This window comes from Polypterus senegalus, chromosome 12, assembly GCF_016835505.1.
Source record: "Polypterus senegalus isolate Bchr_013 chromosome 12, ASM1683550v1, whole genome shotgun sequence".
NCBI classification, from domain to species: Eukaryota; Metazoa; Chordata; class Cladistia; order Polypteriformes; family Polypteridae; genus Polypterus; species Polypterus senegalus.
Window position 1 is genome coordinate 140,704,778 of NC_053165.1, and position 72,089 is coordinate 140,776,866.

A 72,089-nucleotide genomic window follows, 5' to 3' on the forward strand; every position below is an offset into this window, starting at 1 on the left:
TCTTCATACATCGTCTTACTGCCTGCATACAGTATATCTCCCTGCACCCTCTCACCCCCACCCCGAAAACCTTTGGAGAAGAATTTCATTCTGCTCTCACAGCGTGTGTGACAATTAAGGTCCCATCTAATCTAATCTTTGCACATTCTTCCTGAGTATCTGTAGGTTTTCTTTACACATCAGCAAATGAACTGGTGACTTTACGTTGGCCCAATATTGAGTGGGTTAGTGTATGTGGGTGGATGTGGTGCAGTCGACTGGCACCCTGGTCAGGATTGCTTCTTGTCTTGAACTCGGTGCTTCTTGAACATGTTTTGGCACAGCTAACCCTCAATGGGTTTTGTTGGTTTGATAACAGATCATTAAATATACAGGAATGATCCACTTCAACAATGTCAAATTAATTTTACATAACACTATCTTATTTTGTTCTGCTTTTCCCTTTTAAAGCACAATAAAATCTATCTATCTATCTATCTATCTATCTATCTATCAGTTCTTTTCAGCAGTCCACACTGTGTGCCTTGTCAGTTTAAATGAGTTGCATAGCTTTGCAATATAAGTCATTAGCAGGGACTGAATTAGCAACCCATTGCTTTACACATTTTACTATTTTGAGTTATGCTCTTGATCTATAAAACAATAAATCATTTTCTATTGTTCTTATTTGCTTAAAATGCATCTGATTATTTACCATAAGCTATGTGGTCCAGTGGCTGACATGTTGGACTGTGAACAATACAGCTGCCCATTTAATCCCCGCTACTGACTCAGTGTTTCTTATCCTGCCAGTGCTGACATTGTAGAAATAGTGACACAATTATATTGAATGGTGCCCAATGACAAGGTGCGGTGTTCACAAAACTCAAAAAGCACAGGAAACTTTCACAGGTACAGGCCTAGTTGAGAGTAGGAATCTGGAAGGTGAAACTGTAAGCATGACTGGATCTACCATTAGGGTGACTTGGGAGTGCACCCTGGGGTCCTGCTTACAAAAGTATATGTGAAAAAAAAAATGCTCAGTAAAGGAAAGGTTTATGTTTTTACTGACGGGCACTCACAATAACCTGTGTTCTGGCACACAAATCTACATTCTTAAACATAAAGGTTGCCAGAGTGATTCTTCAGAGAGATGTTATAGGGGAACCATTTTTGTTTCCAAAAAGAACCATCACGTGAGGATTCCAGAAAGACCTTTCAAGTATTTAAATTGGTTACAGGTTTCATAAATAACCATGAACAGATGATAATAGATTTGTAAAATGCCACTGTGCTCATGATCTTAAAAGAACTCTTGTCGTATACCATATCACAAGCTAAATTCAGATCGATTTGGGACAACTTAGCACTTACCTAAACTAACGGGCATGATGGACTGAATTGTCTCTTCTCATTTGACAAATTTCTTATGTTCTTATGATTTGCTGCATCCTGCTAGAAAGCCTACCATACATTAAATTAGGAGCTTTTACAAAGCCTAAAGAACCAAATTCATAACCAAAGAACCCTTCCCAGAATTAAACGATTCTTTGTCATGTAAATGTTCAGCAAAGAACAACACAACCCAGTAAAGTGCCAGTATTATAAAGAGTGTACCCCACTCCACGATTATAAACCTATGCAATCAAACCTACATAAAAATATAAGTGGATGGGGCACAATAAGATCAAGCGTCTAATAGGTCATTTTTATGAAATCATATATTGATGTGTTGCTGTGCAGAAAAAGACAAAATGGATGATTATTCAAAAGAGAGACTGGTGTGCTGCGAAATTAAAAATTCAACAGATAGAAGCAAAGCACACTATTTTGTTGTAAAGTATACCTGACATTTACAGCTTATATCTAGCACTCCTAAAACACTAACTGAAATGTGAACAATACTGTGGAAGTCAACGAGACCACTGCAGGAGATTAGATTCTCTAAAAAATGCTAAACTCGATCAAAGTAATCCATAAACAGTCTTTTATTTTATTTTGTGCAAATATGCAAAGCCAAACTGTTCAGTTACATATAATTTTTTTGCCACAAGGTACCATAGAGCTTGTGAAAATGTTTAATTCATATTCATTAACTATCAGGAGAAAGTTAATTTCTAACAAATATAATGTTGAACCCATCAATTTGTTACATTTGTTGTAATGCAGTAATGAACAGCAAAGGAAGTGAAGTCGACCTGATATAAAGTTTTGGAGGTTTTTCTTCTACCTCAGGGCGTGTACATGATTTATTAACATATGTGATTTTCATATTTTGTGAGTATATGCGTCTGCCTGGTGGGGATAGTGAAGTACGGGAGACCCTGGAGCCCATGGTAGTCTTAATCTGACCTTGATTGTAGGGCATCAAAATATATTTAGGAAAAAAAGGTAAAACTTTATTTCCAGGCTGAAAAGGAAAGAAGGTTAAACACATACTGTTTTGGCTATAGCCTATATACTGCATCAGCAACTGAAAAGAAAACAACAGGTAACATAAATAGATGGTGAAGGTGGAAAGAAAGCCAGAGAAGACGAAAGGAAAAAAAGGTAAGATTAAGTGAAAAAGCAGCCATTAGACAAGATGAAGGGAGAAATTAAAAAGTTAGTCATTAATACCTGGACAGATGTAATCCCAGGCTGAGAATGAGTTTAGCGTCTTCTGTCTTTCTTTGAAAAGTATGTCTGAAACCCTGTAAAACAACACAAATGGAGAGATCAGTGTGGTTATAATCAAAAGATGTGAAGTGATCTACAATAGGCTTTGTAAGGTCTTTGATCTTAACGTGCTCCCTGAAATGGCCTGCTAGCTGTCTCCATGTCTCACCTATGTAGATAGCTGGGGACTTTCTACAAGAAATGCAGCAAATAAGATTTTTAGACTGGCAATAAGCCAGTTTTTTAATATTAAATTTACAACAGGGACCAGATACAAGGGTATCGTTGGTGACATATTTGCAGGTGACACAGCAGCTGTTACAGCTCAAAGGGGGGTCCGGTGAGGTTGTGGCTCTCCTCTATGAAGTGAGCTGCAGATGAGACTCTGGTGTAGGTTAGGTAGTCAATGGAAAGAGATCAAGGAAGGACGAGGACTAGAGAAAAAGGGTTCCTCTGTAATGATCAATCTGCAAAATTGGGAAATTGTGTTTGATTACCTGCGGGAGACATAGAGTGTTAGGGTGGAATGGGAGGACCAGCGGGATGCAGGTTTCATTATTAGGGTTTCTCTTAGTGCAGATATTACAAGGTCTGTTCCTGGCTTGATTGAGGGACCTGTCCACCTGTCCTCATCTGGAGTGCTTCCTTATAGAAATTAACCTCATCAGAAGAGTTGTGAAAGTGGTGGAGAGTTATTATTATTATGCCAGGAATGGAAGGAGCTGTAGAGAAGATAACTGTGTGAACCAGTTTTGGAAAGCTGATGGAAAGACTGATATCTCAAAATAGATGTGTTGTGGTGGAAATGCTGTCTATAAACCAGACAGATACTAGAAACTAGTAAAATTATCAATGAATTATTGTAGCTAGCTACTGGAGCAAGAACAGTACAGATACAATTATCGATATATCTTTTGTACAGGTCCGGAACAAAATATAAAAGTCAAAATATAAGAACATGCTACGTCTACAAAATCTACACCTACGTTTCATTAGCTGACTTCAAACTTTACTACATATGAGTTGCAGCTTACATGTTTTCAGGTATTGTTGAAAAGTTAACCAAGCAAGATGCCTTCAGCTTTTGTGCACATTGTTTGAATGCTGCAGAGACTGAAGCCATATCCCACATAATAACATCAAAACAACTAGATGGATGTGTTAATTTCTCAAAAAAAGCATTCTAAAACCTTGTTCCAGATTGTTTCTCAGAAAGGTTTATTGTAATGTAATTTATCCAACTAACTGAAAGCACCACAGCGTAATCTTCACAAATAAAAGTAATTCTTGCATTTTGTTTTACATTTAAATATGATTAACTCTGCATAAGTATAACTTTATACCACTATACTTAGTTTACAGTTCTGGATAACAGTTTCTCAAATAGGTGGATTGTAATGTATCAAACTAACTAAAAGCATAGGTTGATTTCCACAAATATAATAATTCTTGTATTTTATTCTATCTTTAACTTCAATTAACAATATATAAGTAGAACTTCATACTACTATACTTCTTCGTACGTTATGTTTTTCTTTTTTTTTCTGATCCAAGACATGGCGTGCGAAAAGTGAGAATAGCTTAGAGGCATCCTGCGCAGCTTTAAAGATGTCAGATCTTTCACCGGTGAAAGGTTTACACTTTAGGCGGATTCTCGGCTGTTCCTGCCTACATTTGTCCTGATTCCTCCAAAAGGCATCGCGTGAGTCATTTCCTAATTCCCTGTCCCGCGGATGCGAGTCGTCGCTGAGCTCCCGTGGCGCTGCGCTCGAGTATTCAGTCGCTCCGCACTTCACTCCGTCCCTCCTCCTCCTCTCTCGTAGACAGAACAATTGGCTCCTATCACATTTTGCTGTCGATTGAGCAAACCAACCTGTTACTCGTTTGCACAAAGGGTGTTGGCATTTGACTGAACAAACAGGCTATCCCACGGACAAAGAAGGTCGTTTCCTGGTTGCACGTAAGCGCTCTTTTATTTTTTTAACTGACTTTGTAGTAATAAAAGTTGTTTCTGGTATATTTTAGTTTTCCTTTTCCTATAAATACTGATATTCATATGTATATATTTGTATGGTACGCACAGATTACTCCAGGAGGTTACGTTTGCAGCGTTACTACTACCCATGGAGATAACGTGCGATGTACCGTAGACACCCATCTTATTTTTTGGCAGTTCCAGGCCTGCTTATGAGACCTCGTGTGTGATTTGCGAGAAACATCCCACGACCCATGTCGTTTTTAATTGAAACGTTTACATTATCTGACATTGAAAGTCAGGCTAAATGTCACTTATTATATCTGTTGTGCCCTTCTAATGTGGGACTAGTTAGCTTTCTGACTGGGCGTCTACCCCGACTTTGACTTGCGCTAACTGTGCTTTTCATTGGCGCCGTGCGAAACTACTGCCACCTCCCCACTGGGGAATTGCGACCGTCTGCGAGGGGCTTCACTGGGGATTATTCTCCTTGTGTTTACATCCTTAGGATAGTTTGTCAGGCGAGCGTGAAATAGCAAGATCACCCGCGTGTCTTCTAAACCCGAACTTTTAGTGATAATATAGAGGAGATGAGCGTGCTTGTTACCGGCTGGCAACCCCACCTCTCTGCTTTAAGGGTCTTCGTCTGTCTGATGAGGTTGTGCCTTTACGCAACCTTAAGAAAGTTGGATGGCTGTTTAATAATAACTAATTTCATTCCTTCTCTCTCAAATTCCTTAAAAGTCCGAACAACCTTGATAGATTGTACAATTACATTTGAATGGCACTTTAATTGTTAGAACAAATTTTCTTATCTAAAAAATACCGAATATTTATTAATAGTTACTGATTGCGATTATTTGATCATTTCGTTGATCTCTTGTATTGTAAATAATAGTTTTAATAAAGACACGTATAATGACGAAAATGGTAACTTATTTTTTAACTCCTTGAAGACTCTGCACACGTTATGTAAAACGCCATAAACGTTGTGCTTAGCCTGCCTCAAGTTCGCCTGCTAATGTACCTTTCAAGCAGCCACAGCAAACAGTTGCTAGGCACGTATTTGCATAGATTTGCCAACCTGTTCAAGTAAACATCCACGGAAAGGCAGTTAGATGATAAATCCATAGTTGATAATGAAATAAAAAATAAAATTAAGCGTGTCACCCAGTGACTCACGATTATGACTTTAGGGTATACTACGTAAAGCGGGTCCGCATCAAATGCAATGCAGGGCATTTAAGAATATCGCTTGCAACAATTTTTTTACTTTTAAAAAAGTACCTGTTTGTGTTTTATGTACGGATTTAGTTTTGGGTATATGTAACGTTTCATATTCAGTGTGGCAGACTGGCAGCAGCACTGGTGCCGTTCCCGAATGTAGCTCTAATTCTTTCGCTGGGCACCTCAACCCGCGTCCCTCCTCCTGGATCGGGCGAGCACGCGCTGCGCTAGCTTGTGCGTGACGCGCCTTTTAGGTGCATTTTTGGTGTGCTGATTTGCTTACAAAAGTGTATACTGTATTGCTAAAGTGCGGTTTTGAGTTTATTTAGTTTACCAACTCGCATTGTTGTCCAAACGTTTTCATTATTTAAACAATAAAATTATAATTTTTTTTATCTTTGCATTGTGGCTGTGTGACAGTAAGTAGTGTGGTGATCAAAGAGAGTTTGATGTGAAAAGGTAATCGCTTGGTCCGCGCTGAAGCCCACGATTGAAGAAGTAGTCCGCTGAAAATTGTGATTGACCTCATGCAGAGATGGGGATTAACCAGAGATCTCTTAATAGATAAAGCGTGCTTAAATAGTTTTTTATTAATACCCCCAAGAGGAAATTCACACCTCACTTCAACAGCCTGGAGTAGGGGTAGGTCAAGTCGACCTGGAGGGCCATGCTGGCTGAAAATGGTTGATTGCTTAATTATAAATTCATCACTGTCAGTAGCATCTTATTAAAACTTATGGCATGTTAGAATTGCCATTCTTGTAGTTTTTTTTTTCCTTTCGAAAGAAATAATTCAAATTGTAGCCTGAAGCAGACTAGTTATTCTCAGTCCTTCACCTTTTTCTGTTTAGTTTCTTTACAATTACTCTGCTGAGCAAGATTGTACATAATGAATACACAAACGTGTTAATGGAAACAAGTCGAATAACAACTGGTTCCTGCTATTTGCATCTTCTTGCTAATATGGTGCAATTAAAAGCAGTGGATGCAGCTGTTTATGATTAGAATAAAAAAGGGTGGGGAGTCTTAACAAGAGAGACCACTAAAATAAGGCATACATTTGCAGAAAGCGAGTCATCAGCAATAAATGGCTTCTCATCAAGAAATTGAGTTAGACAAATTGGTGCAGAGAGTTCCATGCTTCAGCTATAACATACAGTGCAAAGTCAATAAACTGCAAGAGATAAACCTTTACAAGTAATATACCAGTAAGTCATTTAATATTATTCATGTTAATGGAGATGCTAGTCAGAGAAGCACATGCTTTTTGCCACACACGTTTTAGTTTAGGTTTAGTTTTAGCCGAAGTATCCCTATGTTGGTTTTAGTCATGTAGTATATATATTTTGTCAGAATTTTATCCATCCATTCATTCATTAATTTTCTAAACCTGGAATATTCTGAGTGGGATTACAGGGGAACTAGAGCCTATTGGAGCAAGCATTAGGCACAAGGAGGAAACAATTCATGGACAGGGTGCCAGTACTTCACAAGATGAATGCACAGACGCACACACTCACTCACACTAAGGCAAACTTAGTGTTGCCAGTCCACCTAAATGGAAACCCACAAAGATAAGAGAACCTTCAAACGCCATGCAGAATGGACACAAGACGTGAACCCTAGGCTCCTTATTGCAATACAGTGCTACTGCATTACCTTTGTCGGAAATTACTACGCATTTCTTTTACAATTTACAAATCAAATTTCTTTTAGTCACAGAAAAAGAAGAAAACTTTATAAACACATTTTTTTTGTTACTTTAACTGATTAGTTAAATTTTTTATTTATCTACACATCACACTATATTGGGCTCTCCAATTTTGTGTCAATTTGTATAAATGTGCAAATTCAAATCATGTACCGGTTTTTTGTCATTTTGGGGCCTCCATGTTCTTCCTGTGTTTATGCCAGGTCTTTCCAGGTATTTGTATGTGTAGTCCGGAGCCCTCCACACTGGAGCGCCAAATAAGTTTAGAGGACTTCATTGGGTGCCAGAAGGCTGCCTGCTGAGCTCCACCCGGTTACATGATGGTTAAGATTAGGGCTGTGGAAGGATTATCAGACTCAAATAATTACGACTGTCCATTAAGCCAACTCCATGTACTTGGAGCTCCAGAGTGGAGGCTCTGAACTGCAGATATACCAGACTTGTTTTTTCTCTAGATACTTTTTAAATTCTACACCCTAAATATGAATGTTCAATTAACTGGGAATTCTGAATTGTGTGTGTGGTTTCTCTGTTGGACTGGCATCTTGTGCAGAGCAGGATTCAGCCTCCCTTCCCCTTGTATTGGATTTGGAAGGTTTTGTGGATGGCTTTTTGCTTATATGACCAAAGATGTGATGTTCATTTGATGACTTTAAATTGGCCGGATAAGACTTTCTTTGTATGAACGGATGCTTAACGGTGGGCTGGGATTCTGTTTGGTCATCCATTGAAGTGAGGGTGGACTGTGGTTTCTTGTGGACTGGTAAGGAGTAAGTGACACTCGCTATCTGTGCAACTCTCTGGTTTTGTCCAGGTTCCCAAAACCCTTTGTGTGTAAAAGGGCTTATGTCTTGAATATATTTTTCTACTCTTATAAATATTTTGTGATTGGCCAGTTTAAAGCAGGCTCTGACCAAAAAGGTCAGTCACATAGGGTTTGCCTGGTGTAAGGTAAATTTTAGTAATCTTTAAAACTGTCTTGTTGTACTTCGATGGGAGTAGAGAGGCATGCGTGCTAATCAATTGCCAATAAGATCAAGAAACCTTCAGGCTTCAGTTCCTTGAGTCAATTAAATTTCAGAAAATGTAAAATATAGTATCTCTATAGGTCCTAGATTGATGATGGCAGGAAAATCACCTCCATCATTAACACAACTGGGGGAGTTTTCACACACAAACACACACAGAGCCCTAAGTTTTCTACCAGCAGTAACCGTAAATCTCATCTTCTACTACAAAGACAGGCATTCTTGGTAGACATTATTTTCATATGCACACAACCAATTGCCAGTTGTCTTGTTCCTCACCGTGGCTTTTTGCTGTACATTTTCCTTCCTTTTATTTATCCAGTTTTTTTTTTTTTTTCTTCAACTGTTGCAGCTCCTCCTCGGCATATTCTAGTTCATACAGATAAGGTTCAGTAATTAAACTAAATATTTTATTATCCTAACTTGACATACAAGTGGCAATAAAATATATACGATCTGATACAGAATGAGAACTGGTCTATTCTTAGTAGAAGAAAAATATCATTGGAATAAAGCATAGCATGAGCAGTTGAATCTCTGTAAAGTATGACTGCCACTGTATCATTCACGAAAGGGTGAACAAGAAACGGAGTCCCTGGTATGAAAGGTTACCACATATGAAGTGAATGGGACAAGCAGGCATCTTTTAAAAACAGCAGAGTTTCACAAAAACAAATTATTTTGCAAGAAGATATGGCAGACACCTTTTTCATTTGCACATATACTGGAGAATCTCAAGATGTGAGCATTTCACATACTGTATGAGTCTAATGCATGTATGGTCAGATCAGTCTGAAAGTTTTGAAACACTGATTTGTAAGTTTTCTTTGCGATTGAATACACAGAGCAGCTCATTTCATTATTGTTGGAGAGTCTTGGGTTGAAACTGCCATCATTTTTCTTTTCCACAAACTGTACGTGGCATTGCCAAAAGTCTGGATGAATTTTCCACGTACATTCCAAAGATGTACAGGTTAGGTTAACTGACATCTCTCAAATGGGAACTGTAAGGGTATTCATGGGTGTGTGCTTGAGCATTCCCTAATTTCCTGCTTCATGTCTGATGCTCCTTAGTTAAACACTGACTCCCTGAAACCTTCGACTGGTTAAACTGGTTAGAAAATGGATGGATGGATAGATAGAGGACAGCTTCATAGAAAACAGAATGTTTCGTATTGATGCCAGCCCAAAACACACTACAAAGCCGTCAGATTTGACAAAATGCCCAATCATTTACAAAATCAGCCTTGTAAATGACACAATTTTCTATTAGCCCATTTTTCTTTCTTTAACCAGAATGTTCCAGTGAGTTATTTGTTGTATAAAAGACTAGCTGTTCTACCTGGCGTTGTCCAGAAGAATGATAAAATGTGTGTTATATGTGTAAAATAAATAAAAGAATCAGATCTGACACGTAAAAGATTAGTGAAATAGAAGTAGTTTTGCAACAAAGTATAATTTATAGAACAATAATAATAATTCTCTTAATAGTTCCATAACACTCTAATAATATTGAAATGTTAACAGTGCAGAGAATGCACCGCAGTCATAATGCATAACTCAGTCCCTGAAAGACAAATGACGGTCAAGCAGCAAACATTTTTTTTCTCCTCCCTGAGCAGCAGTCCTGGCGAATGCCCAGAAAGTGTGTGTACAACTCCCTACCCCACCCCAACTATTCCCACCATCCCAAAAGGCTTCTCTTACAGTGACTCAAGCACAGATCTCATCACAAAAGGATCATTTGCTCACTTATTTGCCATAAAGCTTTTTTGTTGGTCATAAAATGAGCATTCAGAAAAGAGGGAGTGGATTTTTGATATGATCGTCTGTTAAAGAGTTAATTAAACTTCAAATGTAAAAATCCTGTTCATTTTTGAACATGCTTAAATATTTTAAAACCAGTAACGGTAAACTGCACGATAACATGCAGTGAATACACTTGACTTGAGCATTCCTAGTTTTCATGCTCTTTCTCTGTACGTTTAACATTCATTTGCTCAGAGGTTGATGCGCTTGCTGTTTCCTGAGTAGTTCTTCTTGTCTCCACCCTAGCGACCCGTTTCTTCTCTTCTTCTGTTGGCATCTTTTTGCGTTAAAACTGATTAAGTCAGTGTTTGTGATGCAATTATGTAGTACGTTTTTCTTAATTTTTCACTTAAGTTGCCTCAAGAATGATTTAAGATATGAAGAGGTAGGGGAAGTGACAGTGAAGGTGGTAGGGATGAGAACTGCACCCGTACACATGCGCCACATGGCCACCCTGCTGGCCGCTGCCGGGAGTTGATTCTGCAATAAAATAAAATGAGGAATAACCTTGGAGGGTCCTTAATAAGGCTCCAAAAACGCATAGTAGACATCACGTAGTATATGTGTACCAAATTTCAGGTCAATATGTCAAACGGTTTGTGAGCTACAGGTGATTTAAAATTCTGGACAGACAAACGGACAGCCACGGTAGCATATTATATATAGAGATCATCAATAATTATTGTGATTAAGACACAGACCTGAAATGAACTTTGCTTTGTTATGTGCTCATCTACTGTGTGTGTATATATATATATATATATATATATATATATATATATATATATATATATATATATATATATAATTCACTAAGGCAAGACACCCATGGAAAGCACGCCGGAAGGGGCGTGGATTCACTAAGCCGCCGACAAGGACACCTATGGCGACGCAGGAAGGAGCAACGCCAGAGGTGAATCGCCATATGCAGCGTGTAAAACTGTTTGCGAGGGTATCCCATGGGATCCTTAAAACAATCCTTTACAACTGAGGTTAAAACACAATGAAGTAAGCAGTCTTTAAAACCGAAGTTTCGGTTACGATGCACGACCGCGGTGCACCATAGCAAACTGTTTTACACGCTACATACAGCAATTCGCATCCGCGTCAAACATGCGTCTTCTTAGATGCTCCTGCAGGAACACGGAAAGTCTACGAGCGTCACAGGTGCATCTGGACTGTGCAAAGACGACAACGACGCAAGTGACGAGTTGGAGGTGGGCACATGAGCGATGGCGGTCCGCAAGTTTTCAGTCACGGACGATTGTGTGTTGGTTCGTTCCTTGCATTGTTACAATGTTGCTTTTCTTGCTGATTTATTACATTACCGATTTTTCAAATGTTAATTTTCTCCCTGTGCTTAAAAATCATTAAAAAACCGGCCTGATTATACGGCCTATGGTACACCGCGGGTTGGCTAGTTTCTAATTATTTTGAAGTAAATTATCACACCAATATCATGTGATGCTCTGGAGATATTGAGGTGAAAAGGTGCAGTGACAATGGTGGCTTTTAGTGAGGTTGCCACAGTTTTTTTTTTTTTTTTTTCTAGATATTTATTAGCCTGTATTCTAAACTGGAGTATACCCGATATAATTGAAAATGTTTGTAGAAATAGGTGTAGCGGTTTTTCACTTTTTGTTTGGACATGCAGACAGAAATTCAATTATTTATATATATTATATGTTTAATTTATATTGTATTATTTATATATAGAATCTATATATATATATATACACATACATACATACAGTGGTGTGAAAAACTATTTGCCCCCTTCCTGATTTCTTATTCTTTTGCATGTTTGTCACACAAAATGTTTCTGATCATCAAACACATTTAACCATTAGTCAAATATAACACAAGTAAACACAAAATGCAGTTTTTAAATGATGGTTTTATTATTTAGGGAGAAAAAAATCCAAACCTACATGGCCCTGTATGAAAAGTAATTGCCCCTGAGCCTAATAACTGGTTGGGCCACCCTTAGCAGCAATAACTGCAATCAAGCGTTTGCGATAACTTGCAATGAGTCTTTTACAGCGCTCTGGAGGAATTTTGGCCCACTCATCTTTGCAGAATTGTTGTAATTCAGCTTTATTTGAGGGTTTTCTAGAATGATATCTATATATATATATATATCTATATATATCTATATCTATATATATCTATATCTATATATATATCTATCTATATCTATATCTATATATATATATATATATATATATATATCTATATATCTATATATCTATATCTATATCTATATATATATATATATCTCTTGAGTCAGTTCCTCATTTTTTGCCATGTGGTTGGAGTTTAAATTAGTATTTTAAATACAAATATTAATATCCTGGCTGCATTGGAAGGTCAAGTGAAAGGCTTCTTCATGCAATATGTACTAAGACATGAAGCCTTTTACTATGCAACGTCAGTTTTCCATGGTTATGATATTCCAGGCCTTTCAAGTCTGTAAGCCATTCTGCAGCTGTTTTTTTAGGCATGATCTGTCTTTCCCATTTGCTGGGATGCACTGTAGCATGCAGGCAGTTTGGTTTTGTGGCCCAGAAAATGGACCTTGAAGCACAAGGTTACAGGTTCAATTCCTGCCCTTGTCTCTTTGTGTAACCTTGAGTAAGCTGTTTAATCCATGTATACTTTACACAAAAAAGGTATGTAAATAATGATGCTGTATCATTATAACCTTTGTAAGTTACCATGCATAAACACATTGTTTGAGTTTATATTTACATTTTACTCCACTTAATGAAGAGCACTATACAAAAATACACTGAATTGAATGAAAAATGATAATGCATGAGCTTACTAGCCAGTCTCGCAAGGATTAAAAAGTCAGAACCTATTTGAACTCTTTTACTTGTTTGGGCAACTTTGAAACATGATGTTCATACTCTCTTACTGTGCTGCTTCAGCATTATAAATCTCCTGAGGCCACCATGATCTGCTCTAGTCCAGCTGTCCCCTTTAATTGTAAATCTAAAGTACAAGCCACGGCCGGCAGAAGCGTACAATATTGAAATATGAACCTAATCATATCTGGCCACACTGACCTCCCATGTTGGTTTTTGTGCAGAACAGACCACTGCTTCTGGGTGCCATTGCCATTTTTTCATATACATGGATAATATAAATATTTGTGCACCATCACTGCTAGACTGTAATTTAAGTGGAAGTTCTCCCAAACATCCAAAATCTGATCCATCCATGCCTCAATTTTCAAACTTGCTTTTCTAGTTTAAGTAAAATGTATTGTGATGTGTTTAAGGATGTCGCAATACCAGTGAAAACTTCTGATACTTAATACCACAGCAAAAACAAATCCGATTACTTTTTATTAAAGTAGTGCAATATAAAATATACACAGTGTGAAATAAGGCGCTATATAGGCGCCCGACCCGGCACAGATTCACAGTAAGGCACGTGTGCAAATAACCAGCCTTTATTTTTCTTCAGCTGGAGGGCACGTCTTCCCCGTAATCCCTTCAGCCACAACACAGTCCCAAAGCACTGCAAAAACACAGACCACACTCTTCCACTGGCACCACCACTCCTTCCAGGCAACCTCGTTCTCTTCCTCCCAATTCTGGCCCTGAGTGGTGGTTTCTGGTTCCTTTTATGGCCCTCTCGGAAGTGTTCCCAGTGCTTGCTCACTGTTGCCAATTGCACTCCCGGGTGGGGCCGAAGATTAGTCCAGCTGGGCTCCGTGACCCATGCTGCGCCCCCCTGGCAGCAACCGCAGATCCCCACAGGGTTGTGTAGAACTCCATCTCCCAGGGAACCCTGCGGGAGGCTGATGCACCATCGTCCACCGGGGGGCTGCCACCAAGTGTCCCGGGGAAGGTACTGAGGAGCCCATAAGCAAAAGGGGTGTCCTGGCCGGGCATGGGTCCCAGCCGCCCGCCACAACAATACATACTAACAGTAACAGCAGCTTTAAAATACTGGTATATCCCCAAGTAGTTACCCAACTATCTTTTAAGTAAACTAGTACTGACATTCATAACTATTAAAATGGGATGTAAGGCTTGAATTTTAATGTGTAGAATCGGTAAGGACCCCCCAGTATACTAACAAATAGGGTTTATAATCTTGGAGGGGGCTTCAGGATAGGGTTTACAGTGTAAAGAAAGACGCATCATGAACTGCTAGATTTGTCTTTGCATGTGTACATTCTAAATTTATTCTCTGACCATTTCTGTCCAGTAACTGAAAACTACTGCTTAAAATCGTTCTAAAAAATAAAATTCAAGCAATATTATATACAGTATGTACTGTTGCGGTAGTTAATTCCAGATACTGTATTTCCGTTTAAACCAACTCTTTAAAGCTGTTATTGTAACAATATGCTTTTAAGATTTGGTTTGTCCGTGAACCAGTATGTCAGGTCTATAATACTTGCTGTTGTACGATTTACATTTTAAATTATTAAATAAAATACTAAAGCATAATATTTTACGCATTAGGTAATGTCAGAAACTCATGGTGTTTAAACTTTCTAGATCTGTCTCTTCTTTTTCAACATTTGTCGCAACTTTAACGCTTCCTGTGTGAAATCAGACATGTCAGTTTTACATGAATCCTTTACTTCAGAACTCCAGTTAATAGCCTTTGTTTCGCTGTTTTCAAGGTTTATGACGCGAGTGATCTGACTTTATTTCTTATTCTTGTGTACAAATCCAGAACATGAAAAATCCTTGGGATGTCGTTACCTGCACTCAATAAATGTACATTCTTCAACATATCATTCCAATATGTGCTTTTGCTTGCAGATTATATTAATGAACAGTAGTTTACCTTCAAAAGTCAAACATTACATAAATTTAATGTTTGAAGGTTTATATTTAGCAATGAAGTATTCAGTTTTGCTGCCTCAGCTGTGTGTTTCGGCGATTACGGATCTCTGTTAACACACAGTGCCTGTCGTATTAATAAGGAGATGAGCCTTGTCCTTCGAAGGATTGAAACATTAAATACATTTTAATTTGTTATCAATGCATGGAGTAGTCCATGTCATCACTGGTGTTGACAAACCAAATCACCACTTCCTTAATGAACATTTACGTATAACATCAACTGCAGTTAAAGTTGGGCAAATCAGTTTACCAGACAGTAAAAACTGCCACTGATCCTAACGGTGCCCATAAGTAATGTAGGGATCATACTGTTAGTGTGGCAGTTAAATTTGTTCCTTTGTACCTTCATTTGCTCACCTAGCAGCACATATTACATTCAGACTTCTCCAATTCATATTTCATTGCTACAAACACCATGTGATTTGACCTGAGCTGCAATTTCTTTTTTTGTGCCTGTGTGAGAGCGGACTCTTTGTCTTTCTAGCATCCATCAGGTCAATTTTAGTGTAATTCGATCTGTGACATGCATCAATATTTATTTTAAAGCAGGGTTTTGAAAGATATTGCTTAAATGGATTTTAAAATGTGTCCTGTTTTATGATGGAGATGGATGACTGCAACAACAATAACTAGAAACTTAAAAAAAAAAAAAAAATGCATCTGGCTTCTAAAAGGTTTTATTTTGAACAAAAATGGAATCCCATCCAAAAATGTGTGTTATACGTGTTAGAGAAGTTTTATGTTTTACCTAATTAGAAGAGAGACTTCTGTGCATGTTAAGTCAGCTGGCAGGATATGGCGGCGCTTTAAATTTCCACATTTGGGTTTTAAGCAGAGGATGCCAGACTAACCTTTGCTCAGATCCCCTGCAGAAGCTCCATTTTGCATTGCCTGTCCTGGAATTAACTGGCACTGATATGCTGCTTATCTCTTATTTTGGTCTCATGGGATTTCTTTCAGGTGTTCATAGCTTGTTATACTTAAAAATTCATGACTGTAGATGGGCAGAGAAGAATATCTGAGGAGTGTGCACCTGGAAGACACTCAGACAAATTAAAGTTTTTAATGTGCTATGTTTTGAATGGCTTCAGTTTTATTTCATTTATGGGTTATTTACAAAACTTAAGAATGCGTCCGGAAAGTCATATTGATATTGGGAGAATTTACAAACTCCAGGGCTTAATGTTGGCTCTAACATGGCAAAGCATAAGTGAGTATTGGTGGGTTTGTGGATAAGTGGTCACTGAAAAGGATGGGTTATCCACCCAGGCTTAAGAGTGTTAGGAGAGGCTTTAGCTTTATATCACTTTGTATTGGAAATAGACAAAAAAAAAAAAAAGGAATAGGTTTTGTTTCTGTAAATATATATCTAATGATAACTTAATGCCCCATCCCAGGTTCATTCTTGGGCTGCCATGATTGAAATTGGCTTATTTTATGAATTAGATTAAATGGGCTCTATAAAGCATGGATGTAAAAGTAAACACTTTTATCACAACTATAGCCGGCAGTGGACTTCTGGCACGCCAGGCAGCTTCTGAGACCAGTAATCATTCATGGCGAGTACATGGAAGTTTGCAGAGCTACAAGTATCTGAGGATTAACATAAACATCAAACAACACTGGTCTGGCAACACAGTGGCGCTGGACAAGAAGATAGATACTTTATTAATCCCAAGAGGAAATAAAGAAGAGACAGAGCAGAGTGTACTTGTTAAGGAGACTTGGGCATTTTGATGTGTGCAGCAAGCTCAGTGGGTTGTTCTACACTGTAGTCTCTGAAGAGAGCGTGTGTGTATGTATGGATATATATATATATATATATATGAGAGAGCGGCTGAAGAAACTTCTCAGGGAAGCCTGCTCCATTACTGAACAAAAACTGGAAGCTGTTGTGGAAAAGCGGATGATGGCAAAATTGGATGCCATCATAAAAAATCCCCTCCAGGAAGCGCTCTCTTGGAGCACGTTCAGCCACAGGTAAATTTCACCATGGTGTGCTAAGAGGCACCTCTGGGACTGTCTTCTGTCCGCTGCCTTCAGGAAATTCAATGCGGCCACTCAATGTAGTCCTTAAGTTTATTTTTATTAATTTATTTGACTGATTGATTGACTGACAGTATTATTTATCCTGTGAGTCCGTATCCTTGTTTATGTTTCTGCTGCTGTATGCATCTGAAATTTCCCCATGCGGCTAATAAAGTTTAGGTTAAATAACTTGGGGTGATGCATTTACAACCTAAAGGAGGTTCTGACTAATTTATATAACACATTAGTATTAGTGAGACCCTGTCTGGAGTACTTTGTTCAGTTTTGGTCTCTCGGCTACAATAAAGACCTAGCAGTGCTAGAGCAAGTGCGCAGAAGATTTTTGGGAATGGGAGGTGTGAGCTATGAGGAGAGACTGAAGCAGTTACCGCTTTTCAGATTAAGGGGTAACATGATGGAATACTTTGAAAATGTGAAAGAATTAATGCAGTGAAATCCAGCTGTTTCTTCAAATTCTGCAGTAAAGACATGATAGACAACTTTTTAAAGAAGATTTTATACTAAATGTTAAAAAACTTTTCTTCACATAAGAGACCACTGACACATGAAATAAATTACCAAGCGGTGTGGTGGATAGAACAATATGAGAGACCTTCAAATCTCAACTTGATGTTATTTTGGTTTACCAAGGTAAATAGAATGGACACTCTATCTCGTCACTGTTTTCTAATGTTTGAGTGAGGGTAGGAATTGAACCAACATCTCTGTGGTTTACAGTTGAGTATTTCATAAACTCTCCATGAATTCATCCTACTTGATCCAATTGTGGGGTTGCAGTCTGTCCTCTTAGCATTGGATACAAGAATGGAAGCCTGCCTACTCCTGACACTCCCATACACCATTGCATTTAAGGCTAATTTAGAAAATTCCCATTAACCAAACCTGTATGATGAAAATGGGAGCACTTGGTGAGCTTCTAAACTGGTTATGTGGGTTCAGTTATTGGATCGATGCAGTTACCCGTATTCATTAAATGTGATGTGAAATTTGTCTCTCTTTTTCTTACACACGCGCACACATACTGTGGTGTTCAGTTATTTTTATTCACATGAAATTGTGCCAACACAGAAGAGTCCAGAGATGACTGGTACAGCCTAAAAAAACAACAGCGCTGCTTACTTTCCCATGTGTAATATCATGGGAGTCTTTACCTAAAAATTCTATAGCACAAACTAAAATAGTAATTAAACTATTCTTGGTCATTAAGCCTAATCCTTTCATTATATGAATAAAAAACTTAAAACTAACCCAGACTACTACTTTTCTTCTGAAAGTAGGCAGTTTTTTTTCCCCCCTCAGTGTCTGCTATATAAAGTAATTACTATGCTGTAGGCAAATGAATCTTCAGGCTTTTGGCACAGTATTCGATGGGAAGAGCAGAGCATTTTTTTCCAGTTTAAGTTTGCTTTCAGGAAAAAATGAAACCCAGGCACTCAGTCAGGCTTGTAAAGTTAATTGACTAAAAGGCATCTGTGTGTGTATGCATAGTAAACAGTTTATGGGTTTTTAACCCTCTCTTCCTCCACAGTTTATAATAATGACATTTAGAAGTATATACTCCACTTGTAATAAAGGGAGTTCAGATTTTCATCCACCACCACATGTGCGTGTTTTTAAGTTGAAAGTGAATAGTGTATACAAAGATCTATTCAGAAGCAAAGCGCTTGTGTTGATTTCTGAAATATTTCTGAAGACATAATGAGAGATTTCAGTCTGTATCAATAGATTTCCTTTTTCCTGTTCTACGGATGTTCATTTAGCCACACAAATGAGTACTGTACCTAGAAATTCTGAGTTTGTTTGATTAGGTGTTGTCCTTACCAGCCATCACCTCCACAAGATAAATCCAAATTGCACACAATCAGAGTATATGTTCTTCTAGTTCAGTAATTTTAACAACTACATCTGTGCTTTCTGACTTTGCTTTCTCATTTGGCCTTTTGAAACATTTCTTGTAACGTATTGTCCTAAATCCCAGTTAATCCATTTCAGTTTACAGGGGAGCATGCTGAGTTCAAGGTAACAACCAACCTTGGATGGGTGCTAGGCCATCGCCAGCCCATTGCTATACACTGCACACCCATACTCCCTCACATGCGGTCGGTTTAGAATCACTAAACATGTGCGTTTTTGGGATCTATAAGTAAAAAAGGAATACCCAAAGGGAGAAAGTGCACACTAAATACAAATGGCCAGTGGGCATGAGTTTCATACTCGTGATTCTAGATACTTGCTGCCTCTGAATGCTTGTCTAAAGGGATATTAGCCTTCAGTCGTCAAGGGAGGAAGGGTGAAGCAGGTCCTGCTGGAGGCTACAGCAATCAGAGTTTGTTATAGAGGAGATTAAACATGATTCAGAGGTGACCATTACTGTCAGTTTATTCTGTATTTAGGAGTGGCAGATTCTCTTCTTGTAATTTTTGACAGTATATGGAAGTTGAAATAGCAGTCTATTACATTACAAAAGAAATGTGGACAGCATTCTAGGCATGTGCAGAAGGATACAGGCCAGGACGTCATTGCAGATTATTTTTCAAATGTTATCAATTCATCGCCCGTTGTAGAACCCTCTAAATAAACTTTTGTGTTGCTGATACCAAAGTTTAACCAGGTAGCATTTTACTTAGGATGCAAATAATGTGATATCTCTAAAGAACATTTAATTAAAAAAAATCTCACACACAAATTGATAACACTAGCACCATCAAACAAAAGGTTCTAACCACCCTCACAGAAGACATTGAGCAATTGGGCATTAAAGTGTCATGTAATTAAAGGAAACGGACAGGATAGTGGCATATTTGCAACTGCCAGGAGTCAGCTTGTTAAGCCTAGGGTGACCATATTTTTTGTAGTTCCATACTGATACACAATTTATTAGTCAAGTGATCAAATATGGTTTACACTTGGAATGGGTGGAGGTTGGTCCACCGTGGCGTTTCCTGTGCATTGATAAAGAATGGTGGAGAGAGGTTTGTGGCACATTTCACACTTTTTAAATGGCTGGCCTGATAAAAATGGGACATTTTGTTATAATTATTACATGGGATATGTTGCCTGAAAACGGGACTATTCTGGAACTAACAGGATGTCTGTTCACCCAAGTTAAGCCTTAAGTTTTTTAAGTTTTTTAAGCCTCTTTTTGCGGCCAACGCTAGGACTGGCCATTTGTATTTATTGTGTTTCTAAACTCTTATTTATTGATGCTGTGAAAAGGTGGGCCCAGCGCTTCCTTCTGTGGTGTTTTAGGGGTTTGTTTTGATAGTTTGTTCTTCAAGGCATTCATCTGAAGTAACTTGGCTGGGGAAGATATTTTGCACTGTATCAGTAAGGTTTTTATATCTGTATTTACATAGTTTAGCAGTGGAGCTGATTGTTTTAGATAGATTATTAATCCCAAGGGGAAATTTGCATAATCCAGCAGCAGTATACTGATACAAAAAAAAAAAAAAAACTATTAAAGAGTAATAATGCATGTAAAAAACAGACAGTAACTTTGAATAATGTTAGCATTTATCCCCCCCGGGTGGAATTGAAGAGTCACATAGTGTGGGGGAGGAATGATCTCCTCAGTCTGTCGGTGGAGCAGGACAGTGACAGCAGTCGGTCACTGAAGCTACTCCTCTGCCTGGAGATGACACTGTTAAGTGGATTCTCCATGATTGACAGGAGCCTGCTCAGTGCCCGTCACTCTGCTACAGATGTTAAATTGTCCAGCTTCATTCCTACAATAGAGCCTGCCTTCCTAACAATTTTGTCCAGGTGTGAGGCTTCCTTCATCTTTATGCTGCCTCCCAAGCACACCACCGCGTAGAAGTGGGCACTTGCCACAACTGTCTGGTTGAACATCTGCAGCATCTTATTGCAGATGTTGAAGGACGCCAACCTTCTAAGGAAGTATAGTCGGCTCTGACCTTTCTTACACAGAGCGTCAGTATTGGCAGTCCAGTCGAATTTATCATCCAGCAGCACTCCCAAGTATTTATAGGTTTGCACCCTTTGCACACAGTCTCCTCTGATGATCACGGGGTCCATGAGGGGCCTGGGCCTTCTAAAATCCACTACCAGTTCCTTGGTCTTTCTGGTGTTCAGGTGTAAGTGGTTTGAGTCACACCATTTAACAAAGTCTTTGATTAGCTTCCTGTACTCCTCCTCCTGCCCACTCCTGATGCAGCCCACAATAGCCGTGTCATCAGCGAACTTGCACATGGCAGGACTCTGAGTCGTATTGGAAGTCTGATGTATATAGGCTGAACAGAACCGGAGAAAGTACAGTCCCCTGCAGCGCTCCTGTGTTGTTGACCACAATGTCAGACCTGCAGTTCCCAAGAGCACATACTGAGGTCTGTCTGTAAGATAGTCCACGGTCCATGCCACCAGGTGTGAATCTATTCCCATCTCTGTCAGCTTGTCCCTAAGGAGCAGAGGTGGGATGGTGTTGAAGGCGCTAAAGAAGTCCAAAAACATAATTCTAACAGCACCACTGCCTCTGTCCAAGTGGGAGAGGGATCGGTGTAGCATATAGATGATGGCATCCTCCGCTCCCACCTTCACCTGGTATGTGAACTGCAGAGGGTCGAGGGCGCCGGACCTGTGGCCTCAGGTGGTGAAGCAGCAGCCGCTCCATGGTCTTCATCACATGTGACGTCAGAGCAACAGGCCGGGAGTCATTCAGCTCACTAGGACGTGATACCTTTGGGACTGTTGTGATACAAGATGTTTTCCAAAGCCTCGGGACTCTCCCCTGTTCCAGGCCCAGGTTGAAGATGCACTGTAGAGGACTCCCCAGTTCCAGCACACAAGCCTTCAGAAGTTGTGGCGATACTCCATCTGGACCCGCTGCTTTGCTGGCACAAAGTCTCCTCAGCTCTCTGCTCACCTGCGCTGCTATAATTGTGGGTGAGGATGTCTCTACTATGCTGGTATTGGCAGAAGGATGGTTGGAGGATGCAGTACTCGAGGTGAGAGTGGGTTAGGGTGGTCAAACCTATTAAAGAAGTTGTTCATTTGGTTTGCTCTCTCCACATCTCTCTCGATGGTGGCACCCCACTTCGAGCTGCAGCCAGTGATGATCTTCATCCCATCCCACACTTCCTTCATGCTGTTGTTCTGCAACTTCTGCTTCAGCTTTCTCCTGTACTGCTCCTTCGCCGCCCTGAGCTGGACTCGGAGTTCCTTCTGCAAGCGCTTGAGCTCATGCTGATCACCGCCTTTAAAAGCCCTTTTCTTCTGGTTCAAAAGGTCCTTGATGTCACTTGTAATCCATGGCTTGTTGTTAGCATAGCAGCATACTGTTCTTACTGGAACTACGATGTCCATACAGAAGTTGATGTAATCAGTTGTGCAGTCAACATCCTCTTCAATTTTCTCACTATATGACTCCTGCAGTATATCCCAGTCAGTGGTTCCAAAGCAGTTTCTCAGAGCCTGCTCTGCCTCAGGGGACCACTTCCTGAATGATCATGTGGTTTTAGGTAGCGCCTTCACTCTTAGTTTGTAGTGAGGCTGAAGCAGAACCAGGTTATGATTCGCTTTCCCAAGAGCAGGCAGCGAGGTGGCGCTGTATGCGTCTTTAACGTTTGCATACAGTAGGTCAATAGTCCTATTTCCCCGGGTATTACAGTCCACATACTGGGAGAAGGCAGATAATGTTTCGTCCAGCGTCACTTGGTTAAAGTCTCCAGCGATTAGCACAAGTGCCTCAAGGTGCTGCGTTTGTAACTTAGCAACTGCAGAATGGATGATGTCACTCGCTATTTCTGCGTTCGCTCGAGGGGGATGTAAACAATAACAATCACGTGTCCAAACTCTCTGGGCAAGTAATAGGGACGCAGACTTACGGCCAACAGTTCGATGTACCTGCAGCAAGTGGAGATTTTAACGTTTACATGTCCTGAGTTGCACCACTTTGTATTGATATAGAGAGCGACACCTCCTCCTTTTTTTCCCCGCTGGTATTTGCGTCTCTGTCCGTTCTAACTGTGCTAAACCCGGGTAGCTCCACGTTAGCATCTGGGATGGTAGTTGTTAGCCAAATCTCACTAAAACACAGCAAGCTGCATTCTCTGTAGGTTCTGACATTTTTCACCAACCCGGCTAGTTTGTCGATCTTATTTGGTAGTGAGTTCACATTTCCCAGGATCACAGAAGGCACCGAAGGTTTATAGCGCCACTTTCTCGCAAGCCGCTTGGTTTTATTTCTTGGAGCTGGCTCGGCTGCCTCGATATCGTCTTCTTACCTAGTCAGGTAAATAGGGAACCACATCGGCACGGGCATTTCTTCTCGGCGCTTGAACTTGACAACTTGAATAGGCGAGTCTTGTCATGTAAAAATCTATGTCAAGTAGTAAAAGCAGTAAAAAGTGTCCAGGGAGCAATTCCTCATAAAAGAAAGTGGTAGAAGTGATCAGTTGAAATAGAGAATAATAGAGAAAAAAAAAATAATAAAGTCATACACAGAGCTGCTGGAATGGCTGCCACTCCTGGCGGCACCGGAAATAATTTAAAAAAAAAAAAGCTGTATGTTTTGGTGAACTCTCCCTCTGGTATATTTTTTTAACTTAATACTTTGAATCAGTTATATGCATATGCTTTGATGTGATTTACATAATTAGTATATAGTAGGTGATGCCAAGGACTGTGGAGTTGGTACATAAAACCTTTGACTCCACAATTTATTGTATCTCCGACTCCTCTATTTGTAATTAGACTTCAATTTACTATGTTGGTTGAAAGCACATAACATAAAAGGTACAAACCATCTCTTTACTGCCAACATGAATCATCAGGCTACTTTTTAGCGGCCTAACCTGTTAGTTTGGGTTTAAAGGCTTTTTTTCATATTATTTAATAAAGTTAAAAACACTGAATGATGAACACAAGACAACATTTGGAAAATTTATAAAAGAAGCTATTTATTATGAAAGGCTAGAAGAAATTGGTATATATGAAATTGGCAATTTTAACACACTATAAAACTGTCTCCGACAGTTGGCTGTCTTCGACTCCACAGCCCTGCTATTTCTGCAGCCAATGCCCCACTATTAATAATACCATCTTATGATGTTAAAAATTTATTTTGTTTGCAACACCCTCTGCTTAAAACATTTTTCTGTTACTTTGTCGTCAGTATTACCGTGGTGTTCTATTTCTGTTGTCCAGCCGTTATTGTGTAGGTGCTATTTTAGCGCTGTGTGCGTGCAATTATGCTTAAAATCCTTTTTTAAAAAAACACATGTTAAATACATATTGCTTTCAATAATTGTCATCTGACTTGCAAAGTAGTTTAGAAGAAAATAAATAAGTGAACCTTCCTGAGTTTGTTTTCATATGTGATTGGTTACACTTGATCTTAACTGGTCCATTTTTAGTTAAAAAAATGGGAGCCAAGTGCATGCACTGAACTGGAATGTTATTTTGACTTAAGATAGCAAATAAAGAAAATATCTGGCTTGTTAAGGAAACACATGAACTAGCCTCAGGTACTTAATCTTGTTTTCTAAGTTGGTTAACATGAGGCCTGGCCAGAAAGGTTTGCGACACAGTTTTATTTTAAGCATTTTATGATAGACTCGTTTGAACATAATCATAGGCTACATAGATGTGTTCTATTTGATACACCCCTTCGTTTTCTGGATATTCTCTGTCATCTTTGCTCCTGCAAGGAACAAGAGCATGTATGCCATCTTGTGACACTCTAAAACCAACACTTGTTCACAATTCCAAATACCTTCTCATAAATCCCAAACGTTTTCCTAATGATGGTGTCTTTAATGGCTAAGAGAGATTGGTGACCCAGGGCGGAGAAAAGAACACATCTAGTGTTTGTGATTATTACTGTGTGTTAAAAAATTTCCACATTTTTGAGAGGTTTGTGAAACATTTAGTAGTTTGAATGTACGTATCTGAGGTAGTAGTTTGACCTGTGTGAAATCACCCTTTTCACATTCAGGAAAAACTGGACATGACTTTCCTGTCCAGTAGCCCCTAGATTAGCGATTTTCAACCTTTTTTCTCTTTGTGAACCCCTTTAAAAAAACTGAATAAATTGGCAAACCCCCTGTGTAGTCATTACGCTATAGTAAATAAAACAATAAAATTGGATTATTAAAGTTTATTTTCCAGATTGAATAATAAATGATTCATAATGAAAAACCTAAACATAATCGTAAAACATTTACAGACAAACATTGATAAAACTAAAGTGATAGCTACAAAAAATGAATACAGAATACAATTAAAACGGAACATTCATCATAGTAAAGCTGACAACAAAATGGAATTACCTTTAATGTTAATGAATGCCAAATGGTTCTTAGCTAACTTAGGTTAAACTTGAAAAAACCCTCAATGGGATATTTGTGCCTGTTTGATGGAACAAAGAAATTCAAAATTTGGTTTGATGTCTGAAAGTTTGAGTCTTAGATCAGGTTCTGCATTTAACCAGTTTCTGTATTTATTTTTCAGGTAAGTGTATGTTGAAAATCCTTTCTCACACAGATATGTTGTATCAAAGGGTAATAAAAGTTTAATGGCTTTTTCTGAGAAAACAGGATATTCATTTCTTACACTGAGCCAAAAGTCAAATTAAAGAGTGAACTTTTAGGGAACTGTGAGAGGATAAATCAATGAGCTTTTCTTTTTCCAGTTAAAGTTATAGAAGTATATGAACTTATATATCCTTGAAAAGGACTACGTATCCAGTTGTTTGATCCAGATATATTAGGTCGATTCGGAAAATAGTCATTGAAAGTTAATTGAAGCTGTTTGAAATGTTCAGTAATACCCCTTCTAATATTTTCGTTAAGTTGAATTTAATTTTTTGATAAAATGCTGCTGAGAGAACCAAAACATTCATACTCCTTCATCTCCAGACATTGAATCCAAAAGTTTAACTTTTTTAGCATGGCTTCTATTCTGTCGTGCACACTGAAAATGGTGACACCTGGGCCTTGTAAAGACAGATTTAAATAATTTAAAAAAAAATATCAGCTACGTATGCAAGTTTTTGTAGCCAAAGAATTTTGAATATAAAAGATGACAAATGAAAAGGATGGTCAATAAAAAAAATGCTTCAACTTCAGGCTTCAATTCAAGCAAGCGGGTCAAAATTTTGCCACGAGAAAGCCATCTAATTTCTGTATGAAGTAGTAAAGAAACGTGAAGGCTTCCAAAGTCCTCACAAAGCGCCTGGAACAGACGAGAGTTTATAACACACGATTTTATAAAATACAGCAATGAGTTCATTCAGTATTCTCGTTGATCTAATTTACTCGTGCCACAAGACCAGAAAATTTTCCGGTCATTGATTTTGCACCATCTGTGCATACACCCAAGGAAAAAGACCAGTTTATTCCATTTCTTTCAAAATAGCCATTGATCATATTATAAATTGCTTCTTCTGTCGTAGTGGTTTTCAGAGGTTTTGCAAATGATACATCTTCTTGAATGGAATTATTAAAAATATATCTAATATAAACAAGTAAAACTGCAGCGTTTGCTACATCGGTCGACTCGTCAAGTTGGATCGTGAAATAATTCAATTTTATTCTTTTCAAAAGTATACTTTCCACATTTGCCAAATCATTAATTCTTCGCGACACTGTTGTTTGATAAGGGAACCAGGTCAATTTTCTTTGCTGCCTTTTTTCCAAGCATACACTTCATGAAGTCTTTCGCACACGGTCCAATCAAATTTTCTGCCACTGTATGTGCTCGTCCAGATCTTGCAATTCTGTAACTTACTCGTAATGATGCCTCAAGAGCATTTTTACTGTCTGCGTTTGAAGCTGACAGGAAAGGCAAAACACTACATTTTGCTAATTTTCTTTTAAAATACTCCACAGGTTTATCCTTGTATGTTGAATGTTTTTTTGTTTCAATGTGTCTACGAAGAAGTGATGGTTTTAAACTGCTGTTGGCCAGGACTTCATTACAAACTACACAAAGCGGTTTAGGTTCTGACTCATCCCTGGTAAAATAAAATCCCATTCGTGAATAGTTGCTGTCATATTTTTGTTTCTTCTCTTTTGTCTTACTATGTTTGCCTATTTTTTCCTTGCTTTCAGTCTGGAGAGACGGTAGCTCCCTACTGCAACTTTCAGTATCGTCACCCTGTGTTGGTACCAAATCAGGGTATTGAAGTTGAAGAAGCAATTGATTGCTCGTCCAGCTTTTTGTCGGACTTGATAAAACTACCTGTCTTTTTTAACCATCGATCCATAATAAAATTACGGAGTAATAATTATTCACTTTCACGTTCGACGTGCACACATTTAAGTAAAAAGTTTTTATCGTAATTTATTTACACACACTATGCACCACCAATTTGTCTTATTAAAATCAGTCGTGGTTCTTAAGCGTGTCGTACGATTCAATTCGATTCTACTCTCCCCTGTCTGATTGCAGCATTTTTATATTGGCAGACGCTATTCTCGTTCTTTCGAGTGTATTCGGGGTTCTTGGTTCGCTGAATTGTAAGTTTCCGGATCATACAAGAATGTACACGCATCGCCAGCGGCGTAGCGTCTCATCGCGTTACAGATTGTTTCAAGTTGCGACTCGACGATTTCAAGGAATCTTCCGTCGCAATGCGTAAGTGACTGAGGTAATATTCATGAATTTGACATTTAATTGATTTCCTGATCCATTTTTATTATTGTATTAATAGTACTGTGAATATATTTGCCTACATTTAATATTTTGTTATTTTTTACGTTTGGGATTTAAAATTCTGCAATTACAATATATTTTTCGCGAACCCCCACCACCAGTTGGGAATCACTGCCTTAGATGATGCCATTGTGTTGACTGTCTCCTGTTCAGAACGTTAGATGCATGTTTCGTCCTCTGACAATCCATGGCAAAGAAAAGCTTACCCTGTTGGCCTCCTAAATATTTTTTCAGCTTTGTGGATCTTATCATGTGAATGCTTCTAAATATCCTAAGGCATCAATAATGTTATTAAAACTTCCCTTGGATACGGAGAGCTCAGTTGTTCTTTTTGAGGAATTCATCTGCAAGTTAAAGCAATGTCGGGCCGAATGAAGTTTTTGGCTAGTCAGGAGACCCGTTAAACTGCTTTGCCTATGCTTTTTTTTTTTTTTTAAATTTAATTATTGATGTCTTTTTTTGTCACAAGAAATTGCATAATAGCTCTGCACTGCACAATACATGTGTTAGGAAAAGGACTGTTGCTTGATGCTTCATTAGCAATAGAGACATTTTAAACTAATAGAATAACTTAGAATTAGGTATAAAGTGTTGTACAAGAGTTACTAAAAACTCTATAATACATGATATCACTAACATTTTAGTTGGATATAACCAGATTTTGAAATGTCAGAATCCACTGAGCTTCCAGTACATAAAATAATTAAAACAAGAATTTTGGAATTTTGTTCATGATATGGTATCACTCTATTGTGTGTGTGTGATATATATATATATATATATATATATATAGGTCTGACATTGTGGTCAGCAACACAGGAGCGCCACAGGGGACTGTACTTTCTCTGGTCCTGTTCAGCCTATATACTGTACATCAGACTTCCAATATGACTCTGAGTCCTGCCACATACAAAAGTTCGCTGATGACACTGCTATTGTGGGCTGCATCAGGAGTGGGCAAGAGGAGGAGTACAGGAAGCTAATCAAAGACTTTGTTAAATGGTGCGACTCAAACCACTTACACCTTAACACCAGCAAGACCAAGCAGCTGGTGGTGGTTTTTAGGAGGCCCAGGCCCCTCATGGACCCTGTGATCATCAGAGGTGACTGTGTGCAGAGGGTGCAGACCTATAAATATCTGAGAGTGCAGCTAGATGACAAATTGGACTGGACTGCCAATACTGATGCTCTGTGTAAGAAAGGTCAGAGCCGACTATACTTTCTTAGAAGGTTGGCATCCTTCAACATCTGCAATAAGATGCTGCAGATGTTCTATCAGACGGTTGTTGCAAGTGCCCTCTTCTACGCGGTGGTGTGCTGGGGAGGCAGTGTAAAGATGAAAGACGCCTCACGTCTGGACAGCTCTATCGATCTATCTATCGAGGTACAATAGACAGTGGTGTGCTGCTGTGCAATTTGTTAGCGATGAGTTTAAATCGATTCAATTCTGATTTGGATTCAAATGGTCAAAGTGAAGAATCATCTGTGCATATCAATCCATCAGTTATCAAACCTGAATGAAGTTAATCAGATCCTATTTGGGCTGGAGGCCATACTATCAGCATAGGGTTCAAACAAGAAAAGGAGCAAATATGGATAGATGTGCTGCCAAACAGGCCATAATCTCACACGTTCACTCATATGTGACAAATTAAGTGTTGCTGGTTAACCCAAAATGCATATATTTGGGATATGGAAGTAAAATCAAATCATTCAGGGATTTCACAGAACACATGGAGAGCATGCATACCACAGACAAGTAGTGCCTGAGCCAGATTCAAAACACTAGCAAACCAAAGGCAGTGTCTACTTTTATGGTACACATGATTTCACATTTTGACACACTGACTTTACAGTTCGTGAGTACAGTACATCCTGAATCTTTCTTGCAGATATTTCTCAGAAACAAAATAACTTTGGGAGTGATTTGATTTCACTGCTCGTGTCAACTTTTGACAAGTCATAGTGGATTGGCTCCACTTTTGGCAACTATTTATAATCCTTCATCAGCTGGCTAGAGACAAGTAGCTGAACATCCTATATAGTTGATTAAGAGTCAAGTAAAATATGGAGAATGGCATGCATGGGTTGTGGAGTATGAGTCGCTAAAAATATACCGGTAGGCCTACTGACTGACTAAATGTAAATGTAATGTGTTTAAAATTTCCAATTTCACATATACCAGTTCAGTTAATTTTTTTCCTTCTAGCCTTTTGATAAGAGTATTTTTTTTTTTATTTTTGTAATTTTTCAAAGTGTTATGTTGTGTGTTACTCAATGCTTGTAACTTCCGAATAACTCTCTCTCTCTCTCTCTGTGTGTGTGTGTGTGTGTGTGTGTGTATATATGTATATATATATATATATATATATATATATATATATATATATATATAGGCGATTCTAAATTGGCCCTAGTGTGTGTTTGTGTGTGTCCTGTGGTGGGTTGGCACCCTGCCCAGGATTGGTTCCTGCCTTGTGCCCTGTGTTGGCTGGGATTGGCTCCAGCAGACCCCCGTGACCCTATTCGGATTCAGCAGGTTAGACAATGGATGGATAGATATATATATATATATATATATATAATAGAAATTTAATGTCTATCCACTTTTCACGGGGGAACTACTTAATGGATTTAGATTGGGTTTTTTCTATAATTTGCTTGAACATTCCGGTTGGTTTTGCAACCTCTCTCTCCTCGCGCTAATTATCATAGTTCGTCCGTGGTACTGATTTATTTGCGCAAGTCCAAGAGACACACAGCGGGCCGAGGGGAGGTGAGACGGAGCCCTCCTCACTCATGCATCAGCCTTGGGTCGTATCTTACATACGCTTAGCTAGTAAACAAGGGAACTAAACAGATTTAGATCGGTTTTTTTTTCTGGAATTTGCTTGAACATTCCAGTTGGATTTTGTGACTTCTCTCATCACGCTAAGAATCATAGTCCACTTGCAGGATTGATGTATTCTTGCTAATCTGAGACCGAGGCTGTGGGTAGGGGGAAGTGTTACATCAAGAGTGGGGGGCCAGGAAGGGCCCTCCTCACTCACATGCCAGCCTCTGGTCGAATAGCTCTATCTTTTGCCTTGTTTTGGAGCAGACCTTGCCTCCTCTTAAATAGCGATACCCGTTTATTGATTTTTAAAGTTTGTCCTGTATCACTACTACACGGGTGAAGCCATGGGGGAAGGCTAGTAAATAATATAAAAAAAAGCCACAACAACATTGCTACAGCCATTTAATGGTAAACTTTAACAGGTTTTGTGTACCGATTCCACAGCCCTGAGAAATACACTTGGGCTTCATCTACTGTATTGTGCTTATATACAACAGTTACTGCTGTTGCCTCATCAAACAAGTGTCTTGGGTTTGAATCCTACATCCACTTGCCCTCTGTGTAGAGATGACATGTTCTTCCTGTGTCTGCATGAGGTTTTCTTGAGGCAGTCTTTAAAGATATGCATGTTAGCTTCACTGTTCATTCTAAAAAAGCTGTGGGTGAGGATGTACAAGTGGGCTCTGCAATGAACTGGTATCCAAACCTGCCAAGATAGATGCCTACCTCCAACAAGCCTGAGTTTTTAAGTGGGTTACTTTAAACTACTTGTACAGTGTTATTTCTATCTTATTAATTTTTTAATTACTTTTTTTTTTTTTTAGTTGTCTAGTCCATTCTATCCATTAATACTTGTTTTAAACTGTGTTGCTCAAATGTAATCTTGAGTATACAAGAGTGCACACCAACCTCCAGAGGATGTAGTAGGCAGAGCCCACCCAGCATGATTGAAGAGAGTATGGAAGTAAAGTTCTTTGCTCTGCTAAATGTACATTGTGTTGGCTGTTTGCAGTTTATCTGGCTGCTGAAAGGTGAACCTTTATTTACAATTTAAATTGTGTACATTTTCAGAAATGACAGACACATTACAAGTGCACAGTGATTGCTTCCAAATTTTTAGAATTGAAAGACATGGCTGGTTAAGTGGTTGATACCGAGCCTCCCACAGAGTCGCACGTCCTTCATGTAATGACGTGTGAGAATTAGCAGTGGAATGATGTATTGTGTTTAACATTCTTCAGCACAGAAAGAACATTTAAACAAGTCTCTGTGCAATTTTGGGGGGTGGGGCTGTGTTACTTTTTTCATATTGCGGAAAGTTAGAGGAATGGAAGAATGGAAGGCTTTAATTACAGTAGAAGAATAGGCCGATAAAATGTCAATTTAGAAGTTTTATAGCTTTCATGTGCTCCCCAGGCCAGTTTAGGCTTGTGCTGTAGATAGAGAGGATTAACTCTCTTCTGTTTCTGTTGATTGACTGGATTTTTCCACCCTGCGTTTATTTTCCGATTAAAAAAGTTACACGTTTTGTGTGACAGGGGCCATGCACCTCTAGTACTGTATAAGGTAAGGAAAATTACCAGAAGAGAGCAGAAGCAGTGGTCTTGGTGTGTGTCTTCTTTCCATAGGCAATGTTTTTGGAGGTATACAGTATATTAACTTGTGTGTTGTTTTGTGGAGTATGAAATGGCTGATTTGTGGGTTAGTTGACAGTTCTTCTGAGGAGTGCAAAGTTTAGGGTTTCACTGGATTCTAGTTAATTTTAGCCTCTTTGGCTACCCAAAAGATCTGTAAACCCAATATTATTAGATACTGTAATTATAATTAATTACATTGGTATTCTCCCAGTATTTCATTCTCTTGCAGACATGGCTGTGGTTCAGTAATCCTAAATATAAATAAAACCCGTAAATATTTAATGGCTTCATAGGATGGCTTAAATAATTTGGCATTTTCCATTTATGACATTAGATTAAGCCAGTTTGAGAACTGTAAGTCATTTGTTGAATGTTAGATTCATCAGCGGAGTCTCATGTTATTGCAGTTCCTGTGCTCTTTTATATCCAGTAATGTGAAAGCCTCCTCTTTTTCATCATTCTGTGTATTGTCTAAGCACACAGGTAAAAGGTGTCTTGCGTCAAGTAACAAAAATTGACAACATTCCAAGAACAGGCATTTCTAGGATTGTTTGTTAGAACATTTTGGGGGAAGATAACAAAAAACAAATTTCCACTGTTGACACCATAGCCCATTGTCTGCAGTACACTTTTTTGGTTGTACGTGTGTGTCCCTTGCCTGAATATACATATCTAAGGTTTACTGTTATCTTTGGAATTTTCTTCAGTGCTACCATCTTCTGGGTCATTTATACAGCTTAGGCATGCTGCTCCTTAATGTTTTTAAGAATGTTCCTAAAGCTTGCTTGGCTTATCTGCTCCAGCAGTATAACTTAGAACGGCTTAGCTTTTTCTTTTGGGGGTCGGAGGGGTAGGGTAGTAGACTTCCTCGGAAATATTTAAAGACATGTTTAAGAGGAACCTTGAATTCAAATTATGCTCTGACACCAGCGGAAGATCTCAAATGCGCATCTAACTGCTTCTGTCTAGAAAGGTACTGTATTTCCAACTAGGGATACACTGCCAAGAGTGAAGTGCCAGGGTTTTGCACAGTGCTTTCATTTTCTTTTTTTCTTGCATCAGATAAGTAAAATTTATGTACTGTATTATGTTTGCAAAATGCTTTTTTAAATATATAAATCTCTCTCGAGTTGTTTCATTAAGTTGGATTGAACTGAATGTTACTGCAAGGCAGCACAGTTGCTAGGAACTTGTGTTGGTGGTACAGCCTTAGAAGTCTATTAAACATAGTACAATGAAAGTCAGACTACTGCACGTATCACCAGACATCTGACGATAATAATGTAAATAAAATACTTTGAATGCATGTGTGTATATATACAGTATACACTTACTAGCTGAAATGTAAATAATCCACGTAGACCTCCGTATTAACATTTGCAGTGCACCATCTATTGGAATGCATTTTGTAATGCGTGTAGTAATAAAATGCTTTGCTTTGTTCATAAAATGAATTACTACAAATGCTTCTGATGCACTGTATTGGAATGACAGAGATAGCAACCAGATGAATACACAGATACTTATGTTATCAAGGATACATATTTTGTCTGTGTATGTGAATAAATATAATTAATATTATTCATGATATGAAAGTTTTATATCCTGCACACTTTGTTTTTATAATACTATTGAAGATATAATATACAGTCTACGAAGAAGTTCTATTCTTGCCAAATCTTGTAACCCAATTTGTATGCAAGTCAGAACTTGCACTGAAAATGTCAGTTAATGGAGATATCTACAAAAATATATAATGCTTTATTATATTTTTAGGCAATACATTTGAAACTAGTTAATAAAGCAGTGAAAAAATATCGCTACATTTTAAGCATAAGGTCAATATACCTGTGGTAGTAGTGCTGTGCGGTATAATTCTATATCACAGTATTTTTCAAAATGATACCAGTTTCACGGTATTCAACTGTATTTTTTTCCCATGCATGAGTGGATGTTAACCACATTTTCCATAACGTAAACGGCGACAATAAAGTCAACATGTCGACTTTATTCTCGTCATAAGTGTCGAGATTAAAGTGGAAATGTCTAGAATAAAGTCAACATGTCATCACACTATTACACAGTACCTAGGTACATTTGCAAAGTATTGAAAAAAAATAAAACCAGTACAATTTGGCATGCAGTATTATCCAGTAATATAGAAACACATTCACACATTTGAACATAATGGTCCACATCTGAACTTTTAAAACCAAGGTATCTTCAGACAACAGGCACAGCACCTTTTTTTCGTCAAAAGTTCTTCTGTGTCGTCATGTTCAACTTTATCGTCTGCTACAGCTTCCGTTTAGGAATGTTCTCTGTCCATTTTCACCGCTCAGTACCTCCACTAACGCATGTACTCCATTGCATGCCTGTTTAGCGGTGCTGCAGTGTAAAAGATCCCCCCCTTAAACAAGTTTCCCACTTTGCCACGTTCCGAACGTTGTTTAGGCTATTTAAACCGGTGTTCCGGTATAAGAAAAATCCATATCATAACAAAAATAAAAAATGTTTTTGATATGAACCGTTATACTGCCCAGCACTAATCCATGTCAGAACTACAGTAGTTTGCTTCATTCGTAAGTATAAAAAATGGAATTTCTTGCATGGAAATTGATATTCTGTTGAAAAGAGTGAGTTTTATGTGCTTGTTCATATCTGCAAAATTAACCTAATCTTAAAACTAACCTTTACGTGACATCATAACACATTATATACAACGGTAGCATATGGTAATACAGTGCACATTATACAATAACTGCTTAAAGCAGTATGACAATATGTAGAATTACACTTGTGCCTTTTACTGTACATGTTTGTAAGCATGAATTAGGTTGGGTGGAGGAGGCGAGGAGATGTGATCAAATGTTAATGAAAATGTGATTGAACAGAGTGACTTGCCAATGTGTACTTAATTTTAGTGATCAGTAACAATTTCTGATAGTTATAACCGAAAGCGAGCTGCCTGCCTGAGTGTGATCTTTTAATCTTTGGTAGTCTTCCCTGCTTATTTCTTGACACGAGTTGTGCGTACAGTGTCCAAATAGAGTCACATTCTGGTCTGAATAATGTTAAGTACATTTTAAATGGCAGATGTATAAATATGGAACATCATTGATGGATGCAGATTCCTCTTTTAAGGGGATAAACAAATTGTTTTCATCCCATTTCAGACTGCTAGTAATTGCGGTGCACAGGAATCTAAATGAATCAACCCTATTGATTGTGAAAACATTTATAGCTAGGTGGGTATTAGGATGAGGGGTATCTCCTGAAATCCACAACCATTTCCACCATTTTACAGCACTTCAGGACAGATTGTTAATAGTGCACCTCCATATGGTGTGGTGCCTGATCAGGCCAAACATAGTGGTGTCATTTGCAAACTTCATTATAAGGAAAGCATACTCTCAAGTTGATGCTATTGCTATATTACTTTTCTAAACTGAGCAGATCATTTTTTATTTTTTTTCTTTAAAAAAAAACACAAAAACCTTTCTCTCTTTTGTTTCTCAAGGTTATCATCATGGCTATGGATAAAAATGTAGCTGTGCTTCTTCTGATTGGTATGTAACTTCTAAAGCATTGTTGTCTTTTTAATTGTCTGTGACTTTGTAAAAGTGCAGTCCTGGCTGCTTAGAACTGGCTGACTGTGACACTGAAAAAATGTCTTTCAACCTTCTCTCCTCACAAGTTTAAAACTGGTTTTCGCCCACGGTAAGTGATCTGTTATTGCCAAAGGGATGTTCGTAATTCCAGCGACTTGACAGGTTTCTTTAGAGAAAGTGCACTTACTGTAAAGGCAGAATTGAGAAGTCAAGCAAAATAACACTTTTTATTGGCTAACTGAAAAGATTACAATATGCAAGCTTTCGAGGCAACTCGGGCCCCTTCTTCAGGCGAGATGTAATCATGTAAAGACAGCAAAAATTGTGTGTGCTAATTGCTATATTTGCTTACACTTATGAATTCCAGTCTAAAGTTTTGTAAATGCTTACTATAGGATCCATGTTTTTGGCACCCACACTAAAACGAAAAAAAGAACAATTGTTACCCTTCAAGTTTGATTTGTAGTGTAACTTTACATCTGATAGGAAGACTGATCTCACCACGACGCAGGGCATTCAATCTTAAGTTGATGAGACCTGCTGTTCTAATTGTGGTATGGTGTGTCATGGGGCTGTGGCAAAATGGCAAGGTGCAATTTTAAATAACAGTGCAGCTTAGATTTATGAGTGTAGGGAGAGAAAAGACGTACAGTCACGGAGACATTAATGGAGGAATGAGCTGATACACATGTGTGAGAGATCAACGCAGCCACCCCTCATTAATGACTCTGGATCATTTAGCGCAGCACATGCACCCAGTGTAGGGTATAAAGACGACTGAGTTCAGAGGAAAGAGGAAAAAGTCAAAATGAAGGAAAAGAAAGTAAAGAGAGACACAGGAGTTGGAGTTTAAACCAAAGGGTGAAGAAGAAAGATAATGGACTGCTGTTGCTGCTTTGGAGTGGACATTTTGGGTAAGTTTTAAGGATTTTTCCATCAATTGTGGACTTGTGTACCCTTCAGTCCTATTGTAAGCTGCAAGAACAGACAGCATATTTTTTAAATTAATAAAAAATGCTTTAGAACACAATTTTGTGTGACAAATTAATATATACCAGGGGTGGCCAACTTTGATCCTGGAGGTCCACAGTGGCTACAGGTTTTCATTCTAACTATGTTCTTAATTAGTGACTACTCTTTGCTACTAAATAACTTCATTTAATTTATTTGCTATTTAAGACTCAGACTCTTTAAATTGGGGCCTGGTCTTGGAGGGCCTCAGTGGTTTCAGGTTTCTGTTCCAACCCAGTTGCTTTGTGAGAAATCGTTCATTGCTGATGCTCAAGTGACATTTTTCTGCTTCATTTTAGTTGTCTTACTTGTTAAGATTTTGAACCCTTAATTGTTTATTTTAGTCTTAAATAACTGTATTCATTGCTTTAAATGCTCCTTATTAGCAATAAGAGACAAAGGAACCAGCAGTTCTACATCTAGCTTGTCTCCATTTCTACCCATGTGTATTCATCATATTTGGTTTAATTAAGAACTCAGACGGAAACTGAAGAAAAAGTGAACAACTGAAAATTACTCCTCCGTCTTAGACTTCAAATCACGTGGATGATGCATGTTTCATTAGAAAGGAAAAAAAATGTATGATTTAAGAATGTACTAACATGGTACAGTTAAAACACTAACAAGCCGTGAAATTAAAGATCTGTTACTGGTGAGGATTGGCTTCTAATTAAGCAGTGGGGTTGGAACAAAAACCTGACGCCACGGTGGCTCTTCAGAATCGGCGATGGTCACCCCTGATATTATACCACGATTGTTAATAAATCATTGACTTGAAAAATGTCTTTAATTTTCAACGACTGATCAGGATGCATATCTTTGTTTTATTGTTTTACAAGCATGGCTGTTAAACATTTTTGGAAACAGACAGAGGACAAACTTAGCCAAGTTGTGGCAAGCTAACCATCCCCTGTTAGGTAGTCATTACATGAAATTTAATGACTGGATTTTGAAATATAAAAAAAACATATAATCTACTCCATTTTCAGAAGTCAGGTAGAATAAGTGAAACAGTCCTTTGATTACAAAAATAAATAAATAAAAATGCATGATTAAGCAAAAATGATAACAACAGGCACTTGTGCACGTTTACCAGGTATCATCAACAGTAAAGTTCAGTATATGCAGCAGCACTCCCTAATCATTTCCTGTTTATTAAATGAAGGTGATACAGCAAAATAATTAATATTTTGGGAGATTCATCTTATTCTGTTGTGTGTTTCTTTCCATAGCATGCTTTTGTCTCATGAATCTAGATGTAAAGTACAATATGATACAAGTCTTTAGATTGGAAATATTTCTAACACCTGTTTTGCTTCAAAACTCAAATGAATGTGTAGAAATAGATTCTTGTATTGTAAACTCATTAGACCTCATACAGTGAAACGGTCCTGCATTATCCATCATTCTTGATTTAATGTGAATCTTAATGCCATGATGGCTTTTTAAAAAGGTTAGCAGTCAGAAGCGGTAGGGCTGTGATGAGGGAGCTGGCTTCGAAAGATGAAGCTTAATATTCCCTTTATTGCTTTAGGTTTTATTTTTAGGTGAGTCCCATGACTGCCCATTGATTTCATCTGGGGTTATTTTTAAGTTGCAGAATTTTTTTTTTTTTCTGGCGGAACGGAAGACTAAAGTATGATATAATGGCGAAGTGGTGGCTCTGAGGCTTAGGGATCTGCGCTGACAATCGGAACGTTGCTGGTTCGAATCCCACAAATGCTAAAAGGGACTCTGCTCTGTTGGGCCCTTAACCTGCAATTGCTGAGCGCTTTGATTAGTGAGAAAAGCATTCTATAAATGCAAAGAATTATTGTTATTAATGCAAGCCAGTAGTGACAAGCGATGTACAACATGAAATGATATTAAAACATTGATGGAAAAAAGAGAAGAAAACCTCATTACTCTTGTTGCTTAATCCACATGTTGGTTATCCACTCATTACCTTAAAATGTGTAAAATACATTTGGTTTTCCTAAAAGATTGTTAAATAGTTATTTCTGCAAAAGTCAGTACACATCATAAACAGTAAACAAGTACTATACTAAAACTCGTGAGATTGCCTTTTTGAATTGAAGACCCACCTCTATCTACCCCTCATTCACTGGTCAAGAGTCCTGTGTTTGGTGTGTTCAGGAGCTCTGTCATAGCACAGTAGTGTGTTCAGGTGCATTGTTAGGATGCAAAATGCAGTTTTGTGCACAACTCTGCTCCGGATGTTTTTTTCCTTGATACTTTTCCCACAGAAGACACTGCAGTTCAGTGTAATCTTGTTGATAAACAGTCTCTTCACCAGGAACAAACTTCTCATTAATAAGTGAGCCAATATCAGAATGCGGTCATTGTTGTCCCGAGGTTCAATATGACCTGATGTGTTGTTTTCGTCTTGGAGAAAAACAATTGCTGAACAATTGTAAAGTAAATGTCCGAAATATGCATTTGATCAGCACAGCACGATGTTACCTGGTGGACTGATTAACAAGATTGTCGGCATAGGATAATTAGCAACATAGTTGACTCCCATGCTGTTGACCAATTCTGGGAATTTTTGGGTTCCCTCTTGTATACTAAACTCTATTGGAGTGACTTCAGAATATTTACTTAAAAGAAATCCATGATATACACTGATTGATAACTTTATAATTTGCTTGCATTAAGTAATTTGTGTCAAGATTGGGTTTTGTTTATTTATTTTTTTATCATTTTAAGTTTTGAAATGGGGTGGCACGGTGGGGCAGTGGTAGCACTGCTGCCTCGCAGTTAGGAGACCTGGTTTCGCTTCCCGGGTCCTCCCTGCATGGAGTTTGCATGTTCTCCCACAGTCCAAAGACATGTAGGTTAGGTGCATTGGTGATCTTAAATTGTCCCTAGTATATGTGTGTGTGTGTGTGTGTGTGTGTGTGCCCTGCCCGGGGTTTGTTTCCTGCCTTGCGCCCCTGTGTTGGCTGGGATTGGCTCCAGCAGACCCCCATGACCCTGTAGTTAGGATATAGCAGGTTGGATACTGGATGGATGGATGGAAGTTTTGAAATGGTGACAGTTCACTGGGGAGAGTATTCAGTACCAGCAGTGAACCTGGTCAGTTTGTGGAGCTTACTGCTCCTTGATGGACACACAAACTTACAGTCTGTACATTTAATCACCAAAAGAGCTAAATAATCGTCAGAAAGTCAAAATTGTTAGCCTATAGAAGGGGACCGTGGCCTATTGCTCATATGCTTTGCTTCATTTCTAAATTCTTAGCACAGACTGCATTTTCAAAGGTTTTAGTAGTGTAGTTTAATTTTTTTTTTTTTGTTTTAACATGTTAACAGTTTAAAAGCTTATTGAACACGTTTCTTACAATATGTAGATATTTTTTGGTGGTAAAGTTGTCACTAGAGGTGGGTGATTTGGTTAAAAAATGCAATTAAATTCAATTTCGATCTTATAATGAAAGTTTTTCTGAATGTTTGTTTTTGGAAGAATAAAACTGTATATTTTATGATTCTGAGTTAATAGCAGTTACTGGAGGCAAAATGCTTCCAGTCATTAGTTTGTTTTTTGTTATTAAAATTCTCTTGTTTATGCAAACCAGATTATTAAAGACTATTGGGGGAGGATGGACACTGCATGTACAGCAGACACCATCATATAGTAAGATTAGTTTTTGTATGGGTTTGCAAAGTCTACACTGGTACTCACTTTCTTTGAGTCGGTTTTATTGATCAAATTATGGATGGTTGCCAAGAAAAAACTATTATAAAGCCATCAAGGCAAGTAGTTAATTTTACTTGTGTCATTTCCCAGGTAACATCAATACATCATCTCCTGATGGAGTGAGTTTGAAGCATTAAAATTACACTTTCATGATGGAAGGTTACACATTCTGATGGCAGTATAAGAGCCTCAGTAGGACACTTTTAGTTTGATCCAGCATCTAAATGTGCCCAAGGCTAACCCACCATGAAGAATATGGGCAGTATTGTTCATTTCCTTCTAATTTTGCCATCGTCAGTAATGGTATGGTACTTGTAAAAAGGGCAAATAAAGATTGAAATGTGGAGGATATGCTTCCTCTGCCCAACTCACTAATGCCACCAGGGCTAATCTGGTTGAAAAAGATGACAAATAAATGACCGCTGATGTCCCACCATCTCCAAATCAGTCCTACTTTTACTGCTAATTTGCTTGACACAGCAAAGCCAAGAAGCATATTGAGTTACAACATTGTAAACCTAAGAACCACTGCATGAATTGTATGAACACCTGCTCTGCCTAGAATTTACATTCGGTGACAGTTTATATAACAGCATTTTTTTAAATCTTATTTTAATAAGAGCTTTCATAGCATTTTGTGAATGCTTCTCCAAGATAAAGAAACTAAAAAGTAAACTTTGAATTACTATGTAAGTGATGTTACTGCACTCTGTCTGAGGATGGGAAGCACATTAGAATACTAGACTTTAAACCACAGTATTCAGTCCCTGTCCCTGACTCGGTGTGACCCTGATCTAGCCATTTTGTTTTTATTAACTGTTATCGGCTGTAAATGGGAATTAATAATTTAAAATAATGCAAAATGAAAATAATAGATAGCATGGACACACAATATATGTAATGATCATACAATATACTTTGCAGAGCAAAAATACTTAGCATACACAGTGTTGTGAAAAAAAAAATTGTCATTTCCTGATTATTGTTTTTGAAAATTTTTGACACTGAATTTTTTTATGTCTACAAATAGTTATTTGACAACTTTCTGTAAATGAAGAGAGACTTGTTCTGTTGTGAATGCCATAACGAAGAGACTGGCATCCTGACAGAGATGGATGGCGATTCTTTGCTCAGATGGAATTCCAAAATGGAAGGACATGGTTGGTCATGTTGGTAGAATAGAAGGTCAGAGGGAGACTGCTTACCAGGGCCCCATATCCCCCCTATACACAGGGTTGGCAGCATTCCTCTGGTACACATTTGTACACCCGCAGGGCATATTGGGAGCTGTAGTCCTGATAGGCAGCCCTGTTGTGGGGTACTTGAGTGCCACCATTGGTTCAAATTTGGGGGGCTTTCACCTGGCCCTGAAGTGCTTCGGACATGCAGTGCAGTGGCACAGGAAGTACTCCCGGGTCTCCTCTGTATCTCAGGGAGTCGTAATCGGGAGGCAGTGAACAACACTTGCAGAGGAGGGCAAAAAGAGGTAGCGGTGCTATTTTGAGTATTTTACGATGCTGGTCTGACTTTAAGGTGCTATTTTAAATAAATACCTTTTTTTTTTTTTTATAACCATGAATGTGTGTTCGGCTGACTTGTGTCTGGTGTTTCGGGCTTGGGGGTGCCCCTGAGTGGCCACACTGTGCTACATCTGTAACCGTCAACGCTAACAGGTTTAGGTTAGTCTTCTGAGAAGAATGCAATCCTTACAAAAGCTACCTGAAAATACATCTTGGGAAAGAAAAAGTTAAAAATGCAAATGTAATATATTACTGGGGTTAATCGACGTTAATAATTTATTGTAAATAACCATTACGTACTGAAGGCCTCTCCTCCCTCTGTCTCCGTCAGTCACTGTGAAATTTCGTCAGGCCATCTTTTGTAACTTTCATTTTGCTGACAAGCTTTGACTTGAGCCACTCAGTATGTGTTTGTGTTTTATTTGCCTTACAGCTCTGGCATCTGCTTTCTCAAGTGCGTCCGACTCAGGTAATGCCTCAGTGCATGACAGTTGTGTTTTTTTTTGTTTTTTAACCTATTATTACAGATTTTCATAATTAATTACTTGCTGCATTTGTTGAAAGTACTGTTTTCAAAACTTGAATGTGTGCTGATGTTAAAGAATAACATGTGTTCCTTTATTTTCACAGAAGGGAAAGAGGATCCTTTTACATATGGTAAGCATATTACTGCTTGTCAGGCGACTTGATAGACACACCTTGAATTTCATAACTGATTAATGCACCTTTCTCCCACATCTCATGTGCTATATGTTGCATTTATTAATATGTTACTTAACCCCCAAAGCTGTCTTTGCTCTTCACTTTCCTTGATTTTATTTTCTCTACCACCTGTACATCATTTCTTTATTCATGTACATGTGCATTTGCTTGCCCTCCCTGGCCTTTGCCTTTTATTTACGATAATGATATCGTATAATGCCATATCGAGATGCCTACTTAAAATTGCCTCTTTAAGAGACTTGGTCTTTAATAAAAATAATAAAAAGAATCATTTCCTTTTTGAAAGGTTCAAATGAAGTTGGGGAATCTGCATTATAAATGGGCTGCCAAGCCTTGACATATTTCTGTTTTAACAAACCCTGACTGTCTCACTTCATGTAGATGAAAGGGAAATAAAAGAAAATCAATTTATTTTGCATAGCTGAGTCATTACTGTTCTTTAGTGATGAGGTTAGAGAAGCTGGTATCAAGTAGAAAACACTTGTGCACTAATGCAATGGGCACCCTTGGTATTCGTCCTGGATCTGTGTAGCAGTTTGACAAAGCTTATCCAGATGGCACTTCTTTTCAAATTAAATCAAATTTTATTTGTCACATACAATTTGCACTGTTTTTATAATTGTAGTGAAGTGCTTAGTTACAGAAGCTCAAGAAAACCAAACACACATTAGAACTTCTGGCTTGAATAATAAAAGAGCTGCTGCTGTCAATATTAGGCTTATAGGTTGCAGTATGATGGTGAAACTTACCCAGTTGTGCCACAAATTTAAGGTGCTAACACTTGAAAAGAGCAGGACCAGCTTGTTGGTTCCCCAAATGGAACATGCTAATGCATGTTTGTTCGTTCTGATGTTTCCGCCATTCTCAAAATGTTTAATTTGATACCTGAAAAGCAGTGTAGAAATTACAGGAGACTATGTAAAGAAATTAGACACTAGAGTCGTAATAAATGCTATCCAAATTCACCTGTAACAGTAAATCCATGTTGTTAATAATGTGCAGTGATTCACTTAAGCCACACATGCCGTTTTACTCTGATGGCAAAATAAGTTATGTTTTGGTGAGTTGTGTTGAGTGGCTTTCTCTTTGCCACTCTTCCATATAACACTTGACTGGTGAAGCGCCTGGGCAAAAGTTATTGTCTGTAGACTCTCTTCGCCACTGTAGCCAGGAGCGCTTCAGAGTTATCGTATGACTCTTGGTGGCCTCTCTCACTCGTCTTCCTCTTGCCTGATCACTCAGTTTTAGGTAGATGTACAGCTGCTTCATACTTCATTTCTTAATGATTGGTTTGACTTTATTTCAGCAGTTCAGTGGAAAAGAATTGTTGTTGTCTCCAACCTCAGACTTTTTCACTTTACACTCCTCATTTCTTTTGAGTTGCCTGGAGTGTTCTTTTGTGTAGGTTAGGCCACCACAGTGACCTATCACAAGATGGACCTTCCACATACAGGAACATTTATAGTACAGTCAATTGAAACCCTTTGAATGCAGAGAGGTAATCCCCGTTAAGCTGATTATGTGACACCCACAACTAACTGGTTGAACTAGGTGCATCCTAGTAATAGGGGTGAACACTTAGGCAATTAGTTATTGTGGTTTTTATATTTGTAATTAATTTAGACCACTTCGCAGAGATCTGCTTTCACTTTTACCTTAAAGTCTTTTTCTGTTGATCAGTTTCAAAAATGCCAAATTAAACAGACTGTGATTTAATGTTCTATAACATTAGTGTGTAAACTTCCAAGGTAGGTGAATACTTTCTATATTCACTGTATGCTTATTTTGCTGTAAGCCATATTTTTCCATTTGTATATTTATTAATCTCTGATACAAACATTTTAGATAGTAATAAATTGAATTCATTTGTTTAAGAACCGGGCACCACAGTAGCAGACTTGAAAGCAATTGGACAAGCTGCCAAGTTCTTACTTCACAATTCAGCCCTCTGTTTTCCTCTAGACCTTGGCGTGGCACACACTTCAGTTTTCCCCCCTGATGGGCTGTTTTTTCTCTTCTTGCAGATTACCATCGGCTGCGTGTTGGAGGGCTCATATTTGCTGGGGTTCTTTGTGCGGTTGGCATAATCATTCTTCTCAGTAAGTTCTCTTGCTGCAATGTTTTACTTTTTCATCTCCAGTTTCTTTTAAAACATCTGCAATGTTTTTTTTTTACCTTGGTCTGTTCTTTATTTCTTTTTGTACACCAAAAGGAAAGTTCAACATGATAATACAGGTTTCTGCATAGACTACATTATTTTTTTCATCATGGCTTTAAATATTGGACTCTCCCAAAGTAGTTTTAGTGTGTTTCTGTTTTAAGTTGTTTTTTCTCTCTCCGTTGACTCTCTTCTGGATATCCACATATGCCAGTCTTCATATATTATATTAATTAATTGCATAGTTCTTGTCTGCTTTTCAATCCTCTTTTTCATATTGGCCCTGAGCACATCTATGATTAGGCTTTCTACTTTTAGAATGTACAGGGACATTTTCTGTTAGAATAAAATATTCAAAAGGTTTATCTTTAGCTTCTGTTTGCAAATTATATTGACTTTTTTATGGCCTTGCCACTTGATTCCCTTGACAGTCTCCTACATTTGCTTTCCTGAGGTTCATGTGTATACATTTAAGCATAAACTGCACCCTTTCCAGTCACGTTATCCAATGTCTGAAATAAGCAATCCAAATAACACAACTGCTCCTGAACCCTGAGCCTTCACAGACTAAATCGTTTGCTGTTTCCTTTTTTCTTCTTGCTTTAAAGACCATTTTGGATAAGTAATTTGATTTAGCGCTTCCTTTTAAAGCAGACCAGAAGAAGGATGGTTTACAATTTTTTACCCAATATCAGATACATAGTAATCTGTTTATGTCAGTTAAAATTTTCATAGTTACACCCTTTCAAAAAATTGAATCATTTAATTTTAGAAACACAATATACAGTTAAAGACCCAAATCTTCTATTGAAATGAAATTCTAATAAAGATCAACAGTTTTAAGTATAGTTCCTATACAAAGCATTCATACCAGGGTTGTACGGTATACTGGTACTGGAAATGTACTGAAAAACACAAATTTTAAAATGGCATGGTAAGAGTATTTCGTGTTTTTTGGTACCGGAAATAAAAGTCAGCTTTCCTGTCAAAATCCTAGCCCAGCATCCCTTAACACTTGGTTTCCATTGCAGTGAAATGTGTAGTTATATTTTGTGAAATCTACAAGGGAGAACCTAAAACCAACCATTGTTTGCTTTGACACAATGGAGACCAACCCTCCCACCCTGCCTTTGCTTTGGCACAATTAGGACTTCATGGCTATCAAGAGAGAAGCGGTGCATAATACATTGTGATGGCATGGCACACCAGGGATGCTGGAGTAAAACGGTGGGGTTTTGGAGTTATCCGTTGTTTGCTTCGGAATTGTTTTGGTACTGGTACTCCAGTCGAAAAGTTGGTATCCATACCATAGCCAAAATGTTAGTAATGAACTAACACTAATTCATTCATTATTTCACATTTTCTGGTATTATCAACATATAATTTTAATGTATTGGGAGATTGCTATTAATCAACATGATGAATTCAGGAATGTTAAAATGAAATGAAAATTAGACAGATTCTGTGGATTTAGTAGTACTAAACACAAAATTACCAGTGTCCTAAATATTAACTCACTTTGTAATAACAGACCCATAAATTGTCTGTAGAAGTCAAAGAGTTAGTCAGGTATTACCCATTTGTGTTTTGAATGGAAGACAGGACTTTTGGCCAGTGTATGGGGAGAGAAGCGGGTCTTCGTTTCAAAAGTACAGCCCTGTGTGTAAAAGGCTTCTGGGTTCTGGGCTACTTTCTTTATAATGATTTATTGAAAAATTAATGTTTTGTTCGTTTTGAGTATTTGACTGGATTGAATTTACGTGGATTATGAGACATGATTAGCATGAGGATTTTATTTTTTTTCCCTTCATGGATATTTTTGTATTGTTTACTGTTTCCAGCATTGATCACTGTGCACTTACATGAAACCATAAACCTTATTAAGTAACATTAATCATTTTTGGGTGGAGTATTCCTTTAAAGGCCTCATTCTGCATTTTCAAAAACATTTAACTATCTTGAGTGAATATTTTAGGATTTCTGCCATGTCACCACAATTGCTGTCTCCCTCTTTCTCACTCTCTAGTGTTCCCAGTGGATTTTGTTTCCAGTATAGCCACTTACCCAGCCTTTAGGGAGCTCTCTTTGTGTGATCGTCATCTGCCTTTACTACGTAGCTGTTCTCTGTGCGAAACTAAAGAAGTTACTTTACAATAAAATGCACTTATCACGGTATACTTTTTCAAATGTGAGGTATACTTCAATGTATGAATATGAATTTTAATTTATTAATTGACTTCAAAGTCTTTCCAAATTTATTATGAATTAACTGTACAAAGAGTTTCTCAAAGATTAATTCTTATTTCATCATAGTTCACAGCCTCTCATCACAGTTGCTTGCTACTTTCCACTATTATGTTATTTTTTTTTTAATTAAGCGTTCATTGCCAGAGAGTTTTGGAACATTATACTAAAAGCTTTTAAGTAGAATTTTTGATGTTTGCTTCACTATTGTCACACGTACAGAATACACCACAATTCATGCTTGCTTGCATGTCTGACCAACAAGAAAAAGATTGTCACTCAACAACTACATGTTCAGGATTAAAAGATTACAAAATGACTGACAGTGTCTGCTTTGAACCTTCCTTGTTGAAATTTAGTTCCTTACCTTTGAGTAGTTTGCTTCATTTTGTCACTTTCTGCATTTCTGCCCTGCACTGGCATGGTGCCCCCTCCAGGGCTGTTTTCTGCTGTGTGCCCAGTGCTCCTGGTCTAGGCTGTGGCCCATCACCCTGCCTTGGATTTGAAGTGGGTTTGAAAATGAGAGACTGACTTTCTGTATATCCTCAGTGATTTAAAATTTTATTGCATGGTTGTTTTTTTTAATGTTTATGGAATATAACATTTTTTTTAATAACCTGCCTTCTGCTGAGTGCTTGTTCAACTGGTGTCAGTAACACATCAAAGTGTTACTTTATGACAGTGTGCTTGCTTGTTCATTACAAGATGTCAGCTAATTAACCTCTGAGTTAAGGGAGCACTATTTCATTTTGAAAATGATGTGCTAAATACATTGTAGTACAACTGCTGCAAGTCATTATAAAACATTGTGGTAACTAAGTCATGCCATTTTGTTTTTCTGAGCACACAGACTTAAATGTACAACTTTTTATTTTCTACATAAAGTGAGACTTGGATTAAAAAATTTATCAGGCTTCGTGACTTGATAGTATAATGGGTTAAACTGTATTTTGTCCTTATAATGGAACTACTTAAATCAAGATGTGTTAGTTTGCAGTAGTCTGCCTTTGGAACCAAATGTATTGTTTAAAATGCAAAAAATGTAATGGAATTTTCCTGAAAGGTGCTTATGGAGCCTATGAGAAGCCTGCTGCTGTGGGCCCCTGCTGGCTTCATTGTATGTTTAACTGGAGATTTGTTTTCTATTCTTCAACTAACATGAAGAATTTAATTTTTTTCCCCCCACTGTCTTGATTTTCAAATAGGTGGACACTGCAGATGCAAGTTCAAACAGAACAAAAGGTATGTTTGCTGCGCTTCAAAATAAAACACCAATTATATTAAAAAAAGTATATATATGTATATATATATATATAGAAGATTTTCTCTTGTTCATTTCATTTGTGATCTATTCTGACTGCTTTATTTTACTTGTCTTATTGCAGACAGAGAAACCGTAATTCTCCACCAGGCCAGCAGCTGCTGTCTTCTCCTGGTATGTGATTTAGTTTTTCAATTTTCACTAGATATTTAAAAGAATAATATTAGAATAAAGATGCAATATTTGTATTTATTTAACCAGTGGTTTTCCCCTCAGTATCATTGAATTTTAAAAGTCTTCCCCAGTGTCAGGGAATGGTTTATCAGTCAATTGCAAGACACACTAATGCACGTATAATTCATCATCTACACGTATCACATTAGTATTCAGTTTCATTGGATCTTTAGACTGTGAGAGGAGATGAAAGCCCCTCGGTGGAGATGCATGTGAATAAGAGAATGTGCAAACTGTGCATAGAAGCAATCCGACTGAGGTACGAATGTGAGAAAATTGTAAACCTGCCTTCTGAATTGCTTTGCCACGCCACGTTTCGCCCCAGCTGGTCGTTGCATTGATTTGTATCTTTTTAGAAGTACTAGGGTGTTGTACCGTGTTAGCCATTATGAATGCAGTGAGAAGTCAAGTAAAATGACACCTTTTATTGGCTAACTAAAAAGATTACTATATACAAGCTTTTGAGGCAACTCGGGCTTCTTCAGGTAAGATGTAAAAAATGAAACCCTTTTTAATAAGAGCTTGAGGTTAAGTTCAGGATACACTGTGTCTGAGCCACATAGCTGTAAAAAGGGCAGAAGAGTAACTGCTTGTAAATAGTAAATCTGTTCAAGCCAACTCAAGCTAGAAGATCTTACAGCACATTACAGTATATGAAACAGTGTTTCCTCCTGACGCTGTACTGGAGTATATGGGCACTGGGGTTTGAGAATAGGAAAATTGTAACTTGATTAGAAGCTCATCTGTTCAGAGGCCATTAACGACAGCCTACTTTTCTAAACCCTGAATACCCTGCTGCTGATGTGTTATTATTGTCACTTTAATGAGAGCCCATTGTAAGCAAGAGTCCCATAGTGCTTTAGGACAGTGGTCGCCAACTCCGGTCCTAGAGGACCGCCATGGCTGTAGGTTTTCATTCTAACCCTTTTCTTAATGAGTGACCTGTTTTTGCTGCTAATTAACTTCTTTTGAATTCATTTTAATTGACTTGTTTTTGAAGACTTGGACCCCTCAATTGTTTGTTTTTCCTTAATTAGCAGCCAGACAATAATGCGATACAAAAATGAGCCAAAACAACTGGTGTCCATCATGCAATATCTGAAAATAAAGAATGAAGGTCTCGGGAGTGTTGATCTGCTCAGGTCCCCAAAATATTTAAACATGGCTCTTAGAAGAGAAAAGAGCTCTTAGAAAAGAGAAAATCAACAATTTCAGAAATGTCTGCTATTGCACAATTGCACTTGTAAAGCAGCAACAATTCACGGAATTAAAGAACGAGTTTAATTAACAACAAGAATCTGAGCTGCTTAAAGCAACTGGTTGGAGTGAAATTGGTTTGGAGTTTGAGGCCCTCACTTAGTTGGTCTTCTGTTGGCTCACTCACTTCACATTTCATTTCTGTTTGGGTGCCGTGTAAGGAAAGAAATGAAGCAATTGAGAGGAACGACGAAAAAATTCATTTTATATATATATAAAAATACTTTTTTTAAAACCACGCTTATATTAACTTAAAGTGTACTAAAAAATAAGTCTCTTATACATCACTCGTAAAATAAAAGCATGGGCACTTTTTATCAATCAACTTTCATGAAACTCTTCTTAAAATCTTAGCGAAAGTGCCCACACTTTAATTTACGAGTGATGTATGAGAGACTTATTTTTTACTTTTTAGTACACTTTTTAAATTAATATAAGCGTAGTGTGTGTGTATGTATGTATGTATGTGTACTGTGTATATAATATATATCCATATTAATGTTTACTTCGGTCGGCAGGAGTCTTACTTCCTTGTTTGTCATACCTGCCAATGGGCACGCCCGCTTCTGGCACGTGCTCTGGAGTGTCTCGCGGAGGCTTCTGGGACTTGGAGTTCTTTTCTTCACAGGTTGAGGATCGGGCCGCTTCTTTCAGCAGGCTGCGGTCTGTCTTTTTTATTATTTTTGTGACGTCCCGATCAGCCATTTCCCGACCCTCCTTACCTTTTCATGGGGTGAGCGGTGCCTCGCTCGCCTTCCCCTTCGGAATGTCCAAGTCCTTTTCTTCGGTTACGAAGGCGCAAACAGCAGGACGTGGACCTCCTCCTTCCCAGAAAGCACCGGGATTGCTGCCGTGTCCCTCTTCGGCTACCGTCATGCGGAAGTCAGTTCCTAGGTGCTCTGGCTTTGACAGGAGCAGGCCGTCATCTTCGGGGCAGTCTCCTTTTTTCCTCGGAGCCTCCAGGTGATCATCTCCGAGGTACATGCATGGGACAAAGTGAGTAATAATAAATGGATTGTTATTAACGTTCCCAGCACGTACCTCAGAGCACTCGTTGAATCCTGGAGGTTTCTCCGGACTTATAAGGCCGCTCCTTGACTCCTCCCGAGCGTCTGCCATTGCACCTAAGTCGCTCCCGCTGGCGTTGTCGCTCTGCTTGCCCTTCCTCTTCCCCATTTTGGACTTGGTATTTTCAGGTTCAGGCGATGCTGTGACGATTCCTGACTCCGTCTTTGCAGGGTTCTCTACCCCCAGAAATTTTTTGTACAGGTCCTCCGCAATAGACGCTGGAGTATCCTGCTGACTACGCCACTGTGGTAGATAGGGGGTGCTCTCGCTCCCTTGAACCCCTGTCCATGACTCCAGACACCAGATAAAAGTCCAAATGTTGAATTTATCAAATTGCCACAGTGCACAAAGCACACTCTCCACCACTATACTCATGAATACAAACACTAATCACAATAAACCAATCCTCCAGCTCCCAGACGCGTTGCTACCCTTCCACCCAGCTCAGCTCGCCATCTGGGAGCTCTCACAGTCCTTTTATATCTCCTGACCTGGAAGTGTTCCCAATCCCCAGTCCATGTGATTCTCAATCACTTCTGGGTCAGGTAAAAGTTCTTTTTTTCAATCCGGAAGCCCATCGCTCTTGCTATGACGAACTTCCGGGTCATAGGGCACAAAGAAATCTTCAGCCCTCCCTGCAGCTCCCTCTTGTAGCCCCCATGGCATCCAGCAGGGCGGTGCATAAAAACTCCATTGTCCATGATGCCCTGCTGGTCTTCTGCGGACCTCCATGCTGCAAGGAGGGCTCCACCTAGCGGCTTATATACTGAATAATATATATATAATATTTATAGATTTCAACTTTTTAGTCTTGGGTTTGTTTTAGTGTAATTTTGTAATCAATATTGTAACTAATATTTCTATCTGTTACTAGTGCCATCTATTGATGAAATGTTGAACTATTCTTCATATGAAAATTTTGTTTCTTAATTAACATGCATTAATTGATCAATTAGTGAAACTAATTATTGATTCATGTATTGTCATTGAATGTGAGTAAGTGTGCAAAATTTCAAGTCATTTGGACAATAGGAAGTGGGTTAAATATCAATCACCTGTTTGTAGTCTGGTACAAATCTTATAAAGTTAAAATAAGCATTAGAATAAAATAATTATAAAAAAGGGTTAAAATGAAAACCTGCAGCCATGGCGGTCCTCCAGGACCGGACTTGGCGCCCCCTGCTTTAGCCTTTAGCGTTAACCTTGAAGGGTGCCAAGTGTCTGTTGCCTTTCTAGGTACCAAAACACAGTGGAATAGGAAAAGATAGAATGTCACACAGGGAGCAGAGATTTTTTTTTTTTCATCCTAATGACAGTGTAAATTTATTTGGATTATGACAACAAGTTTATAAATTTAAAAGAGTAATTTTGGAGTTCTTAATTTTAAAAGAGAATAATTTTGGAGTTCTTAATTTTTAAAGAGAGTCATTTTTAGAGTACTTTAAATGTGCAACCTGATTTATTGTTTTGGTTGCCTAAGCCTCATTTGTTTGCAACACTTCTATCTGTTAATGATGTCCTGATCTTCAGAAAGAACAGAGTAGCTGTATTCTCAAATTGCAGGAATGTTTTTAATTTATTTACACTCACTTGTCTTTGCAGCTCATGCAAGTGAATGTTGAGTATAAGCAGAGGAACAGCAGAAAAGAACACCATCAGCATTTACTGTTACAGAAGGGGAACTCCATACAGATGGCATCTGGAGTTTTGTTTTTTTCTTTTGTGGTATTTGTAGTAAAATACAAGGTATTCTAAATAATTTAATTGTTAAAACTGACTTTTTAATTACTGTATGTACTACTTTTGTTATTATAATAAAATGGTTTAGATCAGTTTTATATTCAAGCAGCTCTCATGGTGGTTAAAAAGCAAGTATTTCTTTGCCAATAACATTCTCACTATTCTGTTCAGAATTTCTATATTAATTAGTCAGGCATACATAGTCAATGTAAAAGTTTTAATGTTGCAGTTGCATTTAATGTGTTTAAACTGTAGTGAAGTGAGGCACTTGCCACTGCTATGCTGTAAATTGTACTCGTATTTCATTTTTCTTCTTTTTATACCTGTACTTTAATATTTGATAGCATTGACATCCTCACTTCATGTAACTGGCTGCACGTTGTTTATAAGCAGCCAACTTGATATCAAGTGCCACTTCAAGCAGCATGGAAGCTTCTAATACGTTAAACCACTCATAACTTATTCCTTAAATTATACAGAACTTTATTACAGAACTTAAACAAAATAACAACCTGTTTAACCTAACTATTTTCTATGTACATTTATAAGTTACACTAACCTGGCAGACTTAAAGTTGTTAAAGCTGTTGTTCCACATTCAGTAACAAGTCAGGCCAAACTCCACTTTACAGAGTTGAAGTTCGTGGCAGGACAGACTAATGGAGCACCTAACTATTGCATTTAAGGAATTGACAAGTCAATAAATATATATATCTATATATATATATATATATATATATATATATATATATATATATATATATATATATATATATATATATATATATATATATATATATATATATATATATTTTTTTAATCATCTATCTTTCCATAATAAATGTATATCTTTTAAAATATGTGATATATTCGATTCATAATAACAGTTACATATTCAATAAATCTTTATGAAAGTGACACCTACATTGTCATTAAAAACCGTTCACAATGTGTCCTACACCTGCCTTATGTATGCATCAGTTAGAATTTTTTCATGTCATTTTTCTCTTTTTTACATTTATTTAGTCTTCTCTTAACCCACTTTACATGGAGACAGGTCTGATTACCCAAACTTTTCCACATACTATTTTACAGTTGTCACTCTTCCTAATGTGTACATCTTTTGTGCTTTAGTAAACGCCGTGTCACATTAGACAACTTTCCCAGTGATTTTCTTCTTCAGTCGTAGCCTTCATTTACAAAATCTTAGTGAGTCCAAAAGAATCGGTGGCAGCGCTCTCCTGTGAAGCCAGCTGCATAGGCTGGCATACCCAGTGACCCACTGGAAATAGTCTGCAACTCGCTCCGAGAAGATTAAGCAGGTTTGGTTTTTAGTCTTTAGGTGCATGGATAGACTCCATGTGCATGAGAGCTGACAACCAATGAATACACATCCAGAGGTACAAGGTGTATACAGAGACCAGGAATAAGCAGCCATAATTGTGTTGGACCTCACAAACAGAATAGTAACTTGTCTGTCTTGTGTTTTATGTACCATGACAGAATGATAAAAGAAAAAGGGCAGAGATTTTGGATGAACTCTCCATTCCTGCTAACCGTTCATAATGCACCAGCTTTGCACTAGAAGGTCGGCACACAGTAGCTAAATCTGACATGTCCAGCACCCTTCAGTCGTGCCATTTGACATGGTCTAATAATGAGATCAACAACTGTTGTCTGCAACTCTGACATCCCTAAGAGCATATCGCGTAATCTGAGATTGCCATAAGAAGTCGGATTACCCAGAATGAAGCTATGCAGTCATGGAGAGAACATGCAAAATCCACTCTGACATTAGAACACAGGAAATACGGAGCTCTGACACAGAAATGCTGCCTATAACAATGTGTACTGTACAGTTTTATTACAGATCATTTAGGTGTCACTTTATTTTCTTATACAAAAAAAAATACTTTGAACTAGCTGCATTTTTACAGCATGAAGCATCCAAATGTCATGTGAACACACGTCTTAGGAAACTGCAGTGGAAAATTCCTGGAAAACAATCCAAACAAGGCAGGGGCCAGACCTTTCTAAAATAAACAAATAAATAGTTTGAGATTGTAAAGAATGTAAAAGGGGGGTGAGGAGTTAGGAGTATTAGTGGGGGGAAAGCAATGAGACTTCTCGCAAAGACAAGAATTTATATTTGTAGTAGTTTCAATTAATCAGTCTTCTTGAGCACATAAAAAAAAAAAACATAAAGCTAAATTGTGAAAATATGGGAACCTAAAAGCTTTCTAGACAATACCAAGCATTTTTTTTTTTTTTTTGCTTTGTCTTGCTTTTGTTCTTACAAATTCTCGCCTCCAAAATCAGCTGAAAGAAACAAATCAGAAGATCTTATTTGTTTTTCAACAGAGTTCTTTTGCTTCCTCTTACTCAAGAGTGTAAGCAATTGGCATTGAAAGTGACACAAGGTAAGTATAAGTCTTTTATTTGGTTTTGTTTCTCACAAAGAGAGACATGCTTTCTAGGTTGCAAGTTTCTCGGTTGCTTTTCTGAAAGGACTTCATTCCAAGGGGAACGAGCAAACCCCAACCATACTACATAAAAGTGTATTTGTTTAACATGTTTCATAAAAAGCTGAGCAGACTTTGCTACTGACCCAGTGGGTGGGCAGTTGGTCCTGGAGGGCCATGGTGGCTGCATGTTTTTGTTTCAACTCGGTTTCTTAATGAGAAGGCACTTATTGCTCAAGAGACATTTTTCTGCTTCATTTTGGTAATCTCACTTGTTAAGGTTCCCCACCCTTAAATGCTTATTTCAGTCTTAAAACTGCTGCATTCACAACTTTTAATGGCTCCTAATTAGCAATAAGCCGTAAATGACAAAGGAGCCAGCAGTTCTCCATCTAACTTGTTTACATTTACACCTGTGTGGATTCATCATACACTATTTGGATTTAAAAAAAAAAACATAAGAGAACAATGTGACTAAGTAAGAGTGATTTTTTTATTATTTTATTACCACGCTTATTTTAACTTCACCGGTTTGTTGGCTGGTACAAATCTTGTAATCGATATTTAACCCACTTGCTATTGTCCAAATGACTTGAACTTTTGCGCACTTCCTCACTTGCGATGACAATACATGAATCAATAATCAGTTTCACTAATTGATCAACTAATCCATGTTAATTAAGAAATGAAATTTACATATGAAGAATAGTTAAAAATTTCACCAATAGATGGTCCTAGTAACAGATACAACTATTAAAGCAAGTGTTAAAATATTGATTACAAAATTGTACTAAAACAAACCCAAGACTAAAAGTTGAAAAATAATCTATACTAATAAAAGGCAAAGCCCTCACTCACTCACTCACTCACTCACTCACTGACTCATCACTAATTCTCCAACTTCCCGTGTGGGTGGAAGGCTGAAATTTGGCAGGTTCATTCCTTACAGCTTCCTTACAAAAGTTGGGCAGGTTTTATATCGAAATTCTACGCGTAATGGTCATAACTGGAAGCAGTTTTTCTCCATTTACTGTAATGGAGATGAGCTTCAACGCCGTGGGGGAGTTTCGTGTGACATCATCACGCCTCCCGTAATCACGCAGTACATAGAAAACCAGGAAGACCTCAAAAAGCGCTGAAGAAAACATGCATTATATAATTGAGAAGGCAGCGAAACAATAAGAAGCGAGCGAGTGACATATACAACCATATTAATGAGTTCTGCTACTTCGGAAACAAAGCACGATGTAAACCTACACTTTAAATTAAGTTCATAGACAGGCTGCCGCTGGCGTTTGTAATTTAGTGCCTGCCCATATAAGGCCGTCCGTCAGCGGCAATCCAATAGCAAACTGCCACTAAATATTCACGGGTGAAGGACTGTGCTTATGGAGAGGAAGATGAGATGGTCAGGGTGGTGTTTGACACAAACTCAGCGAAACTGCGAGAGAAAGTTTTAAGTGCCAGGACTAAGGTAACAATAAATACAGCCATGGACATAGCACGAGATGGCACCAGCACAGCTGGGAACCTTCGATGCATGTACACCGAGCAGCTCACATGAACTGACGCAGTGCACAGATAAAAGCAACAGTTCCAAAGGCTGAACAAAACCGAATTACACAATTGAAAAGGCAGCAAAAAATATGAAGCGTCTGATAAGCATATTCATAAATCCAACTACTGCGGAAACAAAGCACACGTTGGAAAAAGTCAATGTCCCGCTAAAGGAAGACAGTGTAAAAAAAACCCGTGCATGCAGTGTGTCAGGTCTCAGATAAAGAAGAAGACGAGCTGTTTATTGATGCAGTAAGAAACGAATCGATGAATGAAACCTGTCATCTTTACAGCGATTGACAAACACGGAATGTAACTTGAACACAACACATCCTACAAATACGAACCTGATTGAAAGAAATAATGATAATCAAATCCTTGATGACAGCAACACTCAGTAACACTCACAAAACAAATACTGTATATTGACAGTCATGTTACGTTATTTTTAAAATGTTCCCTTTTCTTTTCTAGCTTTTTAACACACTACTTCTCCGCTGCGATACGCGGTGTATATATATATATATATATATATATATATATATATATATATATATATATATATATATGTATATATATATATATATATATATGTATATATATATATATATATATATATATATATATATAACCCGATCTACATACTCGAATAATGGATACTTTATTAGCCATCAGTGATTGTTTTGGTAAAGCCATACTCAGTGTATTCATTAGATGAGCGGTAAAAAGTAAGGGCAAGGGAGGATGACTTATTGAGGCATGCAGGCTGTAGTCGCGTCAACTCTATCTGAATTGCGCGATCACATTTGAAAAAATATATCTTTTCAAGTTCTATTTAGTCCATATGTGTCAAACTCAAGGGCGCGGGCCACATCCGCCCGGTGTAATTATATCCGCCCCGAGATCATTTTATATACTGTATTATTGTTATTAAAGCCGGGTATATGAAGCGCTGGTAACACAATAAACTACAGATCCCATAATGCAGCGCTTCAGCTGCCTTGCCGAACAGTTCCCGCGTTAATCAAGTCTAGCTTATGATGCTGCAAGTTATTGCGAAGCTAGCTCACACGATGCTGAAGAGAAAAGTTGATTCTGAAAATAGAGCCTTTAAAACCGATGGGAGGCTGAGTATATGTTTACTGAACCCGTGTGTCTCATTTGTGGAGCTAATGTGGCTGTAATTACAGAATTTAATCTAAGACGGCACTATGAGACAAAACATCAGGGTAACCTGAAAGACCTGAATGCAATGCAGAAGATACAGAAAGCAGAAGAATTAAATAAGAATCTGACACTTCAGCGGACGTTTTACCCGTGCACAATCACAAAGTGATTTCAATTGAGGCTGCTTTTATGGGAGACACAACCACTTGCCCCACTTTCCCTGTTACCAAGTAATGTTAAACCAAGTCGTCACTACGGTGTTCCCAAATCGCACTTTGCTGATAAACTGGCGCACTGAGTTTGCACGGCGCTTTGGTGACTTTGAAGAACAAAAAGTCCGTCTACATGCGGCTCGAACCTTGTGCATGTTTGGTAGCACATATCTGTGTGAGAAGCTCTTCTCAGTGATAAAGACTAACAAAACAGCACACAGGAGTCGCCTCACTGATGAGCACCTGCAATCCATCCTGAGAATCTCCACAACACAGAACCTCACACCAAACAGAAACGAACCTGTAGCCAAAAAAAGATGCCAGGCGTCCAGCTCTAAAATGACATATGAGCAAAGACAACTGAATGATTTGATTTGTTATTGCTGAAAGGAACACATTTTATTTATATTTCCAGGTTTTGTTATGCAGCATGTTCATATTTGAATTTGTATAATTTTGACAGGATATATTTTTATGGAGAGCAAAATCTTTTGGGATATTTAAAATCTAAGTTTATTTTTATAAAATATAAAATTACATAAGAGTAAAGAAATTTGAATGTTTGTTCTTTTAATGTTTACTTTATTTCTAACTTGTATAATTTAGACAGGATATATTTTTATGGAGAGCAAAATATTATAAGTTGTTTAAGGTTTGAGTTGATTTATTCAGGAATAATATTCCTGTCTCTTTTTACCATTCCTACCAAAGATATTTCTGTCGACTAAATAAAAATTCCTTCTATTTAAAATTTAAATAGAACTTGAACAAATACGATAGTTCATAATATCCACGCAGACTTGCGTAAGAGCGGGTGTCATCCGTTTTAACAAACAGCGTATTGCACTGATACGAAATAGCTGTGTGTGTGTATATATGTAGATATGTATATATATGTTTATATATGTGTGTGTGTGTGTGTGTATGTATGTATATATATATATATGTATTTTTGTGTATATATGTGTGTGTATGTATGTGTATATGTATAGATATGTATATATATATGTTTGTGTGTGTGTGTAAATATATATATATATATATGACAACAACACTCATCACTCACAACAGTGACAAAACAATAACATTGACAATCATGTTACGTTATTTTCAAAATGTTTCCTTTTCTTTTTCATTGCTTCTTTAACACACTACTTCTCCGCTGCGAAGCGCGGGTATTTTGCTAGTGTATATATAAAAAAAAAAAAACTTTTTAAAAATCATGCTTATATTAAGTTAAAAAGGGTACTAAAAAATAAAAAATAAGTCTCTCATACATCACTCGTGAAATAAAAAAGCTTGGGTGCTTAGAACATGTTGATTGATGAAAAGTGGCCATGCTTTTATTTTACAAGTGATGTATGAGAGACTTGATTTTTATTTTTTAGTACACTTTTTAACTTAATATGAGCGTAGTTTTTAAAAAGTGTGTGTGTATGTATATAGTTGAATAAATTTACTGTCAAATAATGCAAATAGTATGCAACACGTATTTCGCCCTAATTCTGGGCTCATCAGGCGTACACACTCACTGCACCCCCTCGTGGGGAATCGAATCTCGGATGGCAGTGGCAAAGCCTTTTTACGTTGCGCCACAGCGTGTAGATAGATAGATACTTTATAGTTTATTTATTTGACAGCTTGTAGATTAGTTATGCATTCATAGTCTGAATCACAGTCTGATTGTATGGGTGGTTAACACTTGTGGTTGGTCTGTAAGTTTTTATTTATATAAAATAAAAACATATAAAAAAATATATATATATATATATATATATATATATATATATATATTTTTTTTTATTTTAGGCTTCAAACCATTTGGATGATATCCTTGGGAACAATTAACATTGCAGACTAACACGCCACAAAATTAAAAAAGGCCTAAGATTGGCAAGATTGTTTTCTAATTAATCATTTGTGTTGGAATGAAAACTTGCAGCCTCTGTGACCCTCCCGGCCCGATGTGGACCACCTGTACTAATGACATTGTGGTTAAACAGCTGCCTGCTTCAGAAATAGCCTGTGTGTGTGTAACACAAAGAGCGTAAAAAGTGGTTTTCTTCTCAAGGCCAACAGTTCCATGTTTGCTGACTGCTACAAGTACTTGTAGTGCTTCCCCTTTAATAGTCACATGTGTTGGATGGCAACAGAGGATCCAAAGTTCTCCATTTTAGCCACGTTGGTTTGGCGTGATGGCAACGACGGCACAAACAAAATGGCCAAGATCTTTACTAGTGGCACAGCAGTCACATTGGTGACTCTGACACCAGGCACCCAATGTCTCTTTCGTCCTTACAGATTTGGAGTGTTGTGTTTCTTGCCCAGGATTTTGATGGTGTGTCTTATTTCCTTCTACCTATCTATGAATTAATATCTCCATCCACTTGAATAATTTTTATGACTTTAGTGGCAACACTTTTAATATGATCTAATTATTTAAAGAGAAGTAATAGACCAAATGTGTGAAATTAAAGTATTAAAAGTGTAAAAGTGGTTAAAATGGTGGGGATGACCTAACCCAGAAGAAGGACTCCTCCGAGCAAGCAACATCAGATTGGCTCATTTTGGTGGAAGAGCAATCTTTAATCTTAAACCTTCCTGCAGGTTAACTCGACGGAAAGTCCACCTTGAATAAAATATGCTGGCCCTGCCCACCATGCTGCAAAGATCAAACCAAAGGTGTTGATTTATTCCTTTTGGATTCAGTCAGTCATTAGCCAACCCGCTATAACATAACACAGGGTCACATGGGTCTGCTGGAGCCAATACTAGACAACACCGGGTGCAAGCCAGGAACAATCCCCGGGCAGGGCGCCAGCCCACCGCAGGGCACATGCGCACACACACACAGGACAATTTAGGAGCGCCAATGCACCTAACCTGCATGTCTTTGGACTGTGAGAGGAAACCCACGCAGACAACATGCAAACTCCACTTAGGGAGGACCTGGGACGCGAATCCGGGTCTCCTTACTGTGAGGCAGCAGCACTACCACTGTGCTACCCCCCTTTGGATTCAGCATCTTGTAATATGCGTCAGTGTCTTATTTGTTTTAATTTTGTTCCACAATAAATGTGTTTTGCCATCTGATCCACCACTGAGGCTTTGTGCGTAATATATTTAAGAAACTGAAATCGGCTGATTCAGAGCCTCACAAAGAACCTGGTGTAGGATTTCCACAAACTGAAAAGATAATTAATCTCCCACAGACAAGCACTGATCATTTTACACATTTAACAGGGAAGGTATTGCGCCACACCCACCCTCAAGATAATAGCTTTGAAAACCAAAACCGGCAATGTAATGGGAAGGAGCAGCAAGTCTTGTCCTGACACTGTAGAGCTGAGATACACAGTGCCCATATAATATTTGGGACAATGGCCCATTTTACCTTAATTGACCCCTCTGCTCCACAGTTTAGATTTATAAATCAAACAATTCAGATGTGATTGAAGTGCACATTGCACAATTTCATTGAAGGGTATTTGCATACGTTTCGGTCAAACTTGTGGAAATGGCAACACTTTTTATACACTTTGGCACTGTGTCTGATTGTGTTCGTTTCTGACAGGAGAGAATCCCCCACGTAAGAAGAAAATCACGTGGCCATGATATCTCTGGCAATCAGCAGCTACCCTCTAAAACATGCATAGCTCTGATCTCTCCCTCAAAATCGTCAAAAGTTACTCCTTAAAAATCTCTGGATGGTAATGGTCTGCTGAACAAACAGGTATTGCTAGCTAAGCGGAGGCTCGGAACGCTACAGCATGCGGCGAGAGGTAGACCAACTGGAACAGAGGCTGGAGCATGAGAGAGGAGGGTCCCGGCCCCCTCCCCTTGGCCCGCAGCCTCTATCTCAGATTAGCGTAAATATATCAGTACCGCAAGCTGTAATAAGAATACAAGTTTAATGTCACTGTGCTCTGTACAATGATTATTGTATAAGTCCACTCACATGTACGGGCCAGGCCAAAGTTAGCACACAGGGGCTCTCAGCATTTAGAACTGCTTGGCAAGCATTTGAAGAGAGAAGGTACAACTACGAAAATGGGCATTGTACAATTTCTGTATGTTAGAGATGAAATTAAATCCTCTCCTTCCCTTGTTGGGAACCTAAGTAAGGGCCTACACATGGAGAAGACAGTATATAAAGACTTGGACAGCAGCCAAATACTTTTGAAGCCGATGGACGGATGGGTGATAACGTCATCCGTCCTGAAAACCCTTCCATCACAGCGACGGAAAATGGCAGACTGTATACATCGACATCCCACCTTGATAAAAATATAGTCTTGCTATGGCTTCCTCTGTCTGTAATGCTGCGTAAATCGTCAGTAAAGAAAGCTGTTATTTTCTCTTATGTGATTTTTACCGCCGTATCACTATGGGAGGGATAACGCCTTTTAATATCATATCTGTATAGTTTTTGGTTACTTAAAATGCCGCAATTATAAAAGAACTAAAAGGAAACACAAGCAAACTATGATACTTGGCGCAATGAGAGAAGTCGCAAAATCAAACGAAAAATACCAGTTCTAAATCCGTTAAGTAGTTCTCTCATGAAAAGTGGACAGACTTACAGACAGACAGACGTAGTATTTTATATACAGTGGTGTGAAAAACTATTTGCCCCCTTCCTGATTTCTTATTCTTTTGCATGTTTGTCACACAAAATGTTTCTGATCATCAAACACATTTAACCATTAGTCAAATATAACACAAATAAACACAAAATGCAGTTTTTAAATGATGGTTTTATTATTTAGGAGAAAAATAATCCAAACCTACATGGCCCTGTGTGAAAAAGTAATTGCCCCCTTGTTCAAAAATAACCTAACTGTGGTGTATCACACCTGAGTTCAATTTCCGTAGCCACCCCCAGGCCTGATTACTGCCACACCTGTTTCAATCAAGAAATCACTTAAATAGGAGCTGCCTAACACAGAGAAGTAGACCAAAAGCACCTCAAGAGCTAGACATCATGCCAAGATCCAAAGAAATTCAGGAACAAATGAGAACAGAAGTAATTGAGATCTATCAGTCTGGTAAAGGTTATAAAGCCATTTCTAAAGCTTTGGGACTCCAGCGAACCACAGTGAGAGCCATTATCCACAAATGGCAAAAACATGGAACAGTGGTGAACCTTCCCAGGAGTGGCCGGCCGACCAAAATTACCCCAAGAGCGCAGAGACGACTCATCCAAGAGGTCACAAAAGACCCCAGGACAACGTCTAAAGAACTGCAGGCCTCACTTGCCTCAATTAAGGTCACGCAAACCACTGTTAAGCAAAAAGAACATTAGGGCTCGTCTCAATTTTGCTAAGAAACATCTCAATGATTGCCAAGACTTTTGGGAAAATACCTTGTGGACTGATGAGACAAAAGTTGAACTTTTTGGAAGGCAAATGTCCCGTTACATCTGGCGTAAAAGGAACACAGCATTTCAGAAAAGAACATCATACCAACAGTAAAATATGGTGGTGGTAGTGTGATGGTCTAGGGTTGTTTTGCTGCTTCAGGACCTGGAAGGCTTGCTGTGATAGATGAATTCTACTGTCTACCAAAAAATCCTGAAGGAGAATGTCCAGCCATCTGTTCGTCAACTCAAGTTCTTGGGTGCTGCAACAGGACAATGACCCAAAACACACCAGCAAATCCACCTCTGAACGGCTGAAGAAAAACAAAATGAAGACTTTGGAGTGGCCTAGTCAAAGTCCTGACCTGAATCCAATTGAGATGCTATGGCATGACCTTAAAAAGGCGGTTCATGCTAGAAAACCCTCAAATAAAGCTAAATTACAATTCTGCAAAGATGAGTGGGCCAAAATTCCTCCAGAGCGCTGTAAAAGACTCATTGCAAGTTATCACAAACGCGATATTGATTGCAGTTATTGCTGCTAAGGGTGGCCCAACCAGTTATTAGGTTCAGGGGGCAATTACTTTTTCACACAGAGCCAGTAGGTTTGGATTTTTTTTTTCTTCCTAAATAATAAAAACTATCATTTAAAAACTGCATTTTGTGTTTACTTGTGTTATATTTGACTAATGGTTAAATGTGTTTGATGATCAGAAACATTTTGTGTGACAAACATGCAAAAGAATAAGAAATCAGGAAGGGGGCAAATAGTTTTTCACACCACTATATAGAGAGTGATATATAGATATAGATGTAGCTGCTGACAGCAGCTACACAATGAATTCTGAGGTGTAGAGAAACATCTTATCAGCTCAAGTTTCAGTAAATGCCTCCCAACGACTTGGACGGCTCTTCATCCTACAACAAGACGATGAGCCAAACATACTGTTAAGGCAGCACGAGAGTTTTTCAAAGCTAAACAATGGAAAATTCTTGAATGGCCAAGCCAGTCACCCAATTTAAATCCAATTGAGCAGGATTTCCATATACTGAAGAGAAAACTTAATGGGACAAGACCCCTGAACCAAGCAGAAGCTGAAGATGGCTGCATTAGAGGATTGGCAGAGCATCACCAAAGAAGATCCATGAATCGCACACGTCAAGCAGCCACTGCATGCAAGGGATTTGCGCCAAGTCTTAAATATGACTGTGTTAACAGACCTTCCATTGCTGTGTCCCAATCATTAAATGGGTGATTCAATGTATAAAAAGTGTTGTCATTTCTACATGGTGTGACTAAAATGTATGCAAATCCCCTTAAATGAAAGTCTGCAATGCACACTTTAGTCACGTCTGAAGTGTTTGATTAGTAATTTTAAACTGTGGAGCAGAAGGGGAAAATGAAAGAAAAGTGTGTCTTTGTCCCAAACATTATGGAGGGCACTGCATGTACAGTATATCAAGTTTATACATGCTTTTTCTAACACCCTACAACAAATTTAAAATGAGAAAAGAATTTATTGATAGTAAATCATTTTTGGGGCATGCTGGGAACAAATTCTTTTACTCTCAATTTGGACACTGATGAAAGTGCACTGTCATTAGACTTGGACTGCTGCAACCACTAATAAATCAAATTATTCAGCATTGACAAAGCATATTTCTTTTAACTGGTTCTTGTCTCCCAACTGCTGTTCGCAGGCATAAGTGTAGCAACAAGACAGGCAAGGCAGGCAACTGCCTGGGACCCCCTGAAACTAAGAAGAGCCCCCTGAGGGAGTCTGTTTACCTAAATAGTCATTGCCATGGCAAACTCAAAAGTCACCCAACTGGGAGCCTCAGGCCCTGTTGCTAAAGTGCATGTGATGAAAGTTATTTAGTTAGAAAAAGCAAGCTGTGCCGTTTTTATAAATCATGAAGAGGACTTACACGTCTGGAAGGAAAACGTGGAAGAAGAAGAAGAAGAGATGTTAGCATGGACATACTTAACTGGAGGAGATTGAAACTGAACTGCAGAACGGCAGGAACATCTCATAACACTCTGAGCGAGTGAACAGGGAGTTTGACACAAGCAGGAGCAAAAAAAATATTGAATTTAAATTGAATTTATCTGTCAAACAAAAATTACAGTTGGAATCGAAGAAAACCTAGAAGAAGAAACCAACAGCCCAAAGTTGACCGTAAGTTGCACCCCAGCTCTAATATCTTTTTTTCATTGATTTTATTAAAAACACACAACATTCCATAAAAAAAATCAATTTTTCCAAACATAAGATCGAAAACAAATCAACCCTCACCCCTGTGAAAGAGAGCTAAGCCAGCAGAGTAAAACTTAAAGCCAGTAAAAATAAGTAAATAGATGAATTATTAAGTGAATAAAGAAAAATGGAGAAGAAAAAGAAAAGGGTAGAGAATCTGCTTCCTCAGTGCTTTAAAAGTTTATTCTAAAATGTTCTTGATCAGATCCTGTAAGTGAGAATTTGATTTTTTCCAGATTCAAACAGTATATAACTCTATTATCAAGAGACCGTAGTGTTTGAAGATCTATGAACTTGCATGTGCTGTAGCCAAAACCTGCGATTCTGAATGTCACCGTAATCACTTTTTACAAACTTTTTTTTTGTTTTAATTTCTATTGCATACTTTTTAATTATTTTTTTAAAATATTACCATGCACAATTTATATTTGGGTGGCACAGTGGTAAAGCTGCTGCCTCGCAGGTAGGAGACCTGGGTTCGCTTCCCGGGTCCTCCCTGCGTGGAGTTTGCATGTTCTCCCCATGTCTGGGTGGGTTTCCTCCCACAGTCCAAAGACATGCAGGTTGGGTGCATTGGCAATTCTAAATTGGCCCTAGTGTGTGCTTGGTGTGTTTGTGTGTGTGCCCTGCGGTGGGCTGGCGCCCTGACAGGGTTTGTTTCCTGCCCAGGGCGAGCGCACACACGGGACAATTTAGATTCACCAATGCACCCAACCTGCATGTCTTTGGACTGTGGGAGGAAACCCACCCAGACATGGGGAGAACATACAAACTCCATGCAGGAAGGTCTCCTAACTTCGAGGCAGCAGTGCTACCCACTGCGCCACTGTGCAGCCCATATATATATACAGAATATATCAATAATTCCAACTCAATAATAATATGTATATGTATATGTATATATATATATATATATATATATATATATATATATATATATATATATATATATATATATATATATATCTCCCAGATTGGTTCCTGTCAAAGCGTGGGCGGCCCCCTTTGATGAAATGTTTCCCCTAATTGGATCAAGCCGGTCTGAAAATGTTATGTATGTCATTTTATATTCCTGTATGTTATATTTAGGGGATGATGTTGTGTTCGTTTTCTTTTTTGTCTTTCTGTGTTACTGCTAGTGCTCTATGGGAAACATGAAAGTAAGGATTGCAGTGTATTGTGTGCACCACATGACGATAAACTTGAACTTGTGATTGAGATAACATCTGAGCGTGTGTGTCATCTCATCCATGGCTGTCTCCTATTCTGTGCACCACAGATAGGCTGTGTGGAAGGAAATAAGACACAATATAAATAAAAATAAATTAATTTAACAAAAGGTGGTCTTTAATAGTATTAATTTTGACTCTTGCCATTCCATCAATTTTTGTCAACTTGCTTAGGTCATGTCTGGTGACCCTTATTTAGCAGAACACTTATTAGTTTCATTACTTATAGAGATCATTAATTGTCTTGTCAGTAACTGCCTGACCGTTGAAACTTTAAAATGCTCCATACCTATAAAGATACAGATGTTGTTACCTCTTAAAGAAAATAACTAGTATGAACCTATTTTAATATACAGTGGTGTGAAAAACTATTTGCCCCCTTCCTGATTTCTTATTCTTTTGCATGTTTGTCACACAAAATGTTTCTGATCATCAAACACATTTAACCATTAGTCAAATATAACACAAGTAAACACAAAATGCAGTTTTTAAATGATGGTTTTTATTATTTAGGGAGAAAAAATCCAAACCTACATGGCCCTGTGTGAAAAAGTAATTGCCCCCTGAACCTAATAACTGGTTGGGCCACCCTTAGCAGCAATAACTGCAATCAAGCGTTTGCGATAACTTGCAATGAGTCTTTTACAGCGCTCTGGAGCAATTCTGGCCCACTCATCTTTGCAGAATTGTTGTAATTCCGCTTTATTTGAGGGTTTTCTAGCATGAACCGCCTTTTTAAGGTCATGCCATAGCATCTCAATTGGATTCAGGTCAGGACTTTGACTAGGCCACTCCAAAGTCTTCATTTTGTTTTTCTTCAGCCATTCAGAGGTGGATTTGCTGGTGTGTTTTGGGTCATTGTCCTGTTGCAGTACCCAAGATCGCTTCAGCTTGAGTTGACGAACAGATGGCGGACATTCTCCTTCAGGATTTTTTGGTAGACAGTAGAATTCATGGTTCCATCTATCACAGCAAGCCTTCCAGGTCCTGAAGCAGCAAAACAACCCCAGACCATCACACTACCACCACCATATTTTACTGTTGGTATGATGTTCTTTTTCTGAAATGCTGTGTTCCTTTTACGCCAGATGTAACGGACATTTGCCTTCCAAAAGTTCAACTTTTGTCTCATCAGTCCACAAGGTATTTTCCCAAAAGACTTGGCAATCATTGAGATGTTTCTTAGCAAAATTGAGACGAGCCCTAATGTTCTTTTGCTTAACAGTGGTTTGCATCTTGGAAATCTGCCATGCAGGCCGTTTTTGCCCAGTCTCTTTCTTATGGTGGAGTCGTGAACACTGACCTTAATTGAGGCAAGTGAGGCCTGCAGTTCTTTAGACGTTGTCCTGGGGTCTTTTGTGACCTCTCGTATGAGTTGTCTCTGCGCTCTTGGGTTAATTTTGGTCGGCCAGCCACTCCTGGGAAGGTTCACCACTGTTCCGTGTTTTTGCCATTTGTGGATAATGGCTCTCACTGTGGTTCGCTGGAGTCCCAAAGCTTTAGAAATGGCTTTATAACCTTTACCAGACTGATAGATCTCAATTACTTCTGTTCTCATTTGTTCCTGAATTTCTTTGGATCTTGGCATGATGTCTAGCTTTTGAGGTGCTTTTGGTCTACTTCTCTGTGTCAGGCAGCTCCTATTTAAGTGATTTCTTGATTGAAACAGGTGTGGCAGTAATCAGGCCTCGGGGGGGCTACGGAAATTGAACTCAGGTGTGATACACCACAGTTAGGTTATTTTTTAACAAGGGGGCAATTACTTTTTCACACAGGGCCATGTAGGTTTGGATTTTTTTTTTCCCTAAATAATAAAACCATCATTTAAAAACTGCATTTTGTGTTTACTTGTGTTATATTTGACTAATGGTTAAATGTGTTTGATGATCAGAAACATTTTGTGTGACAAACATGCAAAAGAATAAGAAATCAGGAAGGGGGCAAATAGTTTTTCACACCACTGTACATGCAACTCATTCTACTACTTATTGTTAATTAACTACATATATTTATTTTCCTAGTGATAGGATTTCAAGTTATGCAAACCCTGAAGAGACACATACAAACTGAGCATATATTCTTCCACAGCTGCAGCACCCTGCTGTGCTGTAATGGATCAAACAGACTGGTAAAATGAATGTTTGGTTCACAATGTGCATCCGAGGCTAAAGCTGACTAATGAAAACACAAAGTGAGCTCGTTTCACTCTCAGAAGCACAGCCAAGGCTGGACTGTTGACTGTCTCACCACCGCGCAGCTGGTAGACTGGAAGTCGCAGAACTGAACTTTACAGTGAATGTACAGGTGGCTGGAATCTGCCTTCAACTGGAACATATTGAAAGAGAACTGGCTGACCGTGGAGACTCCATCCTGGATAATCTGGGCTGTCTTGTCACGGGGATTTGAGCATCTGATGAATTTTAAAGAAAGCAGGCAGCGTCACTGATGTGTGTAAGTGTTAACGTAAAGTAAAAGGTCATCTGGATTTTCACAGAATTACACAAGTCAAGAAAGGCCTTTCACTTTACAGGCTGATGTTATTTTGTATCTTCTGAAGATTTTTAATTGCTATGTAGAAAACCTTTAAAATTAAAGACCCAATTAAGTAATTCATCTGGATCATTTTGATTTATACAAAGTTCTCTTATTAGGATGTTGAGATTCTTGGAGCAAGTATAATAGAGCAACTTCAGCAACTGGCATATTTATCAACACAAATAGAGTGGTTTTAGAATTTAAAGAACTAAATACAGAGAATGTAAATTTCTTTAATATAATATTCTTATAAACCTATTCTCAAGCAGTGGTTTTATAAGGTTTTAAACTCCTTGAATCTCTCACCATAATCTATGCCTCTCTGACTATGATGATGTACCAACTTTAAACTGTTAAATTGTGCATAAATGTCTGGTGGGTCTCCACTGGTGCTATTTAGGCCATGTTTGTTCATTTATAAAAGACCACTGGTTTCCTACACCAGCACATTATTTCCTCTTGTGGCTGCTAAATTCCAAAAAGAATAAAGTAAGAAATTCAAGTAAATTCTACCCTAATATTGTGTTCTCACTGCCAGGTACCATTTAAGGTAACATTCTTGAACCTTCTTGATCCAGTTCAGAGTCATGGAGGCCAGAGTCTATCCTGGCAGCATCCAGTACAAGACATGGACTAGCTCTGGACGGGTGCAAGTCCATCAGTCTACACTCACATGTGTAGAGACTAACATACATGTTTTTGATATGTGGGAGGAACGATAAAGGAGACACAGAGATGAAAAAGCAAATTCTACACAAACGGCAACTGGGTGAAGCTGTGACAGTGTGGGTCGGCTCCTTGCTCCCTCGTCCATTTTGGGCGCCTCTTGAACCCGACACCGTCAGTACCGTAACTGAAATGAGCTTGGCAGATGAGGACCAACACACCAAGCAAGGGGATGGTGAAAAGTGCTTTCATTAAAAAAGAAGTCAAAATCAAACTGATCCAAAAAGGTGCAGTACTCAAAGTGTTCCATAAATAAATAATCCATACAAGAAGTGAAAGTGTAGGTTAAAACAATCCCAATAAATATTCATCCATTATCCAACCCGCTATATCCAAACTATAGGGTCACGGGGGTCTGCTGGAGCCAGTCCCAGCCAACTCAGGGTGCAAGGCAGGAACAAACCCGGGCAGGGCACACAGAGACCAGGGACAATTTAGGATCGCCAATGGACCTACCCTGCATATCACTGGACTGTGGGAGGAAACCGGAGTACCCGAAGGAAACCCACGCAGAAAAAATTAAACTTTTTTTAAAAAACACTACCCTTGTTGCCCCTTTAAATCCGACTCCTCCTTGTCTAATCCTTTCCCGATTTGGGACCTGCTCCATTATTAGGTATGTCCAGACAAATGAAATCTTGACCTGCCTTGCTCAACTAATGATTCATTCCTGACCTGCTGCCCCAATGATACTGTTTTTCTAGTCGAGATGTGTGCTCTTCGTCTTAGGAGCATAATTTGCATTATGTAAAAAAAAAAATCAAAAGAGCTAAATTCCATCCATCCATCCATTTTCCAACCCGCTGAATCCGAACACAGGGTCATGGGGTCTACTGGAGCCAATCCCAACCAACACAGGGCACAAGGCAGGAACCAATCCTGGGCAGGGTGCCAACCCACTGCAGGACACACACAAACACACCAAGCACACACCAAGGCCAATTTAGAATTGCCAACCCACCTAACCTGCATGTCTTTGGGCTGTGGGAGGAAACCTACACAGACACGGGGAGAACATGCAAACTCCACGCAGGGAGGACCCGGGAAGCGAACCCGGGTCTCCTAACTGCGAGGCAGCAGCGCTACCACTGCGCCACTGTGCCGCCCAAGAGCTAAATTTCAAAATCAAATATATTGTTATTGTATTTTTTGTGGTTCTGGATGGCACAATAAACTGCTTCCACAAGTCTCTGGCACCCTGGGTTTAAATTTCAGGTCAGGTCAAAGTCTGTGTGATGTTTGAATGTTCTCTCTGTGTCTGTGTAGGGTTTTTTTCCAGTTGCTCCAGTTTGTTGGTGGGTGAATACATGAGAGTGCCCTGTGGAGGACTGAAACTCCATACAGGGTTAGTTCTCTCTATGGTCTTTACTGTATGTTTCCATGATAGACTCTGACTCTCCTTGACCCTGAATTAGATTTGACGTGACTAAGGATGTTATGCATGTCATAATGATCTGTCTCCACAATTCCATGTATTTGTTTTTCTAATTAGAGGAGCTCAAGAAGGACAATGGATTCAGTTGTATGTGGGTAAGGGCTGATGGGGGACATGCTCCTGCCAAGGTTACAACAGTCAAGACTAACTTTAGTTTCACTATAAAGCAG

General features: G+C 38.4%; 1 protein-coding gene across 1 annotated transcript; it reads left to right on the top strand.

Moving 5' to 3' along the window:
• Positions 1-4,387: 4,387 nt before the first annotated feature.
• Positions 4,388-53,088, top strand: LOC120541726 (FXYD domain-containing ion transport regulator 3-like). The gene is made up of 8 exons (XM_039773623.1): positions 4,388-4,597; positions 35,975-36,023; positions 42,729-42,764; positions 42,926-42,952; positions 45,043-45,117; positions 48,626-48,662; positions 48,806-48,855; positions 52,843-53,088. Exons 2-8 carry the CDS (start codon positions 35,984-35,986, stop codon positions 52,860-52,862), a joined length of 285 nt encoding a protein of 94 aa, XP_039629557.1. The 5' UTR covers positions 4,388-4,597; positions 35,975-35,983; the 3' UTR covers positions 52,863-53,088.
• Positions 53,089-72,089: the final 19,001 nt, after the last annotated feature.

What these genes read in the sequence shown, in the direction of transcription:
- LOC120541726 (XM_039773623.1), top strand. Translation starts at nt 35,984, where the DNA reads ATGGCTATGGATAAAAATGTAGCTGTGCTTCTTCTGATTG. An exon ending in TGGCATAATCATTCTTCTCA is followed by an intron (nt 45,118 to 48,625) that starts GTAAGTTCTCTT and finishes ATTTTCAAATAG; the next exon opens with GTGGACACTGCAGATGCAAG. An exon ending in GCAGCTGCTGTCTTCTCCTG is followed by an intron (nt 48,856 to 52,842) that starts GTATGTGATTTA and finishes TTGTCTTTGCAG; the next exon opens with CTCATGCAAGTGAATGTTGA.